The sequence below is a fragment of the Mesoplodon densirostris genome, chromosome 6, assembly GCF_025265405.1.
Source record: "Mesoplodon densirostris isolate mMesDen1 chromosome 6, mMesDen1 primary haplotype, whole genome shotgun sequence".
NCBI classification, from domain to species: Eukaryota; Metazoa; Chordata; class Mammalia; order Artiodactyla; family Ziphiidae; genus Mesoplodon; species Mesoplodon densirostris.
This window is the reverse complement of record NC_082666.1, coordinates 73,425,191-73,497,279: the sequence shown is the minus strand read 5'-3', so window position 1 is coordinate 73,497,279 and position 72,089 is coordinate 73,425,191. Positions and strand designations below refer to the sequence as shown.

At 40.4% G+C, this 72,089-nt stretch overlaps 1 protein-coding gene and 1 pseudogene across 1 annotated transcript; both read right to left on the bottom strand.

Annotated features, from left to right (window-relative positions):
* Positions 1-4,748: 4,748 nt before the first annotated feature.
* LOC132492079 (large ribosomal subunit protein eL21-like) lies at positions 4,749-5,367 on the bottom strand (annotated as a pseudogene).
* An 18,402-nt stretch (positions 5,368-23,769) lies between these two features.
* Positions 23,770-62,889, bottom strand: PUM3 (pumilio RNA binding family member 3). Its single transcript, XM_060102231.1, has 18 exons — positions 62,819-62,889; positions 57,459-57,550; positions 56,319-56,537; positions 53,593-53,728; positions 52,923-52,998; positions 50,774-50,867; positions 50,446-50,512; positions 49,077-49,251; positions 47,993-48,096; positions 46,911-46,989; positions 44,620-44,718; positions 43,653-43,706; positions 39,925-40,005; positions 33,062-33,204; positions 32,174-32,396; positions 30,422-30,509; positions 27,771-27,861; positions 23,770-24,060 (listed from the first exon to the last, which is right to left on the bottom strand). Exons 2-18 carry the CDS (start codon positions 57,538-57,540, stop codon positions 23,928-23,930), a joined length of 1,944 nt encoding a protein of 647 aa, XP_059958214.1. The 5' UTR covers positions 57,541-57,550; positions 62,819-62,889; the 3' UTR covers positions 23,770-23,927.
* Positions 62,890-72,089: the final 9,200 nt, after the last annotated feature.

The window sequence follows — 72,089 nt, the reverse complement described above, 5'->3', positions numbered from 1 at the left end:
ATATATATATATATATGTTTTAAGGCCTTTTGAATCACATCAGTGACTGCTTTTAGTTATTGCATTTGTCTGCTTGAACTGCTGTAACAAAATACATCTCTCTAAATTCTCTTCTTACATACAGATGGCCAGCAAACACATAAAAAGATGCTCAACATCACTAATCATTAGAGAAATGCAAATCAAAACTACAGTGAGGTATCACCTCACTGGTCAGAATGGCCATCATCAGAAAATCTACAAACAATAAATGTTGGAGAGGGTGTGGAGAAAAGGCAACCCTCTTGCACTGTTGGTGGGAATGTAAATTGATACAGCCACTATGGAGAACAGTATGGAGGTTCCTTCAAAAACTAAAAATAGAACTACCATATGACCCACTACTGGGCATATACCCTGAGAAAACCATAATTCAAAAACATACATGTACCACAATGTTTATTGCAGCATTATTTACAATAGCCTGGACATGGACGCAACCTAGATGCCTATCAACAGAGAAATGGATAAAGAAAATGTGGTACATACATACGATGGAATATTACTCAGCCATAAAAAGGAATGAAATAGTGCCATTTGCGGAGACATGGTGGACCTAGAGATTGTCATACAGAGTGAAGTAAGTCAGAAAGAGAAAAACAAATATATCGTATAATATCACTTATATGTGGAATCTAGAAAAATAGTACAGATGTACTTATTTGCAAAGCAGAAATAGAGTCACAGATGTAGAGAACAAACTTATGGTTACCAAGGGGGGAAGGGAGGGTAGAGGGGGTGGCATGAACTGGGAGATTGGGATTGACATATATACACTACTATGTATAAAATAGGTAATTAATGAGAACTTACTGTATAGCACAGGGAACTCTACTCAATGCTCTGTGGTGACCTTAATGGGAAGGAGATCTAAAAAGGAGTGGATATATGTATACGTATAACTGATTCACTTTGCTGTACAGCAGAAACTAACACAACATTGTAAAACAACTATACTACTCCAATAAAAAGTAATAAAAAATAAAAATAAATAAAGTCTCTTATAAGGACACTAATCCTATCAGCTCAGAGCCCCACCCTTACCACCCCATTTAACCATAATCACTTCTTTTCTCCAAATATAGCCACAGTGGGGCTTTGGGCTTCAACATATGAATTCTGAGGGGACACAAACATTACTCCATGACAGTTATACAGACCAACAGGAACAGTCAAATTTTTTTATTGTATTTACTTATTTAAAATTTTATACATTTTAAGAATTTTGCTGACCAGAGAGCCACAGAAAGGTGGACCCAGTGAGAATCCACAAGCTGGTCCAGGATTTTAAACAAATGTATCTTTCCCCACAGATTCAGGCTCGCCAATGTGTAGCTAAATGTAGCTTTCCTTTAATCACTGTATTGGCTAACTGATTTGAGGTAACTCATACACTTCTGATTTAAACCCAGTCTAAGTGGGAAAATACTGATTAATTTGGATTATTCTCCTCCTTTCTCTCATCCTAAAAGTGGCACCTGAGCACACAGGAGGTTACATAACACCATGACGTGATGGATGGGGGCAGGGTGGGCATCTGACTCATGGTTGTTTCTCTGCGGGCATCCTTCACTGAAGTAACTCATCCATCTGTTCTTTGCTCCTCATCTCTTAACCTAAGGAATCCACTGTTCAGGTGCCCTTGTCCTCGGAGATCCTGCCTCTGGTGGATGTAGGTTGTTCCATGCCTTTCTCATACCCACCACAAAGCCTCTCAGGCAGCCCACAGTCATTTTGGCCGCTATCTGTCCCTTGCAGCATCACAGGAGATCAGATCTGGAGTGCCGTCTTAGGTGCTCCTTCCCTAAACATGCCATTGTTTCCATTTTGCTGTGATCAGTACCCCCATATCTGGGGCTCCTCTAAGACACCTGCAGTTTCCTTCAAATACACTCTTAGAAATCAAGATACAAATTTTCTCTGTCTACAGAGGTCATCAATTATCTGAGGTTTTGTGTTCCCTTCAACCCAATCAGGTACCGACTCAATCGGGTAAGAAGACTGTTGATGTCCTTCTCAAGAACCTACAGCAGTGGTTTACCCTCACTCTCCTCATTAAATCCTCTCAGGCATCACCTCCACCCAAGCCCAGATGAGAATGAGTTTCTGTCATCCTCTGCATGGCAGAAAACCTGGCCTTGTATCACCACCTATTTCCCCACTGACACATACTCAGCGTTTCCAGTCCTCTAGATCTGGCCTCAGTCCACTCATTTCCATTAGGAAATGCAGAGAAAAGTAGAAAGAATAGTAAAATGAAAATCTGCACACCCTCCACCTAGATTCAACGCCAGTTAACATTTTACTATATATGACTCTAGCATGCACTCTCTCGCCACACTTTTTTTATACTCTTTTTTCTTTTTAAATCAGGCATTTATAAACAAAAAGCATACATTAATTATGTAAAAATAGTTTTCAAATAGTAAAATTATTAAAAAGTTAGATTTAGGTTTTCAGAAAGATGGAGCTGAAAGTACACAAGGTTCTCATTTACTCTTCCTGCCACCCTCCCACCACACTCCCATCCATAGTTTCTCCTATTATTAACATTTTACATTAGCGTGGTACATTTCTTACAACTGATGAACCAATACTGATATATTATTATTAAAGTCCATAGTTCATATTAGGGTTCACTTTATGTGTTGTTCTATGGGATTTGACAAATGTGTGTCATTTATCCACAGAATAGATTAACTGCCCTTAAAATCCCCTGAGCTCCATTTACTTCTCTCTCTCTCCCACCCTCCATCCCCATCAAACTCCTAGCAAACATGGATCTTTTTACTGTCTTCTATAGTTTTGTCTTTTCAAAATGTTATATAGTTGGAATCACACAGTGCACAGCCTTTTCAGACTGGCTTCTTTCACTTAACTATGAATTTAAAAGTCCTCTATGTCTCTTCATGGTTTGGTAGCTCATTTTTTTGTTGTTGATGAATAATATCCCACTGTATAGATGTAGCACATTCATTCACCTATTTAAGGACTTCCTGGTTGCTTCCAGTTTTTGACAATTCTGAGTAAAGCTTCTATAAACATCTGTGTGTAGGTTTTGTGCACACATAAGTTTTCAACTAGTTTGAGTAAATAGGAGTGTGATTGTTGGATGGTATGGTAATACTGTTTAACTTTCTAAGAAACTGACAAACCATCTTCCAGAGTGCTGTACCATTCTGCATTCTCACCAGCAATGAATGAGAGTTTCTATTTCTTTATAGCCTCACCAGTATTGGGTGTTGTCAATGTTTTTGGATTTTGGCCATTCCAATAGGTGTGTAGTAGTATCTTATTGTTGTTTTAATTTGCATTTCCCTAATGACATATGAGGTGGAGCATCTTTTCATATGCATATTTGCCATCTGTATATCTTCTTTGGTGAAGGGTCTGTTCAGATCTTTTGTTCACTTTTGAATTGGGTTGGGTTTTTTTTATTATCATTATTGAGCTTTAAGAATTAGTTCTTTGTATATTTTAGATACAAGTCCTTCATCAGATATGAAGGACTTTCTCCCAGGCTGCAAGCTAACAACCATAGTTTTATAGCCATAGTTTTATAGATGCTGGTAGAAGACACAGGACTTCTGTGTCAGAGACAAAGGACTTTACTACTCTCAGCACAGCAAGTGGCATGAACTTCTTGTTCACATTGGCTTCTCTTGCCCTCAGTTCCCAGGGGGATAACACAGAGAAGCCTGGGAGGAGGGGTGCTGTACACACAGTGGGTTTGTGTCACAATTAAGGAACTCCAAGCTCAGGAAGCTCAAATCTTTTATAATGGGCTGCAAGAAAACCTGCTTGACTTTTACCCGAGAGGGGGACTCTGTTTTTATTATGCTACACTAAAAAAAACCTTTCCCTTTGACTTAGAGAGAGACACTCTATCTTCCAAAGCTTTCTGCTAGTCAAATGTCATTGAAAAGACTGTTTGGTGAGACGTCCATGATGGCGCAGTGGTTAAGAATCCACCTGCCAATGCAGGGGACACGGGTTCGAGCACTGGTCCGGGAAGATCCCACATGCCGCAGAGCAACTAAGTCCGTGGGCCACAACTACTGAGCCTGCGCTCTAGAACCCATGAACCACAACTACTGAAGCCCACGCACCTAGAGCCCGTGCTCCGCAACAAGAGAAGCCACCGCAATGAGAAGTCCACATACCGCAATGAAGAGTAGCCCTCGCTCGCCTCAACTAGAGAAAGCCCACGTGCAGCAATGAAGTCCCAATGCAGCCTAAAATAAAAAAACTTATTTAAAAAAAAAGATTGTCTGGCACAAAAGCTGTTAGTGTCTGCTCACAAGATTGTGCAGAAAATGATAAAGAACTGTCTCCCCACAGTAATGATACAACACCTCTAAATATCTTGGCATGTGTACTCTAAATTCTCCTGTACAATTACTACATTATCACAAATAAGAAATTTGACAATGATTTCATAAATCACAACTCCAGCAATTCATATCCAGTTCATATTAAAATTTCTCCAAGTATGCCAATAACCTGTTTTATGGCTTAAAAAACAAACCCAAAACAGAATCTTATAAAGGTTAACCATTACATTTGGTTGTTTTGTCTTTTTTTTTATATATATAAGTAATATCTAGCAGTTTATTAACCAGTGGAGTATACTGCACAACAAACTACCTCACATCTTTCAGGAACAAAACCCACTAAATTTGAAAAGTAAAAAGATGTCACCCACTGAATTCAGACACAATTAAAATGTGCTTTAAATATTTGTTTGGGTAAGGGGGTCACACACTTCTACTCAATTAAGAGAATCATTTATACAGTCCAGGTCTTTTATTTTCTTTACACCCATCATGCCATGAATTCATAGGGAATGGGCTCCAACAGTTCAGGCTCCTTTCCATTGGTTCTCACGAAGTGTGCTTCTCTGGGTGGAGCAGGCTGGCGTTTCAGTTGAACCCAAGTACCTTTCTCCTTGGCTTCCTTCTTTTTCTGATCATTTTCCTTCACCCGTTTCAGGAAGCTATCCCGGCTCTTAGAGTGCTTAATATGCTCGATACGCACATTAATTCTCTTGGCAAGAATCTTGCCCTTAACTTGTTTACAATGATGCCAACAGCATGCTGGGTAACATTGTAGACTCTCCCAGTTTTGCCATGGTAACACTTGTGGGGCATTCCTTTTTGAACAGTGACCATTCCCTTGATATCTACAATATCACCTTTCTTGTAGATTCGCATGTATGTGGCCAAAGGAACAACTCCATGTTTTCTAAAAGGCCTAGAGAACATGTAGCGGGTGCCCCTCCTCTTTCCCTTTGTGTTGGTCATTTTGGCGAATTACTGGAAGATGGCGGTTCCAGCCGAAAAGCTGTTTTGTCTCTTTAGTATCATCTTGTCTAGCACAACTCCCTCTCCTTTATTTTTTCCTATTGGGGAAAAAAAATCTCACATTCTGAATTCATCTGATAGCTTACTTGTGATATCATTTATTTATTTATTTATTTATTTTAAAATTGATTTTATTTTTTTAAACATTTTTATTGGAGTATAATTGCTTTACAATGGTGCGTTAGTTTCTGCTTTATAACAAAGTGAATCAGTTATACATATACATATGTTCCCATCTCTTCCCTCTTGCGTCTCCCTCCCTCCCACCCTCCCTACCCACCCTTCTAGCTGGTCCCAAAACATGGAGCTGATCTCCCTGTGCTATGCGGCTGCTTCCCACTAGCTATCTATTTTACGTTTGGTAGTGTATATATGTCCATGCCACTCTCTCACTTTGTCCCAGCTTACCCTTCCCCCTCCCCATATCCTCAAGTCCATTCTCTAGTAGGTCTGCGTCTTTATTCCCATCTTGCCCCTTGGTTCTTCATGACCATTTTTGTGTGTGTGTGTGATATCGTTTAACCTGCTCCTCTCTCCCATGTATTTATGATAAATTGGAAATTTAGTCTAGAGACTAGATGATTCAGATTAAGCCATTCTGGCAAAATTACTCCATAGGTGATGTTCATTTTAAATACAGTGAGAAAGCATCATAGCAGGAGGCACTTAATGTCACGTGGTCTTGCTACTAGTTTTATTACTTGGAGTGACAACTGCAAGATCTCTCCTTCAAAGGTACCATCTTCTCCTTGAAATTTGTAAGCAATCCGAGATGTAATCCTTTTGACATCAAGCAAATAGCCTATTCTCCAACAGGTTTTAGCATCCATTGAAGTTTCTTTCCTGAATTAATTATCCAGTGGGGTTAGGCTTTGCTACTAATCATCAAAGCCAACCTTTTAAAATTAAAAGGTGTGAGAATGAAAGCAGGGAAGGAGGAAGAAGGAACACCTCTCTTCCTGTAAAAATGCATCTCTTAAAATTGACAGCTGTGGCTTTCAAGAGCTCATTTTGGAACAAGTCAAGAATTTTACTCTGTTCTTAAAGGTCCCCAGCATCCACCCTTCCCTGGGGCAGTGAGCCTTAGTCCCAACAATGGAAAGAACACAGAACAAAGAAGCATTATTGAGAAGGAAAAATACATCAGGGAATATTTCAAATATTATCCAGCTATACTTAAATGGTAGGGGTAGAAAATCATCAAAGGATGCCAGAACTCATGGGCAAAGGTTTGAGGAGTAACAAAGTATTTACATAGTCTCAGCATACATTCCTCCAAATTCCTTATTAATTTAAAAAGAAGAAGTAGCTTTCAAGTTAAGAAGCCAGACCCTCCTTAACCAAAAGGTCAAAGTTAACATCAGCAAAAATAGGACAAACTGAAGATGCCTCCTGATGTACCTGGGGCACAACATCATTTCTGTGCTACTCCTTCCTAGATAAAGCAAACTCTGGGTTAAATCAGGCAAACCCAAGCTGAGGGACATGACTCTTCTGTGCTCTTCAAAAATGTTACAGTCAATCATGGCAAAGGAATGCTGAAGAACTACTGCAGATTAAAGGAGATTAAAGAGGCGTAACAACTAAACGCCATATGTGATTCTGGAATAGACCATGGACTAAAAATAAGAAGCCACAAAGGAACTTATTGGGATAATTGACAAGATTGTAATATAGACTGTGGATTAGAAAATAGTATTACATCACTGCTATATTTCTTGATTTTGAGAACGGTACTATGACTTTGTGAGAAAATGTCCTTGTCTAAGGAAAGAGATACAGAAGTATTTAGGGATAAAGGGTCGTGTCTCCAATTTACTCTCAAATCGTTTCAAAATACACATGTACAAAAATATGTTTAGAGAAAGAATGAGAACATGGGGCAAATATAAACAATTGGCGAATCAGGGTGAAGGGTATATGTTGATTCTTGCAACTTTTCATAAGTTTCAAATTATATTTCCTCCACCACCCAAATAAAGCCACTCCTTTTTTTTTTTTTTTCACTTTCCTTACTTCCTGCTCAAAAATTCCTGTGGGAGAATGAGAACTGGCCTGGAGACAGAAAACCTGATTATAATCCTCACCTTCAACAATTCACCTTCAACAATTTCACATCCTATATCTCACAAGAAGCCTTGGTAACGTTACTAACAGAAGCCCACTTGTGTGTAATGCTCAGTTCACAAACATTTTCACACATACCATCTTACTTCATGGGAGACAACTATTTCCACCTATCGAATGAGAGGAAAAAACAACAACAAAAAAAACAAAACCCAGAGGCTTAAAGTGGCTTGTCCAAGGTCACTGAGTCAGTGAGTAGCCAAGGTGGGACTAGACCCTAAGAACATAACTCCCTTTTGAACGCCATAGCCATTATGCCCTTCTGGTCCTAGTTTGGCAACTAAGGGACTTGGTTGCATAGGTCTTACTTTCATGTCCTTCTCCCCAAGGACAGCTGGAGTCCAGAAGATTTGGGAAGTGAAGAGCTGGCTGTAAAGATGATGTCCAGGAACAGGATTCTGGTTATGAAGGCTATGGTAAAGCCAGGAGAATACTGAGTCCCAGGCCAGGGATGTGGTGTATCACTGTATCATGGGATCAAGAAGAATGCATTTGCTAACTCATGATCCCTAACCTGAAAAAGAGTTCCTTAAACTGAAAGATGAAAGCAACAGAGAAAATTAACTAGATAAAATGGCAATAATTCCCACTAGGAAACCACAGAGTGGGTTCAGCTATAGCACTGATGACCTCAGATGTCTTTATAATGATGCACAAAAGGAATGACCATGGCAAACACAGAATTTTAATCTGAGGGAACTACAGTCTTACAAGTGTCAAGGAAACTTGGTGGGTTGAGGATCTCACAAAGTATGACCCCGTGGAAAGTTGAATCATTGAAAAGAAATACCTACAGAGGAGTAAGAAGAATATGAAATGTTAAGAGGCTGAGACTTAGTTGGAAATCCACAGACCTGAAACAGACACAATGAAGAACATGTGGGTGAAGAAAAAGGAGAGAGAACTAAAATTCTACCAGTGGAAGTATGCTTCTCATCACAAAGCCTACAGCAAACATTATTAAGAGAGACACAAATGTCAGGACTGAAGAACCGATTAGAACTCTAGTTTCTTTTCATAAGGCAGGCCGCTAGACCCATAAGAAATTGCAGATCTGTTGGAGGGAAAATAGGTTTTGGCAAAATTACAAAAATAAAAATGATAAAGGTTAGACAAAATTCCAACTCTAGTCATTTCTGATTTCTCCCATGGCACATACCTAAAATAATCTGTGAAAGTGAAGAAAGACTGGACACAGATCATGTTCAAGTTTTCCAAGTGGGGAGAAGGAGAGATTCCAGAAACAACTGGCAAGCAATAAAAGTCCTCCCCCAGAGTGCTTAGCAGGTGGTTTGCCATTTAGGATGGAAAACAGTGGTCTTCAGGAGGCAGCATGGGTCACTGAAGCGAGCCATGACAAGGTGACTCCACTTCCTACAAGGACCGGACTGACAGCACAGAGGGATCCAAGAATGTAGAGGACTTGCCATTAGCAGAATTCCTGACATTTTCTCGTAATAGTGGACAAAGTATTTAGAAACATGGGCTGGATGTTAGTAAAAAGAGTTAAATCTGTAGCTTGTTGGGCTTGCCCAAAGAATGTTGATTGACGTATCCACAACAACTTGGACAACAGAAGAGAGTTCTCTAGTTGGCTTCTGAGCTTGATCCTCGGCTTGGTTTTGATCAAAATTTTTATTTATATCTTGAGTAAAGATACAGAAGCCGTAGTGTGCTGAAGCTGGCTTATGAGCATAGATCATTAAATTCTTAGAAAATTTGTGAACAGGTTGACATGTTAGCTTGTAATTGGTCATAGTGGGGGTATTTAGACTATAGAAATTAGCAAGCACTGTAAATCAGGGCCTTTCCTTTTCCTTCCCAACGAGAACTGGTTGTTCAACATTTACTACCACACCACTAAACAGAAAACAGTATATTGGTTAGGACTCCTTTGACTGAAGCTAAAATCGGTTTAAGCAAACAAACAAAAAGAATAGCAATTTCAAGTAACTGGAAAGACCAGGTCAGAGCCTTAGGCAGAGTTGGACACTGGCACAAATCGTGTCACAAAGACTCAGTCTCTCTCCCTCTAGTGCTCTCCCTCTATTCTGCTTTCCTCCATGTTGGCTTCATTCAGTAGTAACTCAAGGCTTTTATCATATTGGTATTGCAATGCCAGTGGAAAGAGAGGCCCTCTTCCTCAATAATTTAAACGAACGATCCACTCACTATGATGATGGGAATAGAGCGTTTTGATTGTTCAGTCCTGGGCTGTGTTCCTATCTCTGGGTATAGAGACTGAGAATGCGGAAGTAGCCAGCCAGATCATGATGACGTTACCAGGAGAGAGGGAGATGGATGCTAGGCATCTAAGGAACATGTGTCCAAAGTGCATTTACTTGATCTGTGAACAAGACTGAGAAATTACTATTCAGCTAAAAAAGTGTAATCTTGGGATGATTGAATCAATGGGCATAGAGTGCCAAATCAGGAAATGTAAGAGCTGTTCTATAATTACTTAACTACTCGGAGTGTTGTATTCAGTTCTTGGCACTGCAGTTTACAAGGGCCATTAAATATTCATGAGAAAGTCCTAAAACCATGTATGTAGAAGAATGTACTAAAAATGGCTGAAGAAATCAAAGAATGTTTGCTTTGGAGAAAAGAAGATTTAGGAGCATATGGGATCTCTGTTTTCAAGTATTGAAAGTCCTCTTCTAACAGAGGCTGTCCTCTGTGTGACTCTAGAGGGTAGAGTCACAGGACCAGGGGACAGACTTGGTTCAACATAAGAAACTACTCCCTGACCCTGAAGGCTGCCCAAAAACTTGAATGGGTTGACTCAAATCAGGGAGCTCATGGAGGTTAGACTCTATCTTAGTCGGTAAGGCAAAAATCACATGCAGCCAAAATCACCTTGAAAATTACCTATAAAGAATGTTTAATATAGATCATGGGTTTGTGCCTGTATATGTATGTATAAACATACAATGTATTTAATAATGTACAACATAACTGAGAGCACAATCTTTTAAACACTGGCATGACAAAACCTTTGAGAAGTGTGTGGCGACCAAATAAAACCACCACTGATTCAAGTCTCCCATTCACATTCACTTTGGGGTACATACCGACTGGGTGTGACGATCACTCTTCCCTCCCACTCCTCTACAAGCACATTTAGTTAAACCGTCCTGTTGTGTAATAAAAAACTTGACTTTCCTTTGTCCCCGCTTCCTGGGAGAAAGACTCTTCGTCCTTAGAATTTGCCAAGTAATAGGAGCATGTATTTATTCATGAGCCTCTTGGATCACACCTGAGTTTATGCTAAGAGATGAGATAAGTCGGGATGGGGGCTGGTCACCAGAAAGACTACATGATTGGAGTTTGGGGATGTAGAGCCAGCCCAACCTCCAGGGAGGGGAGGGGGACTGGAGATTAAGTCCAATCCCATAACCAATGATTCCACCTACCACGCCCACTAAAAACTCTAGAGATCAGCTAAGTGTAATTTCCTGATTAGGGAACACATTGAGGTACTGAGAGTGATGTGTTCCACCAGGAGAGAGCATGGACGCTCTGCATTTGAGACCCTCCCGCACCTTGCCCTATGCATCTCTTCATTTGGCTAGTCCTGATTTGTATCCTTTACAATAAAACTATAGTCACAGCATGGTGCTTTCCTGAGTTTTTAAGTCTTCTAGTGAATTACTGAACCTGAGGGGTTGTGTGAACTTCTGAATCTGTAGCCAGTGGTCAGAAGTGTGGGTGGCCTGGGGACTCCTAAAGTGTGGCTGGCATCTGAAGATAGGGCAGTCTTGTTGGGGACCATGCCCTTAAGTCTATGGATATGACACTAACTCTGGGTGATTAGCATCAAAAGCACACAGCAGTATTCCAGTTGGTATCAGAGCAAGCGTAACTTAAACATGGGATGTGATTGTACAGTACATCTAACAATAATTCTCTAATAACTCCAAAAGTCTACTTTTTTAAACGACAGACTTAACAAAATTAATACTTTTATCTTGGCCCATAGAAAAGCCCTTAGGCAATAGTCTTGTATTATCTTACTTTAAGAAATTTATGTTTAAAAGAGGCAAGAGGGGGCTTCCCTGGTGGCGCAGTGGTTGGGAGTCCGCCTGCCGATGCAGGGGACACAGGTTCGTGCCCCGATCCCGGAAGATCCCACATGCCGCGGAGCGGCTGGGCCCGCGAGCCATGGCCGCGGAGCCTGTGTGTCCGGAGCCTGTGCTCCGCAACGGGAGAGGCCACAGCAGTGAGAGGCCCGCGTACAGCAAAAAAAAAAAAAAGAGGCAAGAGGGCTTCCCTGGTGGCGCAGTGGTTAAGAATCTGTCTGCCAATGCAGGGGACACTGTTCAAGCCCTGGTCCGGGAAGATCCCACATGCTGCGGAGCAACTAAGCCACAACTACTGAGCCTGTGCTCTAGAGCCCGGGCAGCACAACTGCTGAGCCCGCGTGCCACAACTACTGAAGCCCGTGCGACTAGAGCCCGTGCTCCGCAACAAGAGAAGCCTCCGCAACGAGAAGCCCACGCACCACAACGAAGAGTAGCTCCTGCTGGCCACAACTAGAGAAAGCCCGCGTGCAGCAATGAAGACCCAATGCAGCCAAAAATAAATTAAAAAAAAAAAAAAAAAAAACAGGCAACAAAACTGGAATCTGAGAGTCTTTGGCTCGTGCAATTTCACATTACTGATTCAGGTTACCAGAGAGCAGCTAAGGTCTAGTGATGTAACAGCTTCTCCACAGTGAGGTCCGGCCAATTAGGAAAGGAAAACAGACACCCTTTTTCTAAATCAATCAGAATATGACCCAGGAGACACTAGCAACGTAATAACAAGATGGGCACTCCCATGCCTAACGGCTTAAAAGTTTGGCGATATTCTTCTTTTCCTTTTTTCTTTCAGAGAGATGTGAATCAAAAATATCCACTGCCAATTTCACAGAAATTTAGAGAGAGGGCAAATCCACTTGCAAGCTCTTTCAGGGCAGAAAGGACAATGCATTTTCTCCCCAGCCCCTTCAGTCAGAGGCCAACAGCAGCAGTATTCATCCCCAACACATCTATTCAAATTCCTTAAGATGCCCCCAGAGATGTTGTCCTGCTCCCCCGGCGGTAAAGGGCAGGGAGTGAATTCCCAGAAAGCAGAATTGATCAAGGGGGGAAGTTATAGGGGTCCTTCTCAGCTGAGCGTAAGGAAGGACTTTCTGAGTGGAAGGTGCTTCTCCGGAGATTGGGGATGAACTCCCTGTTACGAGCAGGTCTAAGCTTAGGGTCACAGCCAACTCATGGGGACAACTGGACAAGGAGATGGGCAAACCCGATAAGGGATGAGGACATCAGAAGACATTTCAATCCCTGCAGCTCTGACAGCCTGTGGTTCTGTCTGTATGTTCAAAGTAAAACCAGGGAAAATCATCCCATGCAATGAGACTCATCTGCTGTGTCCTTACCACAGATATTTCTCAACAATAAATCCCACTAGAGTACTTCCTGCATGATGTTATTTAGGGAAGTTAAGGGAGATTTTGGAACTACTTCAATGCTCTTAAACTCATTATCTAATGCTAATTAAAATGATCTGTTTTGCTGTCACCAAGGAAAATCTTGTTAGCGAAACTGATGAGTTGCAGGGAGCTCTCTGTCACTGAGCTGGGAGCAGATGCATGCTTGCAGCACCACACAGCCTATGTCACCGACAATTAAAGGCGAAGGAGAATTAACCTGGCCTTGTACCTGGCCTCGAGCAGGTTTCCAGGGCCAGCCAGACATCTGACAGCACTCAGCTGGATAGCAGGAGACCTGCCTTGGGGCAGTCACCTCATCTGAGTTGGTTTATCAGCCTTATTCAACCTATTAAAATCACCACAGGAATTTTCAACAATTCAGTACCCTGGCTCCACCCCAGACCAATTAAATCAGAATCCCTGGAAATGGGGCCCAGACATCAGTATTTTAAAGCTCCCTAGCCGTGATTCCGATGCGCAGGTGAGGTTGATTACCACTGCATCTGATGGCCTCTAAGAACCCCTCCCTCCAGCCCTAGGCCCCTCCCCGTTTCCAGACTAATCAAATGATGGAAATCATTTGCTCATTTCATCACTCTCTTGCAGACACTTGTTATAATGAGTCTGATTCAACGACTTCCACATGAGTATCAGCTGTTAAATCATGGAGGTTAACTACTGTTAATCATGACCCTGTCTTAGTTATTTTTGTATATGCTTAGCACATACTAAGTGCTCAGTACTGATCTAACAGATGAACAATGCAGAGGCCAAAAATTCCATTTGCAATTCATCCCATCTCTCTGCTTCACTTTGAGTGGCATTTTAGTCATGCTGCTGCTCCTCATCACTCAGAAAAGCAAGAAGAGTTAGTTACTAAAGTTAAATAATGTATAAGACTCAACTTTAACATCAAAATAGCCCCAAATAGTGGCTTAAACAAGAAAAGTTTATTTCCCTAAATACATAAAACCTTGGCTTTCAAAACATGGTTCTGGGACCAGCACAATCCATATCACCTGGGAACTTATTAAGACTGCAGACTCTTTGGCTCCAAACCATTATCTACTGAATCAGAGACTTTTGGGGGTAGGGCCTAGAAATCTGTTTTAACAAGCCATCCAAGTGATTTGAGAACCCTGCCTTTATAAAAGCATTTGAGAGCTGGTAGTCCAAGGTTAATATAGCAACTCCATGAAGCTGGCAGGAACACAGGCTCCCTTCTGCTCACATACCTGGGGTAAAAACCTTGTCCACATGCTCCAATACAGATGCTGAAGTTCTAGCCATCACATCTAAGTTCAAAGGAGTGAGAGAGAGAAAAGACCAGAGGAGGGCAAGGGCACTCTCTCTCTTTTAACGTGACTTCCTGAATGAGTACATTTATTCTTACATCTCATTGGCAAAAAAACTTTTCTCTGAAGAAGGCAGAAACGTTTTTGAGTTGGGCAGTCCACCCAGCCAAAAACTGGTGTTCTGTTTCTGAGGTACTGAGACAAGAAACTAGTTGTTTCTATCTCGACTAATCACCCAATGATGATAATAAGGAAAACTAAAACTTATGAGTGCTTTTCATGTCCAGGCACTGTGTTAAATACATCACATGACAGTATTCTATGGGGAATTGTTATACAGTATGCGTTCTTAGCCTCAAAGCTCTGATACTCTGATAAAAATGCTGGTGGAGGAGAAGAAAGAAGATGAGCAATAACCAATATTATATATCCATTCTTATTTAGCAGGAATAATACAGCACTGGTTTTGCCATCACTTAATAAAGTTGAGCTTGCAAAACAACACTACCCCATTCCAAATGGCTGGTTTGTTCTTTCTAAGGCTGCACGTTCAGTTCACTAGGACGGGTGTGTAGTGATGTCTGTACATGAAGAAGCTTGCGTCTTGGGCTTCCCTGGTGGCACAGTGGTTAAGAATCCGCCTGCCAATGCAGGGGACATGGGTTCGAGCCTGGGTCCGGGAAGATCGCACGTGCCGTGGAACAAGCAACTAAGCCCGTGCGCCACAACTACTGAAACCCACGTGCCTAGAGCCCATGCTCCACAAGAGAAGCCACCACAATAAGAAGCCTGGGAACCACAACGAAGAGTAGCCCCCGCTCGCCGCAACTAGTGAAAGCCCACAGCTCAGCAACGAAGACCCAACACAGCCAAAAGTAATAAATAAATTAAGAATAAATTTCTAAAAAAAAAGAAGCTTGCGTCTAACGCAAGGGATCCAGGATTCGTGGGACCTAAAGCCTGTACAATTTAGGATCTCCCCTTAAGAAAAAATTAAATTATGAATACAAAATGATGTAGCAGGCTTTGGAATGCCAAGCAAGCAAGCGGCCCAGATGCTTAAGCCTCGCTGGCTTCACAGGAAATCTGCTTGCAGTTAATGCCTCCCTTCTGGCTCAGCCTGCTGACTGCATGTGGCACTGAGGACGCCGGGCAGGAGATTGCAATCTCTGTGGTTTTCCAGCTTTTTGTTTGTTTTTAACAGCAGAACCCTGTTACAAAAAGAAACCTAACTCCAGGGCTTCCCTGGTGGTGCAGAGGTTGAGAGTCCGCCTGCCGATGCAGGGGACGCGGGTTTGTGCCCCGGTCCGGGAGGATCCCACATGCCGCGGAGCGGCTGGGCCCGTGAGCCATGGCCGCTGAGCCTGCGCGTCCGGAGCCTGTGCTCCGCAACGGGAGAGGCCACAGCGGTGAGAGGCCCGCGTACCGCAAAAAAAAAAAAAAAAAGAAAAGAAAAGAAAGCTAACTCCAAATCTGAACACGTTCAACAGGTATTAGTGGGGCTGCTCTCACTGGAGCCCAGGTGGCTGGTCAAGAGCCCCATCGGCTCTGCCCCCACCTCCTACCACAGTGCTGCTCCCAAGGCATCTCAGGGCAAACTGGGACTTTGAGCATCCCACCTAGAAACCACCTGATCTACTGGTGGGTTGCGGGTTAGAACTCACATCTATCCCAAGCTCCTTTCATTCTATCACACTAATCCTTCGATTCCCAGGCCAGGCCTCAAACGCCTTTTGCTGAGCTCTCACCTTATCCCAAATGCAGGATTTGTTGTACTGTAGAATCAAAGTACAACGTATTACCTGCTTCTAAGGTGAGTCAGAACATGCCTGTCCCACCACAATCCTGGCGGAGGAGGGCTGTGTACTCCTTGTATTAACTTAAGTCACCGAAGGTTATTCCCCTGAACTACTGGTCCTCTTTCTCCCCTTCTTCCACCCTGCACCTCTGGCCGAGTCCCTGGCACATTGCAACCCTGTGACTTGGGAACCAAACAAGGCAAGGAATATCCAATCTATCTGGGGAATCATGAACACCTACAAAGTTTTACAAGGCACCTTCACATACACAATCTCATTTGATTCTGACCTCAACTCTATGAAATTTTCAGGTACTATCTCCATTTTTATAAATAAGAAAACAGAAGTTTCTAAAGATTGTAACTCACATTTCTGGTTAGACTCAGGGCCGCGCTTCAGAGCCAGATCTTCTGAAAACAAACTCCAAGTGCTTTTCACTGTGGTACTGCTCTCAAAAACCCCTCCCATTTGTAGTGAATGTTCTTGTTTAAAAAAGCCTATTAATTAAGGGAATGTGAAGCAGGTGGCTTGTTTTGTAGATGAGGAAACAGAGGACCCAAATCACCTGGGTGGCAGAACCCATGCTGGGTCCAAGCTTCTCAAACAAATCCAAGGCAGTTAACTGCCTCTGCAAAGCAATCACCTGGGGTTGGCCCAGTGTCTCCTGGTGCTCACACCCATCTCTGCATGACAAGACCACTAAGCAAGTTGAAACCCTGGACTTCTCTGCCGTTCCTAGGCTTTTTGGCCCAGGTGAATGACCTCAAATTACCCCTTGCTCCTTCCCAAGGAAACAAACTCCCTCTCCAAGCTGCCTAGCTCTCAGCATTCTACCCGAACAAGTTGATAGACTTTAAAGGAAGGCGTTAATCACAGGCTACAGCTAAAGGTGCTGTTCCTATCAGGGTTATTTGCATTTAAAAAAGAGCCAATTTGGGCTCAAGTGCTTTCACCCATGCTTCCTAACCTGTGGGCAGAAGAGACTGCAGGGCGCCTGCAGACCCCACCTTGCCCCAAGCCCTAGCTACAAATGGGGTGAAGGCTTTTCAAAGGTGCACAGCTGCTTTAAGTTGATTGTAAAATATGTATTTAAAAGTGGTAATGAATTCATGGACCTGTTTATGTGATTTCTTAGCCAATACAAACTCAAAAGTGCAAGTGTAATACTGCGTTTTGGGGTAAGGGTTGCTGAAATGTTTGATTTAAAAAAACTCAACAATGGGAACTTTGACTCCCAAGGCATGGCTTTGTGACAACAAAGCTTTCCAGCAATCTCCAAATCTCCCATGATTCTACCTGGCCACTAGAAAGCCTGGCCCTGGGAGTGAGCCCCAACCTGTGTATTCAGGCCCAGTTCTAGGTCCTTTTCACATGTAAACTCAATTTAAGTTGAGTTAAACCTCACAGTGATCCCCAGAGCTCTAAATGCTCTTGTTTTGGTCCCATGCCAGATTCTGATTTGATGCTGTTTATTAAAAAGAGCACCTTACCCATTAACTAATCATCGTGGCCAAGTGAATGGTGCTATGATTTGGGAGACCTGGGTCACGTGCATCTGATGAAGGCAGGTCATGACGGGCTCACCCTACACAAACGGGACGAATGAAACGTGAGAGGAGGGGAGCCCCCAAAGAGGTACCAGCCAGACCAAAACACACGTCCACCAGGATGCATTACACGTAGATGCAATGGGTTTCAATACGTCTATGTTTAGAACTAGATTTACGTATTAAGCAATACAGATGGGGCAGAATAGTTGATTGGGCAAGAAAAATAATACCCAACACGTGTCCATTTCCTCAAAAGCACTTCCTTGCTGTTACACAGGTCTTTAAAAATCATGTTCATTCGGGCTTCCCTGCTGGCACAGTGGTTGAGAGTCCGCCTGCCGATGCAGGGGACACGGGTTCATGCCCCAGTCCGGGAAGATCCCACATGCCGCGGAGCGGCTGGGCCCATGAGCCATGGCCACTGAGCCTGCGCATCCGGAGCCTGTGCTCCGCAACGGGAGAGGCCACGACAGTGAGAGGCCTGTGTACCCCCCCCCAAAAAAAAATCATGTTCATTCTTTCTATCACTGTCTACTGTTGAATGTAACAGCAGCAAGTCAATGTGTTTACTGGCAGGTTTATCAATAAGAACATGAGTTTTAAATGCAAGAGGATTTCTATCTAAAAGGAAAGTCTGTTTTCAAGCATCTGGAAGTCACTTAAAATATCTAAATTATTCATTATGCTTAATTATAGTCATCAAGAGCACAGTCAGATGATTCTCATAACCATACCAGATTTCTATCACCTTCCACTTAAGTACTATTACATATCGGCACAACTAAGAACTAATCATTTCTCCCAAGACAGAATTAATTCCCCTAAAAACAAGACAGCATGGACCAAAATTTCTCATTACCATGTTTTTGGAGCTCTCTTCGTCCACTTACATTCAGCAATGGGCATGAGGCCATGTTTAAACATTAGAAATCATTTTGATGAAAGATTCCAAACACCACTCCTTCACAGCGATGCAAAACATCGGCACTATCTTCCAAGTCACTGTTTTGGGTACAAACATGCCCACAGCAATCAGTGTCTGTTTGCAAACTCTGGAATGCAGAGCAGAGCGGCCCGTTTAGTTACCATTCATAAAAGACCAATCCAAAGAACGTATCTCCTGGTTGAGTTCATTTAAACCCTTAAGAATTCATCTGGGAAAAAGGGTAGGGAATTTGGAGGCACTGTGGTGGTAGAGGTTTTGAATTTAGAAAAGGAAAAGGTGGTGTCTTAGTTTCCTAAGGTTGCCTAACAAATACCATAGACTGGGCAGCGAAAACAACAGCAATTTATCTCCTCAAACAGCCTCTGGAGGCTGGAAATCCAAGATGAAGGTATCAGCAGGGTTTGTTTCATTTGGAATCCTCTTTCCCTGGCTTGTGGATGGCCCTCTTCTCTCTTGCCTTCACGTGTTCTCTTTATGTGTGTCCTGATCTCTTCTTACAAGGACACCAGTCATACTGAACTAGGGCCTACCCGTAAGACCTCATTTTACCCTAATTATCTCTTTAAAGACTCTATCTGCAGATACAGTCATTTTCTGAGGTACGGTACAGAGGTGGGAGTGGCGGTTAGGATTCCCACACACACACTTGAAGGGGACACGATCAATTCAGTCCTTAACAGATGGAGATGATTATAACCTGTTTCCTTAGGTTAATCAGTTTCAGAGGTGAGAAAAAAGTTCAAGTGGCAGATTTTTATGCTTATTTAAGTTCATTAGTTTTAGAAATAGCTTGATTAATGGCTCAGTATAAACTGTTGCTGCTTTTTCTGAGACCTTGTACTCTCTTAACCATTATTCTAAAAATACACACACTTTTGTCTTTGTAAGACATACTCTTAAGAGTGACTAATCTGCTATAATTAAGATGCAACCTTTTCAAAATTTCATTGCAAACAGAAACAGAAGTGCCATCGCATATTTTAAAGAGCCTATCCTTTGCGTTCAGGTAAGCAGGAAGCCTTATTCCATTAGGCAAACACACATTACCCCAGGCTTAAAGGGGAACAGGTTCTCCTTCATTCTAGGCAATGTCAGATCGATCCCTGAGAAAAGCATGGGGTGCAATCTGAAAGCTACAAAAGCTAAATTTTAAAATTAAAGACATTCTCAAAAGCAGGAAACTTTTCCATGGAAAATACATCCTCCATTCAGCCAGGTAGGTTGTTCTCAATTTGGTTAAAACCATTTGTTGATTTCTGCTAAGAATAAATTAAAATGGTAGAAAGTCAAAAGAAAGAAACAAACAGGAGAGAAGCCATCAGTGAGTGAACAACAAGAAGTATCCGGAAAAAGAGGCAGCCACGGAGAAAGTTATCAGGGCCAAGAAAGCCGAATACCACGTATAAGCAGAGGAGCAAGTTACTTCTCACTTGGATCTACAGAAACTCCCAGCAAGTAGAGGTGCTGAGTCCCGGGCAAAGCTGGAGTGAGGCCTAGCATGGGAAACAGAGGGATTGGCTAAAACTGGTTGACTACCACTCTACACGTTGGCAGAAGACCGAGAGTTTATTTTGTGGACTCACGGTGGTTCAATTTCTTCAGACAAGGGGGTCCCAGGTATAAGAGAACATGAAGGAGAGGTGCTGTACTCAAAGCAGGTGGGTTAATGAAAATCTGCACACAGTGCTGAGCAACCAGAATTGTGGCTGCCACGTGGATTTCCCTCTAGAGGCACAGAATGGCCCAGACACAAGGCCTGTGGATCCTGACATCTGGAGGACTCCAGTGAAACAGGAGCATCCATACCTCGTCACCTGTGTAATGAGCAGTCCAAAGTCCAGAAGGGCCTGCCCCCTTTCTGATCAGTTTTAAGTGTCTTAAGTATATAAGGGAGAGCCAAAGATCTCTCCCAGTAAGTCTCAAACATGAGAGACCAAAATAAACAAAAAGTGCAGACACAAGAGAGAAAGCAAGGTAAAACAAACAAAAAAGACAACACTCCCAGGGATTTAAGAGATACTTCATGTAAGAAACAAGAAAAGAACAGGTCAATGGAAGGGCTGACAGAGAAAGTGGAGGAAATATCTCACCCAGAAAGCAAAACAAAGAGCCAAAGAATTGAAAAAGAAAATTAGAGGATCAAATCAGCATTCGAAATCTGCAAAACAGGCGTTTCAACGAGAAAGAGAGGAAATAGGGTTGGAGGAGGAGGGGGTTAGGGAGACAATACAGATACAGCCCCCAAATGGAAGGGCTTCACGTCTCCGACTAAAATCCTCAGGTACCCACAGCACAGAGAACAAAGAGCACACACACATGACACATAGCAACGCACAAGATCCTGAAAAATACAAGGAGGCTGCGGATAGAAAAAGTCCCGAAACCTTTCAGAGAAACCCCTCACAACCCCCCCAAAAAAGGCCACGTATAAAAGACTGAGAGTAAGAATGGCATTAGGCTTCCACAGTAACTCTGCAAGCCAAAGAAAATATTGACCGATGTCTTCAAAATTCCAAGGCAAAATTAATTTCAAACTAGAATTCTATATCCAGCTAAACTAGGTGTCCAGGTGTGAAAGGGTAGTATAGACATTCAGACTTTAAAATTTTACCTCATATGCATTCTTTCTCAGGGTGCTACTAGAGATTGTGCCCCATTCAAAAGAGGATGCTAAGCAAGGAAATGAAATGCATGGGATCCTCGAATGGGCTTTCCATACGAGACATGAAGGGAAGGCCCGGGATGAGGATGGCTGTGCTGCAGGTTCTTAGGACACTCAGAAAGCCAGGTGGCTCCAGCGGAGGTGTCTGCCAGTTGACCTGATGTACTGGGTAGTGTGGAAGTCAGTATTCGCTGACAGGTTAGCACAATTTTGGCTTCAAGTTTCTAAAGATTCAGCTCAAAATGGCCTAAATGATAAATGAAAGTTAATTCTCTCACATAACAGGAAGTTCAGGTATAGGGCAGCTCCAGAAGTTGATTTATTCAGCAGTTCAAAATCAGTCTCAGATTCTTTCAACCTTTTGCTCAGCCAGTCTCAGTATGCTTTCTGCATATACTAAAGTCAGCCAGCAGGAAAGGGACTCTGTTCCTTGTGGGTGTGAGACCAAAGGAACCTCTCCCAGGAATATACTTCTCTTCTGAGGTCCATTGGCCAGGCTCCTTCCTAAATCCATCACTGACTTAAGGAAAGGGCCCCTGAGATTAGTTCATACCAGTGTTCTTTTGCATGAACCACACAAGGGAAATGTTTGTATGGCCTGGTGGAGTAAGGGTTGAAACTGTTAAAATTTCAGCACATCTATGACCCACTGGAGGCACACTAGACGGGACATACTGGAGCCATCGGGAAAGGGGTCAACCCTAGAATAACACTGGAGCCTTGCCAGGCTGAAAAAAAGAGGAAAATGCCTACTGGAGAATAGTGTATGCAATTCTGATGGACAGTTTGAGAAAAATTAATTATAGGAATGTAGGAAAGTAAGCAAATAAAAATAAATGAGGCAATTTATTAATTCCAGGGGAAAAATGGTATAGAAATGTCGTGACAGCTCACTACCTCCTTCAGTATTTAACAACTGACGTCAACATAATCATATAAACTGAACACCGATTTATCAAAGATGATGCAATTCTACTGGGAAAATGGAAAGAAAAGAAGTAGGGAGACAGCGGTGGTGAAGAGTCTCAAATCTGTATTTTTCCATAACAGGAAGTTAAAAGAAAATGCCTAAAACGGATAGATTTTTTTTTTAACCCACAAAAATCATATATTTAAAAACTTAGCAGAGCTAAAAAGAACTGAAAGCCGTTGCTTCTGGGGAGGACAAGGCAGGGGTGTGGAGGAGTGGGGCAGAAGAAGGATTTCTTCTTTCATTATATGCTTCATAACATTCTAACTTTCCAAACTACGGATGTTATTTTTTTAGTCTTACAGATGGAACAAACAGCAGAATTTCTGTCCCCCTCTCTTTCCAAATGGGCCCTTTATACGGAAAACGAACACACAATGTATCAGTCAAACAAAAGCAAGCTCTTCCCCATTGTCTCCCACACCACCCCTAGTTCCCCCAAGGGTCCCACCTCTACCCTCAGACCTGGCTGGGTCGTGGTGGTGGGGGGTACGGGGTGGGGGTAGGGGGAGAATCCACGTCCAAAGAGAATTACAGGCATCGGCTCTTTTGCTCCTGCAGGGTTCAATGCACCTGCAGGAGAGGGCAGCAGGTAACGTCCTGGCAGCTCACGTGCTGGGAGTAGTCCTGGGACCCAGCGGTCTGGTAGGAAAGGCACAGCCGTTCTCCTGAGATGTAACAGCAGTGACAGACCTGAGTGGGTGTCCTGTTACAGCAGGCTACTTAGAGGAAGCCCCAAGGCTCGGTTTCTAAAGCAGTCAGGTATTCATAAGCAGGGCTACATGAGCCTGGCTATGAATTCTTCCAGGGTTTACCAATCCTTCCAAGCTTTGTTGCTTGGAAGCCAAGTGTAGTTTTAAAATTCAAACATCCTACTTGTACTTAAATTCCAACTTCTGCACTGTTAACAAATTTGCATATCCTTCTAACTCAAACCCTGTAGGCCTCAACTACTTTAGGGAAAGTCCCAAGAGAGAAAGTCTCACTACAAGGAGCTATTTACTTGGAAGGCCCAGTTTCAAAGACAGGAAGATTTCCCCTGTGACAATGACCTTAACACTGCTACCCACTATGATCCCCTAATTCATCCAGCACATTTCCTCCTACAAATCTTAACTTCCTGGAGTGGCTTGTTTCAAACAAAATCTAACATGGCACCCAATCCATAAGGCAGCTAGGAATGCAGCTGTCCTGGATGTAGAGTATCCCCATGCCTGTACCCAACAAGCCCCAAGCCTTCCTGAAGTTCAGTTCAAAACCATTGACTGCCCCCTCACTGCTCCCGCCAAGGACTCCCCGTGGCTCTTCTTTACCACATCGTGCCTTCCTCTGAAGCAGGAAACTCTCAGGTTCCTCCTCCTCCATGAAGCCCTCTCAGACTACTGTTCACTGAAGATGTCTTTTCCCCTGAATCAATGCACACAACTATTTATATAAATTTGGTCGGTCCCACTGTGTATGACTGTTAAATCTTTTACACTGTAATTTGCTTACTATTCAATACAATAAAAGAGAAGGCTGAGATTTGTTTCTTACAAAGGCCACTTTTAGAAATCATTTTATAAATAGATTCTTCTACAAAGAAGAAACACATATACAGAGCACCCACATTACCAGTAAGGTGGACCCTAGCCCTTCTTTTCTGTACTGGGAAAACAGAAGAGGAAAAATGACTCCAACTTGTTCTTAACTGTTTCTATCTAGGCAGTCAGTTTTTCAAGTAGCATTTCTATTCCTTTGCTGGTGTTTTTGTTGTTTTCCAATGTGGGAATAAGGCTTTTCAATCCAGCTTTGACTTTATTTGCAACATCTTGATCAGAGCTCTGGAGAAGGCTGAAGAGAGAAGACAAAAATTAGCAAACAAAAAATTAAATTTCATAAAAAACCCTTAGATTGTCTGCAAATACTACCTTCGCACACAGTACAAAAAATTCACTGACTTGTGAGACAAGTTGTGTAACTATAAACGCTTTTTTTCCCCCATTGATCAGATGAATGATGGGGGCTAGTAGCCTATATTCTAAAACCACATAATTGGTCCTGCTTTCACTTTGTCTTAGGACGAACACCCTGCCTTAAAATTGTTTACTACATTTATTCTACCTTTCCTTCTCCACCTAGAAAAGCTCAGGAGCAAGGACCCTGTGCTTTATTTACCTCACGGCACCACGTACACAGAGCAGACAGTCAAGAAATGCTCACTGAGTGACTGAATTAACATGTGCGAATAGGTGTACACGGAGGAAAGGTGGGGAGCATGAAAGGTAAGCAGTTAATGAATGGCCTTCTTACTGAACTCTATTGCCAAAACACTGAGTGAAGGGGTAAAGAGCTTTACCTTGGAGCTTAACTGCCCAGATCTGAAACCTGCCTCTGCCGCTCAGTAACTATACAACCAAGAGCATGCTATTTAAATTCTCAAAGACTCAGTTTCCTGGCCTGCAGAGTGGGAACAAAAGACCCCGCCTTCTTCACAGGGCTGTGTTTTGAGGCTCACATGACCCCGTGTCTGAAGCACCCAGCCAGAGCCTGGCTCCTAATTAACCACTCGATCAGTGTGAGTCATTCAACAAAATGAGGTCAGCCCTGCTCTCTTGAGACCTTGCTGGCCTACTTTATCACAGGGGAGCAGAGCTCTGCAGACGGGCAACAAGTAGGCCCCTTTCTCTAAACAGGGGCGAAGTCACAGGCACTCAACCACCCAACCCCAGGGCCGAATTTCCTACTCTCCCCCGACTTCCTCATGACCCTGCTTAAATGCTGACCACTGAAACACAACCCAGAAAGAAATCACTTGGCATGTTTGAAAGACCCTGGTCCCAATAATTTCCATCATGTCCACAGAGAGGAGGACATGCTTGTGGAAGACAAGCAACAAGTACTGCTTGCCACCTGCAAAGCTGAAAAGTAAAGTGCCCTCTCAACAGACTTGTGACTCATAGGTGTTCTTATTTTATAAACCTTGGCTAAACACACAGTCACACGGTGCATAATAGTGATACAAGTTAATATTTACTGAACACACGCATTAAACATAATGCTAAGCATTATGTATGCATCATCCCATTTAGGTTTCATAACAACCTAGGATTATTATTAATCTCCTTTTACATCCAAGAAAGTTAAGGCTCAGAAAAGCTGAATAATTTGCCTAAGGCCACACAGTGAGCTGGGACTGGAACCCAGGCAGTCTGTCTAGAGCTCATGCCTTTAAATGAGAGAATTATGCTTCTCTGAGTTATTTTTCAGACTGCATACAAGGCTGATTTTTTCACCCAGAATGACACTTTGTCACTTACTCTAAAAAAGATTTAGCAAAACAAACAAAAACAAACACGCACACACACACATACTGCACGAGTTTTAAAGAATAATATAAACAAGGAAAGAATTTTGCCAAACAAGCATATGACAATATTCTAAAGCCAAATAAAAATAATTATTATATTAATCAATTATTAATTTATCTCCAGTTTCACTTCCCTTTAGAACCTCAGATACTTCATGTTCAGGTATTTCATATTCCTGTTTTAAGGAATATTCCATAATAAACCTACAGTATCCTTCTCATGTTTGAAATCCACCCAAGGGGAGCTCTGATTGATGAGCAATCTTTAAAAATTAATTTTGTTAAGGATTTTTGCATCTATGTTCATCAGTGATATTGGCCTGTAGTTTTATTTTTTTGTGACATCTTTGTCTGGTTTTGGTATCAGGGTGATGGTGGCCTCGTAGGATGACTTTGGAAGTGTTCCTCCCTCTGCTACATTTTGGAAGAGTTTGAGAAGGATAGATGTTAGCTCTTCTCTAAATGTTTGATAGAATTTGCCTGTGAAGCCGTCTGGTCCTGGACTTTTGTTTGTTGGAAGATTTTTAATCACAGTCTCAATTTCAGTGCTTGTGACTGGTCTGTTTATATTTTCTATTTCTTCCTGGTTCTGTGGCACATATACAATGGAATATTATTCAGCCATAAAAAGAAACGAAATTGAGTTATTTGTAGTGAGGTGGATGGACCTAGAGTCTGTCATACAGACTGAAGTTAAGTCAGAAAGAGAACAGCAAATACGGTATGCTAACACATATATATGGAATCTAAAAAAAAAAAAAAAAAAAAAAAAAAACCTCTGATAAACTAGGAGCAGGACAGGAATAAAGACACAGATGTAGAGAATGGACTTGAAGACACGGGGAGGGGGAAGGGTAAGCTGGGATGAAGTGAGAGAGTAGCACTGACATATATACACTACCAAATATAGCTAGCTAGTGGGAAGCAGCTGCATAGCACAGGGAGATCAGCTCGGTGCTTTGTGACCACCTAGAGGGGGTGGGAGAGGGAGGGTGGGAAGGAGATGCAAGAGGGAAGGGATATGGGGATATATGTATACATATAGCTATATAACAAAGTGAATCAGCAACTATACTCCAATAAAGATATTTAAAAAAATTAATTTTACGGCATTGCCATAATTTTTAGTTAATTGAGTGTAATGAAAGAATGTGTCAGTAGGTGTTAACATTCCAAATGCCCAATAAAGATATTCATGTCAAAAAGTTCATGTTTCAGCTAATGGACTCCGGCTGTTCAAAATCAACTGGAAAATTAGCTAATTTTAATGAGAAATAAACTAGTGATCTGTATCATCCATATATTTGGAGATACTGATATACCTAAAAATAATGAATGCATGTTTGGAATGTATGTATTTGTGAGTATATGTGTACCAAATCAAAATATATATTGAAGAAATGCCTACAACATTTATAAACATATACAAATTAAATTGCATAGTAACTTGCATGTGAAATACTGTGGGAAATTCAAGCTGAGACTGGTAACTGTTTTTCCAAATCTCGACAACACAGCAGGGTGAAAAAAATCAACAGTGATTATTTCAAAACAACACACAAATCTATTTTAAAATGAATATCCTTAATAAAAAGGGTTTTATCTGGGAATAGAATAGATGGAAATTTCAATGACCCATAAATTATAAGCTCAACCTATGTCCAAACAACAAGATACAAGTTAAGCTTATGTCTCAATTCACAAATCATCAGTTTTCTATCATTTAAATTAGAAACAAAGATTAATTAGCATGCAGACTTTAATAGCAAATGCTTCTCGAATCCTTTTAGAGTAGTTGAAAACAAAGTCAGTAAAGTCAGTCACGATTTGAAAAACAACTCTGTCAGTTTTTACAGGAACAAAACTAATCCATTAAAAAAGAACACAAGTAAACTTTGGTCAAAACCGTAAATGTGGTGAAACAATCAAATGATGCCTTGTGAATGCCATAATTTTATGATGCCTGCCATCCAAAAGAGGGCATATGAAAAGAAACTGTAAGGACAGATGGGAAGAGTTACATTTGCTCTCTAATATTTGGTATAGTTGTCTAGACCAAGACTAACAGACAGGAATACTGGACTATGGGAAACAGACATTAGAACTGAGAAGTAAGTGTGAAGGAAGCACGGTTTGCCCTCACGGGCATTGAGGATGAGGACCCTGAGCAGAAAAAGGCACACGTTCTACATACCTGGAAAGAATAATGGCTCCTCGATTGACACCAGCCCAGGACTTCAGGTTCTTCATACTCACAAGCTCTACGAGTGTTTTTGCAAAACAACCTGTAAAATAAACTTAATGAACATCATAGACCAAGATCTAAACTCCCAATCTCTCTACTACCCTTTTTTTTTTTTTTTAAAGCTATACGCGGGCCTCTCACTGTTGTGGCCTCTCCCATTGCGGAGCACAGGTTCCAGACGTGCAGGCTCAACGTCCATGGCTCATGGGGCCAGCCGCTCCACGGCATGTGGGATCCTCCCAGACCGGGGCACGAACCCATGTCCCCTGCATCGGCAGGCGGACTCTCAACCACTGCGCCACCAGGGAAGCCCCTCTACTACCCTTAAAGCTGGAAACATGTTTTAATGAGAAAGCTAATAAAGCGTTCTCACCCAGTATCACTTAACACTAAATATTCTAGCTCAGCTTTATGTAACGCATTTTTAATACAGCCATTTCTCTCAACCCTGACCCAAATCCTCAGCTATGTTTAGCAGTAATTACTCAAGAGAAACAATGACTTCTTATAAAATGCTCACTTGGTCATGTTTGCATTTCTTTGTATTATTTAATGATTTAACCCTGACCTGAAAATTATTAAGGAAGTAAATGTTTGACAGCAGCACCTCGTGTTTGGTTAAAATCAAGTTTCCCCTCAAGGAAAATGCTCACTCAGAAGGTGCCTTGAACACGGTTAATGGTCAAATGACTATTCTGGCTTACACCTGGCAATTTCTCTCTACAATACTAAACATTCGTTCACCCGTCAAAAATACGATTCATCTTTTGTTATTATAGTACATCTGATTCCCAAGGTCTCAGAGTGTATTATCTTATTCACTGTGCCATCTAAGTGTTAACTAACTCTTCGACAAAGGAGAAATTCTGAAGACTAGGATCTGGTACAGATGGAGGTGGGGACAACCTATCTTAAAGGCAAACATCTTGGGTAGGTAGCACGTAAAATTCAAAGAACCCAAATACGAGGAGCCTTTAAAAGCCAAGAGGCCTATGACTATTTTATTCTTCGTGGCACGTGCTCAAGAGGGACAGAAATCAGCTGGTGAGGCAGACAATGTTTTCCAAATGTGACCACAACAGTATCTCCTGTCTGTGTATGCTTCTAGAATAGTGCCATTCCCTCATCTAAAGGTGGAACTGATGTCTTCTCCTTTCGAACTGGGTGGGCCTTTGCGACTGACTTAATCAAGAGAGTGTGGTACAACTGCCCTTAAATAACTTCTGAGGCTAAATCATGAAAGTACCATGCACCTACTTTGTCCTCCTAAAACTCAATCACTATATTGTGAGGAAACCCAACAGCCAAGGGAGAGGAAGCAAGGCTGCTGGACTTAGCCACTGCCAGCCACTGTGAACGTGGATAATCCAACCCCAAGCCAAGCAGCCCCAGATGACTCCGAGTAGAGCTTCTGAGCTCCACCAAACACCAACCAAATGACTGTTGTTTTGAAAACTAAGTTTTGAGGTGGCTTGTTACACAGCAACAGATAACCAAGACAGCTAGCCACTCATTTGGTGCTACATGAAAATGACAAATACATCAAGTTCAAACAGATGTGTTTTAGGGTTGCCAGGGCAATTTAAATGAGGAGAAAAGTCACTAGAAAATTGCTTGGATTTTAAAAGCAAGACAACTTTTCTGACATAAACTCAGCTCAACTATGCTCCAACTTTTTAATAATAAAAAGATAATTCAATACATTATTTTTCTTCAAAATTTATTACCAGAAGCTTCCTCTTTTATAAAAAATTTACAGTGAGAAATAGGCCCAAGTCTCTGTTCTTAAAGTTAGAGTGAGAAGTGACAGTTCTACTACTATACTGATTGCCTCACTAACCATTAGAACAGCAACTTGCCTCAAGACATAAATTCATGATCTGTCACTTTTTTCAGACACAGTAATAGAAAGCCCAAACTGTTTTAACTCAGTGGGAGAAAGCCTCTTTAGTGGCTAAAATACCAGATGGAGTTTGAATTTAGAAAGAGAAGGTCTGGTCAAAGACAGGACTGAGTGGGGAATGACACGCAAGTTTTCACTCATCAATAAATAAAAGATGCTGTCCTCCTCTTGAGAGCTGAGTTTCTACAGAGCAGCTGTAAGGTTTATGAAAAACCAGGAAGTGCCAAGGACTGGCTTGCTCTTTGGTCATATTATTTGAATGCCAAATAGGCACCAGTTCAAAATTCTCTGATGAGGATAATTTTCTTCTGCTTATCCTTTCCTCAAAACTGAAGATAAATATGCTTTTCAATTGGGATGACGATACTCACAAACTGGCCCTCCTACTCTGCCCTCACCATCCTCAAAGAATAAAATGGCATTTTAGAATGTTGGACAAGCCCGTTTTGAAGTCTGAAGTAGCAGAGGAGGGAAGAGAGAAAGGGAGGGAGGGTGGGAAAGGGAAAGAAAATGAAAGGATTCTAGGAGACAAATTTCCAGGGGGAAAAAGCATTATTTGCAACCACTAAATCATTTCTTACTCACAAACTCAACTGACTTTCATTTGAACTTAAATGGCCGGCATAAAGTTCAGGGATGCCAGACATGACTGAAATTCCACATCCAATACAAGAAAAGGTCAAGCTGCACAGCCTACCTTCTCGTCCACTTTCTTTCATCTTTTTATCTTGCTCTAGTAACCACTTCAGAACTAGATGTCCTGCAGGATGTTCTGCAATGTGAAGCTGTGAGGGGTCAAGAACATATTAATTAAAAAGCTGTTTTCATCCACTCTATATCATCATATACGGATAAAGTCTCAGGTGAGTTGAAAGTTCCAAAAGGCTTAAGAGGTCTTTATCTACAATGACCGCTACACCTGGAGGGACCAGAGATCGACTCCAACCCTGACTGAAATGAAGATGCTTATTCAAGGTAACACGGCCGCTGAGGCAGCTCCCATTCAGCTTCACGAGCTCCAGTTTGAACAGCTGTACCACCAGGCTCATCTTAAGATCATGCTAACCACTTTCCAGACTGTCATACGCATTTCTGAGGAGCAAAGAAACCGATGGGACAGAACACGACAGCAGAAACATTACAACCTAATGCTGGATGATGTTTAAATCACCGTTGAAGGTGACGCCTGAGGAGCAAGCACTACCTGTTGAGCAGGCCGAGAAAGCATCTTTCAGCTTAACCTCACTCCTTTTCCAGGGCCATACCAACCGCTCGCACAGAGATCCCCTAGGATCTCTCCTTGTCCAGCACGGGAGACAACAGGCCCTGTGTCCTTACAGAGGAACTTTCACTACACATGCATTGTCCCAATTTGTTAACAGGATCTGCCCTGTGAGGGCAGGAGCCAGGGTGTCTCTAAGATCCACGGCCCATTTCTTTCCTCATCTCCTGTGTCAGAAAACAGTGGGCTCCCCATCCATGTGGGTCCATTAGGAGCTCACAACCCAGTGCGGGGCGAGGGCCTGGCAGGATCTGGCTTCCGCCTTCCTCTTCCCTTCGCTCACTGATTTCCAGCCCCCGAGCCTCCTGTTCTCAAACACGCCGAGCTTCTTCCTTCCTCCAAGGCGGCCGCACGTGCTCTGCTCTCCGCCTAGAATCTTCTTTCTTCACTCAGCTACCAGTCCTTTGGGTCTCAGCTTCGCTTTCACTGCCTCAGGAAGCCCTCCTAGGACAGGTTGGCTCCCATTTGTATATAATCCCATAGAGCCTGGCATTTTCCTTCACAGCATGTATCTCTATTCTACAATAAATAATCATTTGTGTGCATATTTATTTAAGTATTGTGTTTCCCCAAAGGGTATTCTCTTTTTCGGCGGGTGGGGGGGGTGTTGACCACTGCCTAGCACATATCCAGTGCATGAACCAAGAAACTTAAGATACAAGGCAGAATAACACAAGGCCCAAATAACATAGGCAGGAGCTATCAGAAAGAGCAAAAACTTTCTGATTGAGAGGGAATTAAGGAAGACTTCACAGAGAAGGATTCTGAGGACCTGGAAGGATTAATAAGGCTTTCTACAGGAAGAGCACAGGAAAATGGAAACATAAGCAGCACTTGAGGTTGAGAAAAGAAGTACATACAAATGAAAGAAGTGCAAAAGTCCACAGCAACTTCAAAACAAAATTAAGAACACAGAATATGCTGGAAAGACAGCCTGGGTCAATCATGGACAGCATTAAGAGGACTTTGTTTTTACTCTGCAGTTATGTGGAGTCATCAGAAGACAGTGAGTGTTAACAGCAGTGTTTTGAATTCGCAATTTCCAAATGTACTGTGGGTATGAGGTGAGTTAATTATCACTAAAATTCTCTTTATAGCAATGTTCCCAGTGATTGGAGTTTTTGCAGCCACTGTGGCTTTCCCGCCTGTCTCATGATAGCACAGTACCTCTCCATCCTTGCCACCAGGATGCAGCTCTGCCGCTGCCAAACTGGCAACGGCATTCATGGCAGGCTGCACATCTCCAATGGCAGCTCCCAGGATGTCAGCCACAAGCACACACGCAGACTTATCCAGCACCACCTCTTGGGCGTGTTCTTGCAGGTAGTTTAGCAAAGCTGGAGAAATGGATTCTAAGAGCTCTCGTTGGCGGATCTCTGTATCTTTCTTACTATGGTAACACATTGAATGAAGAATTAAGGTAAGATAAATAGCAAAGGAAATATGGTGTTTTATTATCACAGAAATCTCTAAGGGCTTATAACAGTTTGTGCCACGCTCTGTTGTCTAATTTCTGTTGTGCATGTAGATAAGCAGTTTGAGGGCGGGATATCTGTCTTTCATCTTTGTGTCCCCAGGATCTGAACAGTGCCTGGCACAGAATGAGCACTCAATAAGTGAAGCCTGCCTTGTGTGATACAAAAAAAAAAAAAAAAATCCTGAACCAACCTCGAACCAAATAACGACAATAACAAAATACCTTACAACACATGTTTAGATTACTTTATGGATTCTGCTCCCCAGACTACTTGATTAAGTGATACCAGTTGCTTTAAACATAAAGCAAAACACACACCCGAGCGCCTACTATGTGCTGGGCCTCAGAGGCGTTCTTTTGGCATGATGCTTTCATTTCCTTTTCAGGATAAAAACTTTAAGAATCTGCCAAAACTACAGACTTAAAAATGGAATTCACCTTTGGAGTTTTAGAGAGGGAGGGACCATGAGAGGTGTACACATGTGAGTAGATTTATGGAAGCACATGCCACTCAAAATGAATGAACAATCAGAGCAGAGGAATAAAGGACCCAAGCCCTTTATTCTACTGTCCCTCACCTGTGTGCATTACCGTCTCCTTTCTGCAGAACTTCAATGATCTCTCTTACCGTGTGTGCAGGATCTCTGGGGCTTAGTAAATACAACAGGACCTTCCTTCCATATTTGTCATTTACTATGTTAGGCAAGGAATTAATAATTTCCTGTAAAATTATAGAAACAAAAAGTGAATCTATATGCTTAAAATAAACTATGATTGGAATCTGAATGGTAAAGAAGGATACATAACTTTCCCCCAACGTACTTAATGAAAAAATGTACAGCTAGCTCTGAAGTCGTCTCATTAAAGCACAAAGAAATTTACACTCGGAATACAGAACTGCCTCTCTACTGGGACTAGCATTATGGAACAATCCATTTATATTTAACCGACCAAGCTCAAGGACTTAAAAAAGTTATGTTTAAAGGAGTTATCTCATTCATTGTAACCAATATTTCTTAGGCCACTATTACTAGGGACATTGCTTGCTGGGGCCACTGAGCAGATACAGTTAATTTGCAGCTGCACTTAAATGGAGCAGCAGCACGGATGACGACCATTCTTATTAGAATTTCCCTAATGAGATGTATGTGAAAGGAGATAAAGAAACTCTGTTAAATAGAACAAGCGGATAAAGGCTTTTAAAGTTAGGTTACTTACTCATGGCAAATGAAGGCTGTTTAAGTATCACGTCGAAAACAGAAAGAGGGGGGAGGGGAATAAATGCAGAAAGACTCCATGGAGCAGTTACAAATAATTGCATTCTATGACATCTCCGATCAACAAGAACAGTAACCTCCTTTTCTAGTTATTTGATTAAGGAACAAAGGCAATGTCATCCCCACCCCAACTGAGCTCCTGTGTAGATTTGGCGATATTTGCAAAGACAGAAAAGTCACTGTTTAAAAACTCGTTTATTCTACGTATGCAACAGAAAAATCATTGGTCTTTCCCTCTCTAACATTCCTATTTCTTATAACAAACTTAATATTCAAAGCCATGTGTGTCTGAACACCAGAGATTCTTCAGAACTGGCTGGGGCCACAGAAAGAATTCAGTCCAACCACCCAGCTTTACAGATGAGGGGCCCAGAAAGGGGAGAGGTGACCTGCAGGAGGACGTGAGAGTGGCAGTGCAAGGGCTCTCACTAGTTCTGCTCCTCTGACTTCAACTCTAGTCTCTTTCAAAGAAAACATACACCCCATTCTTAAGGAAAGGAATTCTCCAGGAGATGATATACTCAGATCTGCTATTCTCTTGAGTGCCTACTGATTACAACGAGATTAGTAATTTCAGTGCAGGAAAAAATAAAAAAACAAGCTAGAAAATAGGTGCAACAGATCTAACCACCTGAAAACGAATATAACTTTTAACCACTCAGAAAAAATGACTTAAAATTTCAGTACTAAAGGGGAAAACAGAAAAAAAATGTACATCACTTCATGGAGATGGGAGCTCTTTTGCAATTTCAAGGTAAACATGTCCCAAAGTAGACTCACATATGCATTTTTGAAAAAGAGGCATTTAGTGCCACAAATATGGACGACTTTTCGTGTGGCTTTATTTAAGGTTTAACCAACTCATAAAAGAAGATAAACGCTTTAATCAGTTTAAAGAGGAGACTGAGAATGATACATAGCTTAGGCCAATTTGTACAATCATTAAAAAACCTCCACAACTTTGCTGTCCTTAAAAAACCCTCTGGGGTATTATACCTTTAAAACCCTTGCTTTAAAAAAAAAAAAAAAGGGAGGCGGGGAGTAGGCAGTGAAGAACTATAAATGGCTGCTATTTATTTTTAATTAACTTTTTTTTTCTTGGCCTAGGAGGAAAAGGAGTGGCATGAAGCCAGCAATGTAGTCTTCAACGTACTTGATCTTCTCTGTGGGTTCTACATACACTTAAGGACTAGTGCATCTTATCTGGCTTGGGCAGAAATGGTTTCACCTTAGAACAAGATGCATATAAAATCCATGCAAAAATACTACTCAAGGACTAAGTGCCCAAATTCACTGAACTTTTACTACCTTTCAGTCTGTAATTAAGGAATTTAGAACCTACACTTATGTTGGTCTAAGATTCTTAAACGAGTGCAATGTTTATAAACTAACAATCATATGAAACTAAAAAATGTTTACTTAAAAATGTGGTATCATTTAATTCTCCCCCAACTCCCCCTTATTCCTGGTTTCCTACCATCAAAAACATTCATCTTGGAAAAAATAAAACAGTATGAGTGATGCTATTTTATGGAGTACTAATTCATTTCTCTTTAACCTGGGTCACACACAGAGGAGAGAAATTTCTAGATGATCACCTGGAGAACACTGAGTGTCAAAACATGTAGAGATATCGAGTAGAGGCAGCTACAGAGCAGTTGATTTGTTCTGAATTTGGTCTTTGGGTTCAAGCTGTGTAGCCTTTGGAAAATCCTTTAACCTCTCTATACATCAATTCCCTTATCTGCAAAAGGAAATGATACACCTGCCCCACCTGTGGGCCACTACCAGAAGCAAATCAGAAAATTCACTCTGTAAACTGGAAACTGCTATAAAGTAATTATCTTCATGTGGAAAACACCCATCAATATACAGCATCTTTAACTATGGAGGTTAAATAAAGCTGATGGGAGCCATGAGTTTGGCATCCTCAAAAGAGAAAGAGCCCCAACAATGAAGGTTCAAATGTAAAGGTTTTCAATTCACTTTCCCTCTTACTTAGAGAAGATCACAAGAAGGACCACTGTTGTAATATCTTCCCCTTATGCTTTACTCTAAAGCAGGTATGTAAACAGAAGAAAAGTGCAGGAAGAACAAAAGATCTCCCTTGTGAAAATGTGTGGCCATTCTGACCTGTGTTGGACCCTTGTCAGATTCTTTGGCATTCTTGTTTTGCCAACCCTCTTTTAAAAGGGAAAGGGAAAGGTCAAAATGAAAGGTGCACACTGGAAGTAAGGTTAGAGCACATATGCATTTTCAGTGGAAGAAAGAAATGCAAAATGCAACATACATTACTGAGCACCATGCCCATCCATGGTGCATGTTCCTCTATGGAAGACTGTGTGTGAACAAAAAGAAACACAGGCTGACCTTAACCTAAGAGCTAAAATCTAGCAGAAGAGGCAAGAGGAGCTCTTTAAAAGTTAAAAATAAAAATAAGACATTTAAATAATGGATAAAAACAGAAGTGTAAAAAGAAGGTTAGATCACTGGCAGTGACTGCAGCCTCTTGAGTGTTTTGTTTTAAAAAATGCGGTGACTTTACACAAAAGTCCAACTTTTTGGCTGCACTCAAAAAATTGGGATGAGGTTATTAAACGTACAGAGTTTTGGTTTTGCAAGATGGAAAAGTTCTGGAGATTGGTTGTACAACAATGTGACTACACTTAACACCACTTAACTATATACTTAAAAATGGCTAAGATGGTAAATTTTATCACAATTAAAAAAGAAAAATAAATTGGAAGATCTATCACCATGGGGCTCACACTCCCAGAAGCTGGAGCCAAGGGTGGCTACCGCCTTGGACAGGGCATGTGCATTCTAGTTCCCCCCGCCCCTCCCAACCTGGCCCGCCTCACTCATTTACCTGCCTGGTCAATGAATGTTTCTGAGTTTGTAAGCCCTGGGTCAGATCACAATTAACTGCTAAATGAACAGACGGCAAAGACAAAAATTATAAGAGTTGAGAGAATGGGGAGAGCAGGTCTGGCTGAGAGATCAGAGAACATTATCTGGAGATTGAATTGGAGCCTGGTCTTAAAGAGAAAAGGAGTGTTTGTAAGGCTATGATTTCAACCTGACATTTCAGGAAATCCAGTTACTCTGAATAGAATGCTTAGCAACACTAAGTTTTCTTGGCTATTTTTAAAAGCACTGCATAATGCAACAGGTTTTGTAGTGGCTGCGTGGGAAACACAGACACATGACTCTATATAACATATGGGCAGCTTATCTGGCAACCCACAGTTCTGCTAAGTAAATGCCTCTGAGAAACGAGGAGACATACAAGAAGGCTTACAGAATTATTTGGAATAGCAAAAAATAATATGAATGTTTAAAGTTACAAATACTGTAAACAACCTAAATGTCCATCAACAGAAAAAATGGAAAAATCAACTGTGGTATATTCATAGAGTAGAAAACTATTTGGCATTGAAAAATGAATGGTTTAGAACAGTGGTGGGTAAACCATGGCCTGTAGGTCAAATCTAATCAGCAGCCTGTTTTTGTACATCCTGTGAGCTAAGAATATATATATATATTTTTTTACATTTTAAAGTGTTGCTAAACAAAAAACAAAGCAAACAAGAATATGCGACAGAGACCATACACGACTCACAAACCCTAAAATAATTACTATCTGACCCTTTATTAAAAAAGCTTCCTGACTCCTGATGATGACTCACAAACATAATGCCAAAAGGAAAAAGCAAGTTGCAGGAGAAAACACACATCACTTATATAGAATTTGTAAACATGCAAAATAATGCCATAAACATCTACGTATAGCAAAAGGATAAGGGAATGCATGCAAATAATAAGCACCAATCCATCACAGCAGGGGCGGGGGTACAAGGATATGCAAAAAAAAAAAAAAAAAATAGTACACAAAGGGCTTGAACTTCAACTGTATTTGGCAAGTTTTACTTCTTCATGCCCGATCAGGTGGGAGGCTGGGTGTTCACTGTTATTATTCTTTATATCTTCTGTATAGCATCTTAAGGATACTACACTTTAAAGTATGTATCAATATTCACTCTCAAAGAGCAAATGGCCAGTGCACTTACTTCCTTTTTAGAGGATCACTGCTGTCAAAGCAGTTGCATCATACCAACAATTCCAGGGTCGGATTTTATAAGTATGTTTATTTTAGAAAGTAAAGTAAAGTAAGTGGGAAACAGTGTGTATCCATTTTGAAAGGTGAGGGCTCAACTGACCAGGCTGTGATTTCAACGTGACATTTGCAGGAGTCTGGTTACCCTGAACAGAATGTTTTGCAACACTAAGCTTTCTTGGGTATTTTTAACAAGCACTGCATACTGCAACAGGTTTTGTGGTGGATGGCGGGGAAAACGCAAGAGCAATTAGCATTCCATAATTTTATCACTGGCTACGTAGTTTAATGATACACAAAACCCGTTGAGCATTTGTCAGCTGGAGGCAAGACATCAGCAAATGAGGCCATTCTCAGGGAAAGCTGCCCTAAGTATGAGAAAGTCACTAGGAATGTGGGTTAAACAGTTGTGCTTATCAAACTGATAAGCACAAAGAATTAAAACTGTTTCAACAGCGACTTTAAGTGGCATAAATCTTTGGAAAAAATTAATCTAGCAGACAATTGTGGCAAATCCTGAAGGAAGTTTGATTTCTCTTAAAATCCATTTGGAACAGTTATGCAAATTTTAGTTGTCATGAAAATATTAAACAAAAGCAAGCTTTCAATAGCCCAGCCTGTTTCCATTTTCATGAAACAACTTTATTCATTGGCTGATCTACGGCCTCACATTTCTGTCACTGGAATGAAAAACAATCATTATTGATTGGAGTCAAAAGGGTAATAAAGTCACAAGGAACATGTCAAAATACTCAGTCTGTAACATCAAAGTGCTGCCAACTTGTTTCTTCCCACAATCCTATCCCAAAGAAAGTCATCACAATCTTAAAACAGTCAAGGGGAAAGCTGGAAAATGACAGCAAGGGCATGAGAAATTCACACACTGGGACCTACAGCTGGCATCTGAGAAAACAAATCTCCTATCCCTTCACTAGTTGGGACACTTTTCCTCATCAGCCAGCTCTAACTGGTCCAGATAGGCCACAAAGAGGCCACAGCACCACCACAGGCCAACAGGTGAATTCTCTTTCTGAACATCCATATGCTTCTCCCTGCAGATGGTGTGGAAGTCGCTTTTGTCACTAAGATTTCTGCAAGGGCCCCATCCATGTGTACCAACTTTCAAATGAATAATCTGTGTCTATACAGATTATGTGCTTTTTAAAACATTTCCAGGTTCGGTCCCTGCTACCAGTGTTGAAATTTCTTACGCCTTCCCCCGAAACCTCTATCATACACCTAACACAACTTGCATGCTAGAAATAAAGGAAGGAAAAATAAAAGAGGATCACAGAATCTCAAGTCAGAAAAGGGGCAGTCATTGCAGAATGAAGAAAATTATTTCATAATGTAGTTTTTACTTGGGTGTAGTTTTTATAAGAGAACAGCTCAGTTTTTCTGAAGGCAAATTTAGGGTTAAGTAAACCGCATTCAATTATTACCACTTTATGGTCATTATACTGGGCTAAAAAACTGAATGAAAAAAGGAAACTAGTATTCTAATTTTAGTTAAAAATTTTAATCTAACTCTACACCAGCTTTCATGAAATCTCTAAGAAGACATCACAACTGAGTGAACTTCATCAGTTTTTCTTCTCCAGTTCAAGTCAGGACAGATGTATTGATAAGCTATGCAGAGGTAGTTTCTCCAAAGGTCATGGATAGCTTCTGCCTGGGTGGACAGGAGTTCTTGAATAACTGAAGAATTACTATGAAAATAAATTTCCGATCAAATCTAAACACTGCATCGCTAATTTTTCTTTTAGTATGTTACATGGTCTAAACAGTCACATTACCCTAATTTAAGCAGTCTTTTACATATTTAAAGCAACATTAATTAGTAATAATCAAGTAACAGGATTATGGTTTGTACGGGAATAAAGCAACCCCCTCAAAACAGGCTTAAGGCAACTAAAAAATAAGAAATACTGGCAGAAAGTATTTACGCATTTCAAAGTCTTTACACATCTACGTGTGAAATCAAACTTACACACTCACAAATGATGTATCAATTTAACTTAAAGTCAAGACTATGTGAATTACTTACTGATATGATTATCTGCTTCACAAGCTTAGTATCATCAATACAGTCAAACGCCGCCAATAAAACCAAGTGGGAGTACTGGCCCTGTAGGAATTGAAAGCCAGTAAAGGTTAAAAAAATACACAGATTCTCCCTTTTCTTCCACCTAAGGAGTTACGTTAAAAGGTTATCACCCTGACTACGTATCCAGCATAATATAAATGAGATGGATAAAAGTCATTCAAAGAAATGTGCTCTTGTATCAGGACCTAGTTAATTATATTCTAGGTTGAGTAAGAAAAAGACAAACAGGTAAGCACATTCTTCAATATTAAATAGCTGAGACGCACTTTTTTAAACTAATCAGAATATAACCTCTCAAAAATAGGTATCCTGTTAATGAATAGCTACTTGAAAATTAAACTCAAAGAAAATTACAGTGACAAGTGGGAAAAAAAAAAACTAAGAGTACTGCAATCATAAAAAAGAAAATATATAAACTCAGATATAATTATATATACAAAATATACATAATACACATACACAGAAAATCCTGGAAGGAAAAACACTGTCACCACTGGGTTGAAGGATTACAAATAATTTTTCATTTTCTTTGGTATATTGTACAATTTCTTTAAAATAATCCTATATAATTAAAATAGAAACACTAAAAAAAAAGAACTAGAAGAATATATTTATATACTGAATATGAGAATAAGATAAAAACAATTGCTTTCAAAAAGTAGAGCAGCATGAGATCATACAAATATACATTAGGACTTTCACAATCATTACTATTGAAATAACAGAAATTTTTCCATGATGCTGATATTGTTCCAAGATTTAAGGAACTTCTACTTTATGTTAAAAAAAAAAAGTTTTCAAAGCTTGTGGCATATTCCTTTTAAGTATCCCAGATGATGATATAAATCTTTTTTTACGGGCCTCCCTGGTGGCGCAAGTGGTTGAGAGTCCGCCTGCCGATGCAGGGGATACGGGTTCGTGCCCCGGTCTGGGAGGATCCCATATGCCGCGGAGCGGCTGGGCCCGTGAGCCATGGCCGCTGGGCCTGCGCATCCGGAGCCTGTGCTCCGCAACGGGAGAGGCCACAGCAGTGAGAGGCCCGCATACCGCAAAAAAAAAAAAAAAAAAAAATCTTTTTTTACTTTAAGAGGGATTTGACTTTTGCTACCAGCCAACACTCATTCAGAGCCAGATCCGATGAATATGGCAGGAATAACATCTCAACTAGAAACAAACTGGAGAAAAACAACAAAGGTCTAACATCTTTACTATATATAAGACCAACAATCAACTAAAAATGGGCTAAGAACATGAAGAATCAGTTCACAAAGAGAAGTACAAATGGCTTTAAGCCTATGAAATAATGCTCATTAATTAAGGACTATAATTAAAACAATGAAATACTATATCCCACCTGTCCTATACACAAAAGTGAAAGCCCTTGATAATATACTAATTTGGCAAAGGTTTGGGGAAGAGCAGGCACACTTTTATGTTGCTGATGAGAATGTAAAGTGGTTCAACCTCTTTAAGGGCAACTGACAACACTACAAATTTAAAATGCATGTACTTTCTGATCCAGCAATTGTAGTTCTAGGGAGGTATCTTACAGACATACTTCCACATACGAACAAAGGATATGCCCTGGAGAATTATTTGAAATAAAAAACTAGAAACTAATGTGTCCGATAGTAGAGACTTGTTAAATGAACTATGGAAGTCATATAATAAAATATCATAAAGTCATTAACGAGAGAGAGGTAGATAGATGAATATATATTGACATAAAATGACCCCTGAGATGAATTAAATGAAGGAAACAAAGTAGAGAATGTTGTGCATATAGTACACAACCACGGGTTTCTGGTTTTTTAAGTCCCACACATGGAAGCATACCCAACCGTAAAATATCTCTGGGTGAATACAGAAGGTGGAACAGAATTTAACTGAGAAATAGACAATTCTACAATTATACTTGGAAGTTTGAACACACTTCCCCAGCAACTGATAGAACTAGACAATGATAGATAAAATCAGTAAAAACATCCATGATCTGAAAACACTACAAACCATTTTGATCTAACTGACGTTTATAGAGGACTACACCCACGTATTCTTTTCAAGACATTAACATAGACCACACATTGGTCCATAAAATAAGTCATTATAAATTTCAAAAGACTGAAATAATACAGAGTATATCAAGAAATCCCTAATATTTGGAAATTAAATACTTCCAAATAACCCACAGACCAAATCCATGGGTTGTATTAGTTTGTCTCACCCCTTTAGAAGCAACTCCTTGAGATAAAAAAAGACACTGAATTGTTAATTTGCTAAACTTCACAATACCTTGTGGGGATGAGGTTCTCCAAAAAAATTTACTGTTGATGTAACCAAATTGTAAAATTAAAACAATCTAATTTTATTACAAAAGAGTGTCTTTTAGTATTAATACCTTTCAGAACCTTTTTTTCCGATGTCATTTTATTTTTATTTTATATTGAACTATAGTTGATTTACAATGTTGTATTAGTTTCAGGTGTATAGCAAAGTGATTCAGTCATACATATACATATATCCATCTTTTTTTCAGAATCTCTTCCCATCTAGATTATTACAGAATATTAAGTAGAGTTCCCCGTGCTATACAGTAGGTCCTTGTTGATTATCCACTCTATATAGTAGTGTGTATATGTTAATCCCAAATCCTAGTTTATCCCTCCCTTCCACCTAATAGAACTTTCTATTAACATTCTATTTTTACTCATTTCTGATTTAAAATATTCAAACTAACATGTTATACAAAAAGATTTACTTAATGATGAAATATGAATCATAAAATTTTCTCATACTCTGAAAACTCCTCACTAGAGAGCCTCTTATTTCATTTTGTTACAGCCAAGTTAGCTGCCTTCTACGTGGTTTTATACTCTCTTCCTAGTCTTGAATCCTACAGAAGACAACAGATATGTATACAATCACAGAGCACCAGTTTATCTGAATTTGAATTAGCATTTACTATATCAAGTATTCACTAGATGCCAGTAGTTCTTATTGGATTTTTCAGAGGGAAAAGTTGTTGATATCACTAATTTTAGCTCACCTGTAAATTAGAAGCTATAAAACATAATATATAAAATAGTTCAAAAATTGAAAACTAATGCTTACTACTACATATATTTTAGAATTATTATGGAAAACTATTTAGTATTTAAATACACAGAAATACTATTTTTTGAGGCAACTAATCCTTCAGAAAAAACCTTTTATATCCTCCAATTTCATTCGAAAAGCTGTTATAGCATCTCCAAAAGATTCCAAAGAATTATAAAACTTAACTAAAATTTTCTTTGACCACACTACAAATTTAATCTAAGAAAAGAAAAGAGACAAGTTTCACTTTCTGTTATGTTTTGGTGGTAATGAAAATTGGTAACAAGTTTCTTAAGTGCAATTTACCTAGAGACTAAATATCAGCTCTTCAAAACTAATAAAAATGGAAAATTGCCACAGTACAATGTTAAATGAAAAAATGAGAAATTCATTTTGTGTAAATTTAATAATATATAAAAAGACATGCATATGCATAAAAATAGATTATAACAAAATGAAACAATAAGTAATTTTCTTGGTAATTTTCTGAACTTTTCAAATTTCCTATAATAGATATAAATACATTTTATTGTTAAAAATAGTTAAAAGAAATATGTAGTTTTTATACTTACATTAGCCACCTTTTCAACATAAGTCTTCATTGTTTTCACAATCACTTTCCTGTCCTTAAAAAAGAAAAATTGTCTCAATGAACTTATAGCTACAGGTTTAGTTACAGATTAGCTATAGATTAAGGTATTTCATAGTTAAAAATTTTATATATTAAACTTTCATTGAAGTGGCATACTTTTCATTAGTGAAAATAGTTATTCAACCAGAACCAAAAAATGCAATACACTATAAGAAGTCCTCTCCGAGCTATTATAATCTTAGACTTCTATGTGACAACCCATTGAGACATAAATATGGAACCATAAAATTATTAGTTGCAAGGCAAACCTAGTGAAACTACCTCCTTTTATAGTAAGAACTGAGATCCCTCTTCCAATGTCTGAACTGTCTTCAAATGCATAAAAGTCTAGCATACAGATGGTATTCAATACATTACTTGTTGAGGAGAAATTAAATTTGTATTAAAAAGTGGACTAAAGAAAAAAATTGGACAAAATACAACTGTCTTTTAAAGGCAGAATTATACCAATCAAGGAAATATGGATCATTTCTGTTAAGCTTCTATAATTAATATGGATTATTACCTTTTCCCTCAAAGTACTTAAGAACCATGGGAGCAAATGCACAGCTGCTCATTTTCTTCTCTTTCCTCTCCCTCTCCCACAAGATCATTAAATGAGGAATCGAAGAGGCTGACAGGTACCAAAACTTTTATAAACTTAAGCCTAACATAAACAGTGTGTTTACCTGCTTGACACACCCCTCCCCATACAAGATAACCCAAGGTTTTCAAACTTTAAGAAGACTCCAGTGGAGAAGAAACAAAAGGCTCAATGGGGAGCCAGCTTCTGTGAGGCCTTGAGGCACAACTTTGCAAAGATAATATTGTTGTGCGCAAGAGGGCAAAACCCCAAGGAGACCGAAAAAGTCTAAGGAAAGGCAAGTCAAGCCCTGACTGATGCTTACCTTGGGCGTGCCGTGCCACAGGCAGTGCATGGCCACTCTGGCGCCATCGTGTGTGTGCGCCAGGTATACCACTGCTTCTCGGATGGCTTCAATCACTTCCTGGGGAATAAATGCAGTTCAGGGCATTGGTTTACTATTTCTTTTTACTTTCTCACAATCTGTCTACTAAGGAGCAGTTATGCACAGAGAATGAAAGGCAGAAAGTATAGGTAGCAAACAATTTAATGTTTAATTTTGTGGACAGGCATACATCCATACAACCGCTTCCTGGAAACATTCTTTTCCATCAAGAGCAGTAAGTACTGCTGGCAGGCAATTTCTATTAAAATCCCTGAGTTTTACCAACGTCTGTTCAAAAAAGTATGTATACGGTTGACCCCGAGTGCGCTTTGAACCAGGCGGGTCCACTTACACGTGGATTTTTTTTCAGTAAATATGTACTATAGCATTACACCATCTGAAGGTGGGTAAAATCCGCAATCAGAACTGCTGATGGGGAGGGCTGATTATAGGCGGATTTTCCACTGAGGGGGACGGGAGTATCGGCATCCAACCCCCCGTGTTGTTGTAGGGTCAACTGTATATGTATAGTATATTCTAAAGGACTTCTGAAGAAAAAAAAAAAATCTAAGAGTTGGCTGTGGGAAGAAGGGAGTTTTTAATAAAAAAGCCAGATAAAATAAATAAAATGTTCTTCCCTAAAAGAGTCATGTATATAACAAGCAGAAAACCAAAACACTAATTTTGTCTGAAAAAGTTTTTATTTTTTAATTTATCACTGGATTACCTCTGGAAATCATATTAATAATTCACCATAAAGACACTTAAATAACATTTCTCTAAGAAATATTTATCCTTACATTAACATTTAGACTAGGCCTTCACTAGGCCTTTACTCAATGACCTTTAAGTAAAAACCCAATCATTAATTTATTACAAGGTAATTTTAGCTTATTTTTAATCTTTATTTCTTATTTTCAATGTATATAATTTCATAATTATATTTGGAAGTCTAGCATATAGGACATAAGTGAGTTCTGTCAGCTAACAGCTGCGGGGCCAGTTTAGTCCATTCCCAATTTCAAAATTTATATTAAATAAATACAAAGTCTCCTGCCAGGAAGGAGAAAAGTGGCCTATTTTTATCAATAAGGAACAGCAATTTCACCCTTAACTATCTCACAATCCTTTTCCAGGATAAATCTCAAGAACATAGCTTTCAGCTTACATACCTGAACTTATGAATCTCTGCAAAGCTATCCAGTTGGGGAGTTAAACATATATTCCAATTATGCTTCTTTTACCTCCAAAAGTTTTTTTTTTTTTTAGTCTCTCTGTTGAAAATGCCCCCGGGGCCACAAAAACCTGTCTGATTATTTTATATTCACACTAAGTTCCCAATGATTTTTTGCTATTACTAAAACACATTCAACATTAAAAAGATAAAGACTTTCTGCTACAGAATATATTCAAATGATTATTTTCTCAGTTCTGAAAATAAAGTCCTGCCTCAGTAAATCCAGAACTGTGAGATACTGTGCTGTGCCAGAACAAGAGAGAAATCCCCTAAAGAGAATCAGCAGCTGCTGTGGTCACTGAACCACATGCTTAGGCAGGTGGCTACTCTTGGAAAACTATTTTGCATGTCAATTTTGAGAGGGTCACAATTCCTATCAATGTTTAATCTGGCATATTTGTTAAAAAGACGTGAGTCTCGTTACTTGGTTATTGCTTATTATTAGAATGAGAACAAATGGATGATGGGTTCACAGTATGATGAGGCAAGCAAAATTCAGGGGACTAAATGAATTCTCATCTATATTCCCATCACTGACTTGAAGGGCACTGCAATTTACCTTCACTCTCATGTAAGGTCCAGTTTTTCAACGGTTCACTTAGTTTTACCTAAGTGTCCTCCTGTAACCTTTTAACACCGATATAATTTTTTTTTTTGTATCAATACAGGTGAATTTTGAACTCCCTGAATGCTGAATATTCCTCCATGTTAGTTAATTTTCTGATTAGGTTAAGCTAGAGGATGCTCTCTGGATTATAATTAAAATATAAAAATTCAATGAAATTGATAAAATTATGGTCAATTCTACTGTCTTTCTGGCAAAAATCTAAATGGAATTAGTAGACTTCTTCAAAGGGAGTTTAGCGCATTATCTTTTCTAAATAAGGAAACAATTCTTTAAAATTTTCAAAAGCCAATATTCATCAAAGCAGTATTCCACATTTTTTACACAGTTCTACATGTTTCAGTTTAAAACCTAAAACCAAGAACTTACTGATCTCAGCTTTGGGGGTGCATAGGTAAAAAAGTCCAAGAATACTTTATGTACCAGTGAGTGCTTAATCACAGCTTCTCTGAAAACAGAAAAAAAGAAGAAAAAGCAAGTCAGAAATGGCACCACAATAATACAGAGATAGGTAACCTCGGTCACCCTAAAATAATCAAAACAAGTGAAATGGTTTTAGCAAATGTCATTTGTCATAAAATAAATCATATCTTTAGCAATCCTAAGACTAAAAAAAAAAAAAACTTTTAGACCTATTAAAATATATATAGGTCTTGCTTGCCATCTACAACCAAGACCAGAGTACAAGTTTCTAGTGTCTAATCAGCAAATATGAAATTATCATTCAAAATACACTTGACTTTCTTAAATAAGGATATCTATATTCTTTTACACAACAATGGACGTGTGATTAGAAATCCACATGTAGACTATTTTTTAATGGCTATTTTCTTTCTGTCAAGCCTCCTTTATAATGTGTCAGTTTCACAAAATCCTTTTAGCAGTTAAATCCTAAATAGATCAAAACAGTATCAGCAATCTGCAAAACACCGAATTGATCCAAGCCTCCTAGTGTGACACTTGGTGAATTCAGGTGTACAGTGGAGGCTAATGATCAGGCACCAAAGACTTTAAGTCCACATCGAGTATCCATGTAGACAGCAAAAACATGTTGTTTTTAATGGCAAAGCACTGTTCTGAGCACTTTGGAAATATTAGCCCATTTAATCTTCATAAAACTCTATGAAATATACACTATTATTATCGTAATTTTACAGATATGGAAACTGAGGCACAGAGAAGTTAAGTTGCCCAAGGTCACACAGTTATTAACTGAGAGAGGCACCAGGATTCACACCCAGGAAGTCTGGTCCCAGGCGTAATGCCCTAACCACTCCACTGTGGTACAAATTCCAAGAAGGCCAAATGCATGGGCTTTTAAGTCTCACAATCCAATTTAAATAACAGACTATAATTGGGAAACTATCCACCTTTTCTCTGTAAAGCCTATGTAAAACTTTCCTCCTTCAAATGCCATTTGTTAAGAAAAAAAACAAAAACAGCTTCCTTACTTTTGGGCCATTGGAGTTAGAATCTGTTTCATTTCATCCATGATAAGCTCTAGTTTTTCTGGCTGTACCTCTAATACTTTGTCCAGAGTTGGGTGATCTGCTGACTGCAACAGAAGAAAAATCAAACCCCTCTAAATTTAATCAAGTTTCTTCAACTTCAGAACAAAGAAAATCAATTATTGTCATTTTACATAAACTTACATTTTTAGATTTGCCATATTTACATAACAAAAGCCCCGCTGTAGAGACACTCACAGGGTAATTCTTGATTATCTAATTCTCATTCTATACACCCACCATCGTACTTCCAGAGCCAAGCTAAATAACCAACCAGCCAGTTCATACTTGCCAAGCACCTAGCATGTGCCTAATCATAAGGTCAAGTAGTCAGTTAACAAATTCTTGCCACCATGTTTTGTAATTAGCTGGATATTCCTATAGCGACTGTGACAAAGGAAACAGAGCACAAAGTACAACCCAGGAGCTGAAACTGACTAGCAGAAGGAACCCAGGAATCCATCCATCTCCCTTGAGGTAAATATGTGTATTTGTGTCCTGAAGTCTGAAGTGGATCCTTTAACTGTCCTAGTCCCATTACTAGCCTTGTACTAAATCCAAGGTTGGGTCTCTCTACTCTGCTTCCTCTCTGCATATGACCCGGGGAAGGGTAATCCACAAACATGAGGAAACATGGGAGAAGGCAGCAACAGGGAGCTCGATGCCCTTCAACCAGAGCTGGCTAGGGGGTGTTTACAGAGCTTCACTATTAAGAATCTTCTTCCTTGGTCTGTCTGATTGTAGAAACAGAAGTACCAAAGCATTACACACAGTACTTGGGAAGGAGTAACAAAAGTAGTTTTAATTTAGAGGGGATTTAAAGATTGTGCTCTGGGAGAAAGAAATGTAAGTATGATCACTTGCTTATTACACCTGAGACAAAATAATCCAAGAGGATAAAGGCTATGAGGTAGTCTCTTAAAGGAACCACCAAAGTAAAAATACATTCTGAAAACAGGGCATTGGAAGGTAAGGAACAGCACACAGGGAAAGTAAAATCTCTAGGAAACATGTCTTGAACTGTCACCTTGTAGAGCTGAAATGTGTTCCCATAGAGCTCTTCTGTTAGCATGGTCCTCTGCTCCAAGATGGCTTTCTCATTGTAGGCGTACTCCACGATGGCGGACGCTTCCGCGTGCCGCAGCATCTTCCTCACGTGACCTTTAAAGCTTCTCATTATCTCTGCCATCTGTGCTTTGCTCCTAAACCCGGCGTGACCATGGGAAAAGAGAAGTGATAGAAGGAGAAAGCTGGGTGGCAACAAAACATAACACACTTCTTCTGAGACCAGCTCATCATTGTGTGTGGAGGTGGCTAACGCAGAGAAACGCTACGAGAAGGAAAATCAAATTGCCTTGTATTTCTACCTTGTATTCCTTTCTTTTCTTTTTCTGTTTTTTTTTTTTCTGTTTTTGGCCGCGCTGCACGGCTTGCAGGATCTTAGTTCCCCAGCCAGGGATGGAGCCTGGGCCCTCAGCAATGAAACTGTGGAGTCCTAACCACTGGACCGCCAGGGAATTCCCTCTACCTTGCATTTCTAAGTGACTCGGGGGCCAGCCTGCCTAGGTTTGAAAAGACCTAGGGTCTTACCAGCTGAAAGACCCTGGGCAAGGTATTTCACCGCTCTGGCCTCAGATTCTTTAGTCACAGAATAGAAAGAATAAGGTTAACGTGAGGATAAATGAGTTAAGGTGCACTGAGAACTGTAACCAGCACATAGTAAGTGCTCAATAAATGTCAGTTCCCATTAGTAAATTGTTCAGCTTAAAAAAAGTGGGGTAGAAGGAGAAAAGGAGAAGGTAAAAGTCAAACATGCAGGACAATATGAATAAAACATATTCCAGGATTCTCTTTTAAAACAGGACTTAATCACAAATATTTCTATTCTATCCTAAAATAATCAAGCAGCCAGTAATTCTAGTCAGGAATACAGTTTTTGAAAATTTGTCAGCTGTACTTTTTTGTTGTTGGTTAGCATATTTTGGCCCATTATTATACTTGAGACAGCAAGACAAGTATCAATTCCACCTAGTTTAGGAAATCCTCCCATCTCGACATTTCCTAACCCACTAACCCTGCTTCTGAGCCTACTCACCTGCCCCTCCCATCACTCCATCTTCTAAATAACTGGTGACTAATTTGAAGTTCATTATAACCATTTCTACTCTTCCAGGGCTTCAAGATATACCCGTAAGAACAGTGAAGACAATACCATCATTTTACATTAATTTTAATAACATTAATTTTTTAAGACCACACTCCTTGCAAACATCACAAGCATCTGCTTAAGCCTCCTATTATGGTAACAGACTTTTAAGCAACATGTATTTGCACACAATAGGTATCCACACCTTTAAAAAACTAATAAAAAATATTTTATAAATAGAACAACTCACCCATACATGAGAAACTTCTTAACAATATTTCTGGAATATTTAGCTTTACTTAATTCAACCAAATCACCTGAAAAACAAAATACATTACATTAATGATAACCTCATTTCAGTCCTCCAGAAACAAGGGAAGAACTAACTGCACAATCTTGGGAACACAAACGAATAACTCCCTATTTGTCCCAGGCAAAAAAAACAAATAAACAGAAAAGGTCCTGCAGAGGACACACTGCTATCCCTCAACAGAATTCTTTTCCAGGACAGTGTTGGGTATTTCAAGAGAAAACAAGCGACTTCTTACAAACAATTACGAAATATATATAAGAAATACCTCGCAGTTCTTCAAAAGCCTGTTTCCTCTGCTCTTCGTTGCCATACTGAATGTAACACTGGATCACACGAGTTGAATCATGTGCAAATGCAATCTGTAGGAAAACATTTGGGGCCTTTAGACGAATTCTCCCTGAAAATATATGTTTCTATCATATTATTTATGTTGTATTGCTCCCTCTTTTACAATTCCTTGTGATAAAAAAAAAGTAGGGTCTTCATGGCTAATCAAACCTAGGTTACTTGGGAGTAGAAATTCTTGTTTAATTGTTCAGAATGGCATTCTTTGGTTTTGCTGGCTACCGTACAGCATTGACACAGGAATGCATTTAAGTATTCTGCAAGATTCTATCATTATAATTCAAACCAAACCTGTCTAATGATTATACACACTACATTTTTCATTTCTCTGATAGTTACTTTCCCTAAAAGAGGAATTTTTCAATGCAAAAATTCTATTATTCTATGATTTTTAAAAAAATATAAATGATCTAAGAGTGTTTGGCTTTGGCAACCAAAGTATTGCTACATAAATAATTATACCTAATTATTATAATAATCTAGATACACATTGGCAATTACATTATGAGCTAATCACTCCATTTCTCACATTTTCATTATAATCCCTGAACATACATCCAGTTATATTCCTAGAATTTCAAATCTGACTCTCCAACCCAAGCCCCCTCACAACTATTGGATGGATTAGATCCTCACTGAAGGACTTGCTGATCAATTTTCTAAAGCAATAACCACAGATAATCAGCCATGCACTATTATTTTTTATATGCTACAGTCTACTTTAATAGTGCTTATTACTCGTTGCTGAGTCTGTCTTTAAATTTTTAAATTCTAACAAGTCAGAAGGTGAAGGTATACCTTCATCAAAGTCATGGATTTCCGAAGAATTTCCTTAAGGGAGATTTGCATAGACATTTTTGATAAAACTTTAAAAATAATTTTTAAAAAGAAATAAGGCTGTTTTGTGCATATGTTGATTACGTACTATGTAACCAATATATGTGCTTAAGTATATTTTTCTCATTTAAACTCAAAGCAACCTTAAAAGTGGGTTGTTGTTATTAGCACTTTATAGATTAAAGTAAGTTTATGAGAAGTTAAGGAATTTGCTATCCTTGTGACCCTGGGGATGAAACTTAACTTCTCTGAGCCAAGATGTATCAAACGTTTAATAGGGATGATGACTAAGTTAAAGGATACAAAGTATGCACTGGTTAGCATAATTCCTAGCACACAGTAAATAATCAATAAATAGGCTGTTATTGTCTAAAGGCACACATATTTTATATAGCAGAGTGGGTATTTGAATACCAGACTAACCCCTAAGTCCATGGGCATGCAGTAATAACCTAAGGGTAACTGGGAAAGGATCTCGAGTGTAAAGTATTTATAAATTGAGTACAACAGGCTACTGCTAGAGATGAGGAGGAGTTCCAACCTAAAAAGACCTTGCTGGCTTTAAGAAAGCAGCAGCTGGGAACTCACTATTTTAAGACAGTCCTTCAAACTGCAATACAGCATCTAGTTAGACCCACGTACATGGTTCAGCAAAGGCTGCCCCTCAAGGGTCTCCAAAGATACCGAGTCTGTTGGCTTACAAGTGAATATCACTAAGTATTTATCCAAATACACAAGAATCAATAGACGTTTACTATAAAACAGTATTAAACAGCAACAACGAAAATCAATTCAGAAGTCCCAAATCTATTATATTTTAAAGATCTTTGCATGATGCTTGTAAACGCAGGAAGAAAGTAATCATGTGTTTGCATCACACATACAAAATAGCCAGCAATTTAGAACATACAAAAGTATAGCGTTCACAGCAAGACATTCTAACGAACACTGTTGAACTAATAAATTTCTCGAGATAACTTTAAGAGAACATTGATTTATTTTCAGTAAATTATTTTAAAATGAACAGCCAAATACTTGATAGCCTTTTTATAATTTCCCGGCAGTAAGGTCTCTCACTATTAAATTTTTTAATCAGTATTATAAAAGGTATTTGAAATGTGAGGCCAAATACATTAAAAACAGAAACAATTTCACCTGGCACAATGGTCAACTACCCTTTACTGTGAGTCAATTTCAACTGTTAAAATTGCAACTGAGTATGCCCTACTTACAGTTTTAATTTTCCCTTGAATCAACTTCTGCAAATCACTCATCAACTTCACTCTTTTTTCTTTGTCACAATCTTTTCTATAAAAGAGGCAGGAAACATAGCCTAAGTAAAGATACTATTTTAAACACACAAAAATAAAAACCATACCAGTGTATGTTCACCCAATTCAGTATGATTTTCTCTTCGAAGAGAGCAAACTGGACATTAAAATTACTATTCCAGAACAGCCAGAGAAAACTAATTTTCTCAAAGGCAGAAACTCATCTCACAAGGTATAATTTTACGCATCAATCTAAATCTTAACAGCCAGAACTTCAAAAGTAAAGAAAATAATAAAACAAGTCCAAGACACCAAGTACTGAAGTATTTCAAAACCTAGCCGAAAAAGAACTGTCCTTCATTTTCTCAGAAATTTCTCAGGAAGGACGTCAAATCCATTTTAACTCTCATTCATTTTCATAAGCAGATCTGACACCATCCGAATGATTCCACACATTTCTGCAACGGGCAGACATCCAAACACTGATGCCTCTACTGGAGTATTATGAGTACTCCCTAAATAACCCAAGCGCTATGTCATTTATCTTAGGACATTTCACTATTTACTAGGTACACTGTTACTCCTCCATCATCTCAAAGGGCCTAATAAAGATGCCATTAAGTAGCATTACCTTCTTAAGATCTCCCAGATCTGCTTCGCCCGAACAACCACGTCGTAGTTGGTTTTATCACTGAGTTGCCTGCTCTGCTTCAGTTCTTTTTTCTTCTTCTTGAACTCATCCCATTTGGGTTTCTTGGCTGCTGTGTCTAGTCATTACAGAAATTATTTTCAATTACATTTAACATTCTCAGTGCCATTCACAAGGACAAATTAGGTACCTATGGCAATCACTAATCAAGATCAATATTCATTGAGGAAACTAGAAGGGGGAAAACATCATTCCCTACCAAGTTATACTTTATTTCATTTTCTGAGTTTACACATTTTAAATTTGGTTGACACCAACTGTTCATTTATTCAACGGCTATTTATTGAATCTTAACAGGATACCCATTAAGAAAAAAAAAGGAAACAAAACAGATTATAAAAGCAATTTAAAAAGTTTAAGCATCTTTCTCAATTGTAAAATAAAATTTTACTCTAGAACATTAAGATCATTGGACTTTAGGTATAATCAGTTCTCATTGAAAACAAAAATTAGTCCAAATTAACACAGGAAAAACAATATTCAAAAATTCACTCTTCTGAGTGCTGTTATGTATTACGTGATTTAATTCTTACAACAACCCTGTGAGGTGGGTACTATTATTATCCCTTTCTTGTCAGGGAAACAAAGGCACCAAGCAGGTAAGTTCCTTGTCCAAGGTCACGTTAACTCCTAAGTGGCAGAGTCAGGATTCAAACCCAGACATGGCTCTAAAACTTTATTATCTGCTGTCTCTTACTCATGACAATGCACAATCAAAATCCCTCAGTTCTCTACAATTAGGGTCATGCTATAAAAGTCGAGTATCTTTCTATTGGTTATTTTTGGTCTTCACAATCTAAGTAATTTATTAATTGAATGAAAAAAACCAAAGAGGCCAAACAAAAAAAAACTTAATAAAATGGGTATTATTTACATGAGTACCCTGCAAAGAACCCTTAGGAGAATAAGTTATTTCTAGATATCTCCCCTTCTCTGATTAGAAATACACTCAAAAAACAAAATTCTCCTATAATCTCAAAACCTAGGGATTAACATTTTATTTCCTTCTTGTCTTTTCCCCTACACGTTTTATATTAATTTCCTTATTGTCTTTACTTAAACATTATTATGTTGTAAGCATTCTTCCATGAAACTAAATATTCCTCAAGAATATAATTTTTAATGGCATTCAATATACTACAGTGTATTTAGTTACTCCCCTTTCTGCTCACTTGCTTATTCCCAGCCTGGTAATAGAGGATTACAGGCAACAGAAGGCATATTCACCATTAATATTAGGGCATCACGTACTATGCAGCAGAGGATAATAACCAATCCAGAGTTCATTGAATTCTACAAATATCTGGGCACCCTTGACATATGCCATGCTGGGTTGCAGCAGATACAACCAATTCTGGGGATGTCTAGTATCCAACCCCCCTCAGTTGCTGGTATAAAACTGAGAAAATAAAATCAAAGTTCCATTTTGAGATGCTGGGAACTTATCTCCTATAGCAAAAGGAACCAGGGCTCCACTATAATAAGATGAGGATGTGTGTGTACTTAAAATGCAGGTGTCAAGAACTCCAGTGTGGAAAGAAAGATTTAGGACCTAATAGAGAAGCTAGGAAAGAGAAGCTGGAAGAGAAGGCGAAAAGAGAAGAGATGGAAGCTAGAGCATGAAAGAATCCTCCAGGCCTAATGAGAAATAATGAAAATTTCCCTGCTTTCCTCTCTCCCTACGCACCTGTCTTGGAGCAGCCCTAGGCAGAGCAGAGAACAGGGACCAGGTCTAAAGAACTGGAGTAAAAACATGGCAGTGGTCTCAGCTGGCAGCAAAGGAGCAGTGTCAGGCTATGCCATGCTGGAGAAAAAGAGTATGAAAGACACCAGAGAAATTCTCATGATGCTGCAGAGAAGGCATATGCATGACAGCACGCGTAACCTGGAAGCTGCTCGTTTGGGACCAGTGCAGGACAGACGATGTAAAGCAAGGGCAAGCTGTACAACAGACAGCAAAGCTCTGGGTTAGACACAACCACTTAAACATTATGATGAAGAGATTAGTAGTTTGTTTCAACAAAGAGGAGCCTTGCCAACACTTGTAATCAGTGAGCAACCTATCCTGTTCAACCAATTCAAGTCAAATCTGTCACATGTATACTATACCTTCTCTGGAACTGTTTACTGGGTCTGAGCCATCTGATGGGTTGATGATATTAGAGTGGCCTGAGCTCTGTGAGGGCAGGGTCTATATGTTTCTTGTTCACCAGGGCATCCTTAGCCAAGGTGGATGTTTAGCTGGGACACACTGTTTATTTAAGTATTAAATTTAAGTATTAAGTAAGTATTTGTTTGTTGAATGAATGAGTTCATTAATTTTAGCCTACAGAAAGGAATGTTTTATTGAGGTTCCAATGCATAAAGCCGATATAATTTAGCCTAATTCCACAGCTAGGGGAATTCAGCAAGGGCCTAGGAAGTAAGGAATTCTAGGTACCAGAGGACAATTTTGACCAGAGAAGATGCTTTCTGTTTTTTATTTAACCCCATCTACCCTCCCACCCCCACCCCAAGTGTCGCCTGTCAAGGAACAAGAACAGAAGGTCTCTACCAGACTTCTAGAGTCCCTGTGCACAGTGGTTCAGGCAATAGCTCAGGCAGGGCAAGGCTTCTGCAAAAACTCTGCTAAAGGAATCAGTGCTTACCATCATTTTTACTGTCTGGCTGGAATTTTCTCTTCCTGTTGAATTTATCTGCCTGCTGGAATTTGTTCTTTGGTATTTTATCCCCTTGCTGCTTATTCTTGAACTGCTTCACACCTTTTTTCCCAGGTTTTGTGGCAGTTTTCTCAAAGTTCTTAGTGGTGATTTTAGGTCCACCTTCCTTAACAACTTTTTTTGGGAATGTCTTTGAAGAACCAGAATCTAGTGACAATAATAAATAATTGTTAGTTCAATGATCCTGGGCCTAGATCTTTTATCCACTGGATTGTATTTGTTACAGAAAATTACACACTCTTTAGTGAAACATACTTTGTTTTATTCTTAAAAACAGAGCACAGTAGGACTTAAAAAATCAAAACAAAATTTAAAAACTTACTCTGATTATAAAATTATAATACAGGTTCATTATAGAAAACCTACAAAGTAGAGAAATACATAACAAAAACTACCCATAATCTGAGAGATAACCACTGTTGTCAGTTAGGTGTACTTCTGTTTTAAGCACATATCACAAGATGAGATATTATTTTTATGTTTGTGTGTGTGTGTGTGTGTATTTAGGGGGTCAATAACATAATAGGAATCTAAGAATAAAATGAACATTCAAAATTTAGAAAGTATATCATATATAAACAAATTTAAAATGTTTATTTTTCAGAATTTCTAGTTGCAAGGAAAAAAAAAGATTGCTTAGGAAACTAGTCATTGACACAATTCCCGACTCTTCTATTTTGCAATACTGACACCTGATGGAACAATAAAGACATCACAGTGAGAAATCCTGAATATCTGGCTCACCAGTAGACGTATTAATTAGCCACAATTTATCAAACGTTAAAATAAAATGTTGTGAATTAGTGTGACTGAAGTGAGAAAACAGCATCACTAGACAACATCTTTCAAAGGTATGGCATTCACCAATTATCCTGGCAATTTCTTAAAGGTCTAAGTTTCAAGGGAACATGCAAACTCATATATAGTAACACCTACTTTTTCCTACTACTTTAATGCTAACTCTAACCCATGAATAGATTGGAATCTGCTACATGCCCCCTCATCCCACCAACCGCTCCCTCCAAGGGCCAAAACAACCACATGGGAAGCATGCTTTGAGTATCTTACCACTGTTTTTATGAAATCTGTTTTTTTCTTGTGCTGGCTTTGTACCTTTTCCTGTGATTTTCTTTTTCCCTTTGACTTCCATTATAGAAACTCTGGAAAACAAAAACAAAATCCAAAAAAGGATCACTGAATTGCTCTCATCCAATAAAAGTCATTAGTGGTCACTGCCACATTTACTCCTTGAGGTCACAGATGCAGGACAAATTAGCTGCATACAGCACAGGCACCCATGAATCCAGGAACTACACAATCATGACTTCTAAGATTGTAAAAGTGAAAATAAATACGATACCAATACAAAAACTAAGAATACACACACACCTTGGCTAGTGTGTGATGTTTTGGAGGCAACATTTCAGCAATAGTAATGGCTAAAAATAAATCATTATTTACACGAAGCATGATAAAACTGTCAGTGTTTGCATTACTTACAACCTGGGAAGACTTTGTGATGAGAAAATGACAATATTACCACTTGATTTTTTGGTCTCTATCCTAAAAAGCCAGGAACAAACATTGCACTTATCACATATTCAAATTTAATGAAAGAAGATTATCCAAAAGTTCCTTATGTAACCCAAGGTAGCTAAGACAAAAACTAACTTCAAACGTTTAGTCTGTTATTCTTTTAGAGGCGATCAAGTAATTCTCAAAGACCTCTGAAATAAGACTGTTGAAATATTTAATATTTCATTTTAAAGAAATCTGCCTAACAGGCTGCTTCTGGATAGAGACCCCACCGTGCACAGGGCAAACAACAGATAACCCCTCAGCTGCCCAAGGTTCCTGAAAGCAGCCGAATGTATCAAGAGCAAAAGTTATTATGTTTTGTCTATTTCTGTACCTTCCAAAGTTGCATATTCAACTCATTTCAAAATTTCTAAAGTTGACCCTCTCGAGGAGATGCTAGGGATCCTTAGACAATTCCAGATATTTCTAGACAAGAATTTTCCATTGAAGAACAACAAATTTCTCAAGATATTAATAGATATAAGAAAAACAAGGGGTTCTGGGGTGAAATGTATTTGGGAAACTCTTAAATGAAAATAATGAAGGAGGCATCTTTAAGGAAAAGCAGATTCTTTTAATTTGCTAATTTAAGCCATTAATCACCAAGCACAAGCTGAAGTATGCAGGATTTCCCAACCGTGGTTGAACCACTTTTTCCTGGAATATCTCAAGGGACCAGAAGGGTCCCAAAGAGCACTCTGGAAAATGAATGGCCTCTGAATGACTACGTTTCCTTAGATGATTAATGACTGTAGGGTCACTGTCACTTGGCTATAGCCTTCATAACCACATCTGCATCCCTTGGCTCTTCTGTGCATGAACTTTTTATTTTGATATAAGTTTAGTTTTAAAGAAGAGTTGGGAAAGACACAGAGAAAGGTCCAGTATACCCCTCAGCCTCCCCTAATGTTAACATCTTACCATGATGCATTTACCCAAACTAAGAAATAACATTAATATGGCGCCATTAAATTTGGATTTCGCCAGTTTTTCCACTGACGTCATTTTTCAATTCCAGGATACCTTGCATTTAGTCATCAAGACTTCTTAATTTCCACCAATCTGTGACAGCTTCTCCATCTCTACTTGTTTCTCATGACCAAGACACTTTTGGAGAGTACTGGTCAGGCACTTTGTAGAATATCCCACATTTGGGGTCTGTCTGACATCTTCCTATGATTCTACTGGCCTTACGGATTTGAGGGAAGAATACCATAGGGATGAAGTGCCCTTCTCATCCCATCACATTAGGAGGAGCATGATATTGACATGACTAGTGATATTAACCTTGATCACTTGGTTAACATAGTGTTTGCAAGGTGTCTCTGCTGTAAAGTTACTATGTCTCCCTTTCCATAATTCAGCCCAAACTTAGGGAGAGAATTAAGCTCCATTTTCTAGAGCGGGGAGTATTAAAGAATTTGAATCAATGCATTAAAATCCCAGAGCAATTAATAAATATTTTGGATATGTTTTGAGATCATGCAAATATCCTGTACCCCCACTGATTCTAGCACTCTCCAGTGGATCTTGCCTGCAGCAATTTCCGTGGTGTTTACATGATGATTTTCTATTTCCCTTACTTTTACCTTCATTATTTTGTATTCTTCTGTAGGGAACATTTATTCTTTCTCCTCATTCATTTAATCATTTATTTACATCAGTATGGCCTCATAGTATTTTATTATGTGCGATACGGACTAACAGTATCTTTGTATTTTGTTGCTAAACAAAATGTATTTTGTTGCTTAGTATTTTGTTGCTAAAATTGTTCCAGCTTTGAAATCTCTAAGATTGCTTCTGTGTCCTTTTCATATGGTCCATTCTTTTTTTTTTTTTTTTTCCTTAGCATGTCCTTAATTCCTGGCACTTGTTCCAAGTTTACCTTTTATTTTCCTTGCACAAGCCCTAAAATCAGCCATTTCTCCAAGGAACCCTAGAGAAACCCTCTTATCGAGATCTGAGTGCTAGGTGTGCTTCTCACTGGGGTGTCACTGCTTCTAGGTCTTTTCACCAGACAGGGCTAGGTAATATATGTATGTATATAAGCCTATGTGTATACACAAACCTGTATTTCTGTACCTGTTAAGTAAGTTCATACTAATGTCTCCAACTCTAATCACGTGCCACAGGGTTATAGTTGGTAAAAACAAATGTACCAACTATAATGTGGTGTTTATTTACAGTTCTTTTTGTCTTTTCCCTCACAGTATCCATTCAAAACACTGCTTTCCAAAGTTTCTTAGGTCAGCTCTTTTCCCTCCACTCCTTCAGTGAGGTCTTTTTATACATTTGTACTAGTTAGATGCATTTTGTTCCAGTCCGCATTCCACTTCCTGACATGTCAGTTGACTTTCTTTTCATCTGCCTATAGTCAAGTTCATTCTTTTTGGTGTACAGTGCTGATTTTGACAAACCCAGTCATGTATCCTCCACCACAGCACCTTACAGAACTGTCCCAACTCCTAAAAGTCCCCTGTGGAGCCCCTTTGCAATCATCCTCTCCTGGCTCTCTTGGCAATGCTTGATGTTTTTTCTACCCTCTAGCTTTGTGCCTTTTCAAAAATGTCCTATAAATGGAATTAGACAATATACAGCCTTTGGGGTCTTGCTTCTATCACTTAGCAAAATGCATTTGCTTGGGGACCCTGTACCATCACATCCAACCATCACACTCCAGTGTCTTGGAATTGTCTCTTCTTTTTCCCTTCCCTCTACTATGCCATTCAGACTCTATCTCTTGCTCACATTGTTTTCTGCCGTTAGACCCAGTCTGCTATGATCCACCGCCTGCTGCCTGATTAGTCTTCCACTATCACTTCCATTTCATGTCATTTCCCTGCTCTAACACCTTCAAAAGCTTCCCACTGCTTATAGGAAAAATTTCAAACTCAGTCTGGCATTCACGGCCATTCAAAACTTAGTCCTAACTTACCCACATCACAATACCACACTGAAGCCAACCTTACTCCCTCACTATTCTTTTTCAGGAGCCAAACTTTAAAGCCATTCTCTATCAATATAAATCCTACCCATCCTTCAAATCCAGCCTCAATAACAATTTCTTATCATTCCTCCTCCAGATGCCTTCTTTCTTTCTCAAATGATTCTCCTTATTCCTATGGCACATTTTGATGACCTTCTTATAACAACGCTTTGGACTTGAAATGTATTGAATACCTACACACTATGTGCTAGAGAGCTAATGGGTTTTAAAAATATATGTACAAAAAAAAATCAAAGTGTGGTGTGATAGAGACAGGCAAGCAGCAAATTAAAACATGGCATAATTAAGCATTATAACTGAAGTATATAAAAAGTGTTCAGGGCTCCCCCGGTGGCACAGTGGTTGAGAGTCCGCCTGCCAATGCAGGGGACACGGGTTCGTGCCCCGGTCCGGGAAGATCCCACCGGCTGGGCCTGTGAGCCATGGCTGCTGAGCCTGCGCGTCCAGAGCCTGTGCTCCGCAACGGGAGAGGCCACAGCAGTGAGAGGCCCGCGAACCGAAAAAAAAAAAAAAAAAAAGTGTTCAGAGAGCCACAGAGCTGAGAGAGCCCAATTCTGCCTCGTGAAGGAAAAGAGCAGAGACTTCCCAGACATAGAGGGACACGTGACTGATCAAGACTGATCTTGACTCCTCTCAGCAGGCTCAGCATTGCACTTTGAAAGTAATGACCATTCAATACCCAACTTCTAAATGCTGGCATTCCTCAAGTCTTCCCCTCTCTCTTCTCCCTAGGTGATCTCGTGCAAACCCATGGCTTTTTATGCTGGACTCCCAAATTATCTCTCCATTAGGAACATCTCCTTGGGCTCCAAGCTTCTGTATCTAACTGCCTACCTGAAACTTCCATTTAGGTGTCTAACAAACACCTTACACTTAATAGAACCAAAATAAAATTCTTTAACTATATGACCACTGCAAACCACCCCCAAACAATAACATCCTCATCTAATTTCCCCCACCCTATTCTTCCCCATTTCAGCAATGGCACAGCATCCACTCCACTGCTCAAGAAACCTAAGATTTACCTGTGAGAGTTTACTCTTCCTTGTCTGCTACATTCAATCTTTCAATAATTCTTCTCAAATCTTTAAAAACCCTTCAACTTCAATCTCCAGTACCACCACCCTAATTCAAACCATCATCAATAATTCAACTATATAATCAATAATAATCCAAATTATTATCCATTTTCCAAAAAGAACCAGGGCCTACTGTGTTTCTCCCTTGCTTATAAGCCTTCACTGTGTTCTAATAATGCGAATATTTTTCCATTGTAGAGAAAATCGAAACTCCCACCATGGCCTTCAAAGCCCTACAGAACCTCCTCTCACCCCTTTATCTTATATGGCTGAACTTCTAGCTCACGAACATCGCCCCCCCCCTCCACCTCAGGGACTTAGCCCAAGTTACGGCCTCTGCGGAAAGTAGTTTTCCCTGGGCTTTCAGATATCAGGGTTGCCTCTCGCCACGCTCTAGGTCTCGGCTTCAGGATCACGTCAGACTCCCCTATCTTGTATCTCGGCACCCAGGTCATTTCCTTCCCAGCGCTTACAACCTGCAACTCTACATTCAGGTTGCAAACTGGGCATCTAGCACTGACCGGGCGCAGAGCGGATGTCAAACGTACGACAAAAAGGGTGAAAGCGTGGTAGGGAGAGGAGGTGTAAGCTGCCCTTGTCGCCAGGCTCCCGTCAACCCCCAAACTCCCAGAACAGAAAAAGGCACAGAAGGCCGCCCAGCGGGTGACATGTGTGAACACCTCTACCCGAGAGACCCTCCGACTTCAGCGCCGAGCAGGCGGCAAAGCCCTACCGGGAGCGGCCGCGGAGGCCGCAGCACTCACCGCGCACGTGTGGCCCAGGGACGCGCGCGTCGCAGCTCCGCCGCCACGGCTTCCGCTTCCTCTCCTTGCCCCGCCCCCTAGTCGCCTTTTCCTTTCTTCCTCGGCCGAGCTCGGTTAAGGGGTGGGGATTAGCCGGAAAAACGGAAATTCGGCATTTCTATTGGCCCACTTCTATTCTCCCTTCGTCCAGAAGCGCGAGGGCTGCGTCACAGGCGGGTTTTGGCCCTTGAAAGGATCCGTGGGGCGAGGACGTGATAGCGGCTCCTGAAAGTGACGTCATTAACCCTGTCGCTTCCCGGTCGGGGGAGCCGGCGGCATCTCAAGAGGTTTGACCAGTTGTGGAAGCGGAGGCTTGGTTGGCTCGGCTCATTTGTAGCTGGAACTGAGGCTAAACTAGTTAACGCTTTGAGAGTGCGTTCATTTGCATCCTCCCTGGCAGTCCAGCGGGGGACGTTAAAGGGAAATCTCGGGAGTCGGCTAGAACTGCGATCTCGGCTTTTTTCCGCTTCTTAGCTGTGTGCCTTTGGGCAAATGACTGAATTTCTCTGAGCCTTGGTTATCTGATTAATAAAATAGAGATGGCTAAGTCACACAGGGAACGCGCCTAGCACACTGAATGATCAGGACAAGCGCTCAATAAACGTTTGCCGTTTTAAACGTCTGCGCGTTCCTCCAGACTGCAGTTACCCCACTTAACATTTCAGGAAATGAGACTAGGATGTTACCCCCATTTTACAGATGAAGAAACACCACAAACCTGGTCTGGTCAAACAACAGAATTTATTCTCTAACAGTTCTGGAGGTTGGAAGTCAGAAATCATGCTGGTACCGAGGTAGTGCACCCTCTGAAGGCTCTAGGGGAGCATCCTTTGCCCCTTTCAGCTTCTGGTGGTTCCAGGCGTTACTTGGCTTGGGCTGCATGACTTCAACCTCTGCCTCTGTCTTCAGACGGCTTTCTCTTCTATGTCTTCTCTTCTACGTTTTATAAGGACTTGTCATTGGATTTAGGGCCCATCAGGGTAATCAAGGATGATCTCATTTGGAGGTCCTTACTTAATTCCATCTGCAAAGATCCTTTTCCCGAATTAGGTCACTTTCATAGCTTCTGCAGGTTGGTACACTGACATATCTTTTGGAGGGCCACTCGGAGAGTTGAGGAATGGGACTTGATCCCAGGGGTGTCAAGCATCAGATTTTACTGTCTTCTAAATCACATTGCTTCCCACCTCTTAAGGCACTGTCTTGAGACTGATGATTCACTAGACTACGCTTCTTGAGGGCGGGGGCCATCATTACTTCCCAGACACCTATCCCACTCTTCAGCACACAGACCGTTGATAAGTACTTATTGTCTGCCTTAAGTATACGTTTGGATAAGCTCATTTAAGTCTCATAAGAACAGTTAAGTACATTTCCCCCCCTCATGTTATGGACAAAGGGGAAACATTCAGTATTTCTGATCCAGTGAGTCTGACTCCAAACTCAACGTGACTGACTCTGGACTGCTTTCTCTAATTCATTAGTTCTCCAGTGAAAGCTCAAAAGGAGAGAATACAGAACAGGAATGGCAGGAGGTCCATCAACAGCACCTATTAGGCAAATAGTATGGTATGTGCTAGCTAATAATAATAACAAAATCTTAACATATACACCCTACCTGGAAGAGATTCATTTGTATTTTCAACACCAAAGTCCGCAGCACCCCATATCCTCTAAGACACATCCATGTAGCTGTCTTAAACATATACATCAAACTCTAATATTCTTCTGCCTTCTCACCAGGGAGAAAAAAAGTTGTCACATACCTAAGTCCTAGATTATTATTTATGGTGTTATTTATTAAATCTGTGCTGTCAAAAAGTTGACAAGAAAGATTGACTTGAGTGTTTTGTTTGGAGTTGGAAATATCTTGCGGTTTCGCAGACCTCCACCACCACCAACAAAATTTTCTATAATTTTACAGTTGACCAAGTTAAGCCCATTAATTCTTCAAATATTTAATGATCTAAATGTTGAACGTTATATGTATTCCTAGAAGCATAAAATGCTCTTCCTAAATGATATGGCATGTAATTTAATCAGGACTAGACCTGTACACATGCAAGAGGTTTATAGCAACATAATTAGAGCATTGGCATTGGAATCAAAAGAAACTGGCTTAAAATCCAAGGAATATGTGACCGTGGACAAGATAACTAATTTGTATGGGCCTCAGGTAAGAGGTCACTTTTTTTGTGTGTGTGGGCCTCAGTTTCTGCATATGTAAAATGGGAACAACAGCACTTATCTTTTGGGGTTGCTATGTGACTCAAAAGCTGATAGTTATCAGGTAATAGTAAATGTTTAGTGATTTGTAGCTTGGAGGGGGAGAGAGAGAGGGCGAGTGCATGCCAAGGTGTATCCATTAGAAATTATTTTGGTTGCAAGTAATGGAAAGTTCAGCTAATAGTGGCTTAATCAATCATTTTCTTCCCCCAACAAAAATTCTGAAGGCAATTGGTTGCTGTAGTTCAGTGGCTCAACAGTGTCATCACAGACCCAAGCTGATTTCATTTTTTCCTTTTTCGTTTGTACCTTTGGACAACCTTCACCCATTTCCCCTATGCTTGATACCCCCCCTCTGACAACCACCAATCTGTTCTCTGTTTTTATGAATTTGGGTTTTTTGAGATTCCACATATAAGTGAGATCACACAGTATTTGTTTTTCTCTGTCTTGACTTATTTCACTATTGTTTTCTGACTGCAAGATGTACTTCTCAGTTTCCGGATTTATATCAGAGTTCAGGGCTAGGAGAATGGCGAAAAGATGAAATCCACTTTTTCCCCCCAGTAGGGCGCTATCCTTTTATCTCAGAGGGAGAAGACCTGGCAGGGTTCCCCTTCCATTTAAGCACCTAGAACTCAGTCACATGGTCCCCCCAAGGATTGGAAGACCATCAGACATAACGTTAACCAGGCATTTGGAGTTCATTCCTTTTCCAGCACTCTAGTAAAATTAAAGGTAACTTGGCAAATATGCTTTCATCCAACAGTAGAGATTTAATTTGTTATTTAAGCTGGTTTAGAACTTAAAATAACTGTAGTAAGCTTAGACTTAAAATAATTGTAGTATCCAAGGTAGTGACTCTCAATCTTGGCCACACATCACCTGTGGATTAAAAAACAGCAACAACAACCACAGTAATTCTGATTTAATTAGTCTGAAGTGGGACCTGGGCATTGAGAATTTGGAAAGTTCCCCCAGAACATGCTAAGGTGCAGCTAAAATTAAGAGTTGCTTATTTAGGGAATGGAGTTCAAGTTGGTGATTTGATTTGATTTTCCAGTTAACTGAGGATTAAACCCTGTTTAATCCTTTTGCAGTCACTAGAATTAGAGAATTAAATGTATACTGCACTTGTTTCTGTAAGTAGAATGTCTTGGACATAACTGTATCTCTCTTGTTGCTTGAGGTCTCCTGCAGTGATTTAACATCATTAGATATTTTAAATGGTTTAAATTTGAACTATACACTTCCAAATGTATTCTGGAAAATATTCACTCTTTTTTTAAATTCATCATGATTTTGTACAATTTTTCTTTTTCATAAAAATAAAGTGTTAGGTGTCAGCTCCCACACATCTCCCCTCCCTCCAAATCAGTTCTTTAGAGTTCTAACTAATGGATTTTTAACTAATTGGTATAGTTTCTCTGTTTCCCAAACACATAAGCAGGGATAAAGGGCATGTTATTGATATAAAGCATAAGTGAGATTTTGGCAAAGATTGGGTTTTATTTTCAGGACCTATTAGAGTCATAAATCCATGGAAACGGAGCAGTTGCCAACACATTTTCATTTAGTAAAAAAGAACTGCTTCTGAGTAGAGTGGATTATGTTTTTCAATACCATACATTTGCTAAAAAGTGCACAAATATAGTCTAAACATTAATTGTGCATTTAGAATGTTCTAGTTACTGTCTAGTAAACATAAAATTGACCTTGTCCTAATTTTACTTTCTTTGGTGACACCCACAGGAGCCACAGAAAGAAAAATCAGACCATCAAAATGCATGTGTATCTGACTGTAGTATAAAATACCACCTTTAATGAAAGATCATGTCAAAGATTAGTTAATATCACTTAAAGCCCACGAGTTATCACTTATACATGGAGCCTTAACAATGCACTATGTTAAAACAAAACTCCTCAAGCAAAATGTACCAGCCCCAGGTTTTAGCGAGGATGAGAACAATTAACATGTTTTTGGTTTAAGTTTTTGTTAAATTTTTGTTTTCGGGCTTTATGAGATGGGAAACTAGTGACTGGTTTGGGCTTGTGATTTCCTTGATTTCTGAGCAATAAAGACTTGATAACCAAGCTTATTAATAAATTAATAATTTTCTAACTATTTCTGCCATTTTACTTTTAAAAACTATAGACAGGTTAAGTCAGGGCTTACAATGATGTCTAGCTCTACGTACCTACCCAACTTTCCTCCTACTTTTAAGAGGGAGAAAAGATTAGCCAACTAACCTAAGCCCGTTATGTCAGTTTGAATTCTCCACGAAACAGACGCCAAGATAGAATTAGAAGGCCAAGACATTTATTGGGGGGAAAGCCTGTGAGAGGCAAGGATAGAGGGGACAGGAGTAAGACGGAAGCCTCAGACCATAATACTGATCTAATACTGATCTGATACCTGTGAAGGGAGGGACAAAGGGAGAAGGATGTGGTAAAAAAGATCTTTTAATTGAGGGTTCTGAGACTCTGGTAATCATACCCTTGTAAGGCGAGGACTACTACAGAGGTCCACTTACAGATATACTGGGGGCTAAGGAGTACTGAGAGGCACCTAAGTGGATTACCTGGGCTCTACAGTGATCCCACACGTCCCCGGCTCCTCATCTCTCCTGCCAACATGGTGACTCCTGTCGGTCCTGGACACAGTGAGTCCAAAATGTCCAGCTAGCATCCATAGTTCAGTGGAACTCTTGCTCTGTCCTCTGCCAAGAATATGTCCCCTTTGAGACAAAGACCTCAAACTCTGCAGAGCCCAGAGCTGTAAGAACAGAAAACACAAATGGCCCCAGAGGGCCATTTAGAATGATGGCAAGTGGGGCCATTCCTGCTTCTGCTCCTTAGGTCTCAGGCCTATGTAGTCTTCTTCTTACAACACTATATAGAGATCTCTGATTTAGATGTATTTATTCTGCATTCTGGAAGATAGCATCGCATTTTTGCAGATTATAGCCTCTAAGCTGGTGCTTCAACTGCACCTTTAGAAAGCCAATGCAAAGGTGTCAGGTCGGCAGCCTCTGGACGGTGCAGTATGTGATATGTCCTGTGGATCACATGACCTCCCTTGTTGTGAAGTGTGTTCCCTATTCAGATGCCATGTTGTGTACTTTTCCATGAGCATGGATCAGGCACTTCTTAGCTTCTGGATAGCGGTGCTGGCTGAGGCTCTTGGGCAGGAAAGGCGAGTCCATACTTGGAATAGGACTCTATCCCTATGAGGAGAAACAGCTGGCCGTTCCACAACAAAAGGAGCCCAGCATCATCAACTTTCCAGCAGGTAGCCTGTTGGTCTCTGGGAAAGAAACAGTGCCCTATCAGGAGCTCAGCACTGGTTTCTGTTGCTGGCAGGTTCTACATTCAGAGGAATCACTAGAGATTGGCTTTGGTAAGTGGAAGTTCATGCTGTTGGGCCCACGTGTAGCCTCCGTCTCTGCCATTGTGGCCTCTCTGTTCATGTGCCCATCAGGCCAGCTCTAGAGTGCCCAGTGCTGCAAAAGCTCACTAATGTCAACTGGCCGAGTCGTGTTTGTCTTCTTGGTTGTTCAGTGTTTATTGTGGATACCTTTGATGGGTATTAACAATGTGAAAATTGGCACTTGCTGTGTCCACTCCCATCTGCCTTTACCCTGGACCTCGTTGTTTCCCATTGTCCTTTTCCTTCCAGGTCCCTGACCAGCTGGTTGGGGCACTGGCCAATGATAGGAATTTCTACATGTTCTCACCTTGGGCCACTTCTCCTTCCACATCAATTGGATGACCAGGAGCACTGCTTACCCGTTAGGAAGATTCTCCCCCTCTGCTTTCAGCCTGAATGAGGTTGTAATGCTACTATTTAGTTTCAGTTTGCACCCCCAAGCCTAGCCAACTCACCTGTAAACTAAGCTTGGGCTTTCTCCTCCCCCATCAGCTATTTGTAAGGCACCCTGCTCTGTAGCCATCGGGGAGAGACGAGGAAGGGGGCTGGTGTAATCATGTGGGCGATATGGAGGTCTGGGTTTTCTATTCGTGCAGCTGACTCATACTCTCCAGTCTTACTTGGGTTCAATCCCTGATATACCATTTCCATGTTATAATGGATTGTTGCTGGGCCCTTTTCACTTTATGCATTGACAGGTGAGACAGAACCTGCCCTAACCAGCAGTTGCGGGTGGATGGTCATTGCTACACTATAATCAAGCACTCTCTCTCTCTGAGGGCTCAGTAACATGCTAGGAGGTATTTCTTCAGATGCACATAATTCTCCATTACAGATGGCAAGGCCTTGCTAAAGAACCCCAAGGCCCTGTGTTATGATCCTCCTACTTGGGTTTACCATGAACTCTGTGCTTGCATCTTTTCTCACCACTGACACCTCCCACACCACAGGGTCTGCCCATTGTTCTGCTCTAAGTGGAAAGGCTGCTTTCACTACAGCCTAGACCTGCTGTACAGCTCCTTCCTGACCCAGGCTCCACTCACAGGTGGCAGCCTTCCACACCCTCCAGCGCATGGACCAGAGCAAGATTCCCAGATGTGGACTATTTGGCCTCCAGAACCTGAAGAGGCCCCCCAGATATTGTACTTCCTTGTTTGTAATAGGAAATCCAAGAGGCAACAATGTGTCTTTACTTTGGAGGGATATCCTGACATGCCCCTGACCCTAAAAATGTGTACCTCTGTTTTTTTTGTCCTAGCTTTTTAGGATTCCTGAAAACTTTACTGAAGTGGCCTGTCCCTGAAACTCTTGTAGAGTTTATTTCCCACCTTCTTGAACACATGCTTCTTACCAAGGTCTCTAGCATGCTAGCCATGTCTTTATTTTACAAATGTAATGGATCAGTGTGATGTTCCGCGGGGTGTCCAGATGGTCCAGATCTCTTTGGACTATATTAAGACAGAAGGTGGGCGAGCTAACAGAGCCCTGGTGCAAAACTGTAAATGAATATTGTTGTTCATTCCAAGGAGTGTGAACTGTTTCTGATCCTATTTTCCATCTGTTTTTTCCATCCTATTTTACCATCTGCTGTGGTAACTCAGGCATTTCACCTCTGCTCTGTGATTTGAGTAAAAACATAGTGTTTGCCCCATTCCTCCAGGGTCCTCGCTGGAGTGTTAAATCCCATGTCCCAAGAGAGGAGACCCCAAGTCAGGGTTTTCCCGCTTGTTCACTTTGACCTTCCAGCCCCTTGGTCAAGCACCCGCATAACCCAGTCCCTGGGCAGTCTTCTCCCCTGACAGTTATATGCTGGCCAACCCGTGCTGGTCCCATGGGAGGGGGGTAGTTTCTCTTCTCCTTCATCAGGCCCAGCATGTCCTCTGCTGGGCCATGCTGGACTTAACCCTAGTTACTGGCCTGGCAGCCAGGAGAGGCAGCGGGGGCAGCTCCTGAGAGCAGGGCGTCAGGGAGCAGGTGTTGTCTTGCAGGGAGAGGCCTCTGCAGTGTCTTCCTGCTCAGGCAGAGTGTGGATCTTCATGAGGCAGGGTGGCCACCTCTGCGAGATCTGCACGTTCAGGGCAGTCAGCAGAGCAAAACTGGGGGCACCCACTCATGTCTCCATCCCATGTCTCAGGGTCTCAAGTTCTCCCAAGCGGGCCACTGGCCTCAGTGTAACAGGCTGCCTTGGCTGAAGCATTTTAAAGATTCTGGAGATCCACGACTCTGAATCTTGGGCTTGCTCTTCACTTTGTCCTCTCCCGCAAGGGACAGGAGCCTCTTTGTAAGTGACCAGAGATGCCTCTGCTTCCTCCACTCGCCTTTAACTATCTGTTTCCAGTCCCCACTGTCACTCTGCAGGGAGTTCTCCAACTCCACTCCCCTTAGATACATGGAAGCCCCCGCATAACATTCAAATGCCTGAACCACCGCCCTGGCAAGGGCATTCCTCTCCACCAGGGGACCCCCTGCTCATCAGTGGTGATTGTTTTTAGTAGTTGAACAACCATCTGTGCCAAGGACTAGCTGTGCCCCACTTACCACTTGGATTGGGATCCTCCTCGCCAGCCTGTGGTGAGTGATCCCGTCTCCGACCCCATCTTCTTGTCAGCTTTCTGGAACCACGCCTGGTACCAGTGGTGTTATTTCAAGTTTTCTGGGAAGCAAAAGCAGAGTTAGAAACATAAGATTTATGCAGGGAATAGCCTGTAAAGATAAAGGGAAGAGGAAGCAGGGTAAGAGGAAGGGCCTCGGACTGCAATGTGGGAAGGAAGGATTGTACAGGAAGAGCCCCAGAGAACAGCTCTGAGAATGCTTTGGCCAGGCTGGTGTGGAGACTCAAAGCAAAAACTGGCCATTAGAAGAGTCCCGAGTTGGGCAGGGATGGCCTGCCTCTTGCATCGCAGCCACGCTCTGTTGTTGGCTTGGAGCAGCCCCGGAAGCCTCTGGCTTTGGTTTGGACACTGTGGTGGATGCTGAAGGTCTGAGAGCTGGAGGCCTTCAGCTAACCCCACCGCTCACCTCCTGCAGCAAGTTCTCTCCTGACGGAACACCTGAGCGGTGCACACTCTGCCTGTCACTGTCCCATGACTAGTTTAGTGTCAAGACGAGGACAAAAGCCAGAACCATCACCAGGGTTTTAGGAGCCTAACCTTATGTCTTTTCTATATTTAGAGGGACAAGATACATTTCTACCATATACTCTTTAACATATTATCTAGTATTTAGCAACTCAAAGCAATAGGTCTTCCAAAAAAATAGCTCCTGGGACAATAAATTATATAAACTACTGAATCAAAACATGACTTCGCATTGAAAGTAGAAGTTAGGTTTTTGGGGAGTACACAATCCAGTGTTTGTCTTAATACATGTTATTGCTGAGGTTTAGTATGTGCAAGGCAGGGTGCTCTTGGTGTCTGTCCACAAGACAGGGACGTGAAAATAACGATCTGGAATTTTTAATTTGGTGGCTGAGTATTTCACGTATATTAACACCTGCATTTTTACAACATCATATCATTTCACAAGGATTAGCTGTGTGAAAGCAGGGAAATTGTTCCTCTGTTTGCTGTAATATCT

Excerpts from the sequence above, each read along its gene's own strand:
- PUM3 (XM_060102231.1), bottom strand. The coding sequence starts at position 57,540 with ATGGAAGTCAAAGGGAAAAAGAAAATCACAGGAAAAGGTACAAAGCCA. Across the intron at positions 52,999-53,592 it reads ATCTGGGAGATCTTAAGAAG|AAAAGATTGTGACAAAGAAA; the intron begins GTAATGCTACTT and ends CCTCTTTTATAG. Across the intron at positions 46,990-47,992 it reads CTAACTCCAATGGCCCAAAA|AGAAGCTGTGATTAAGCACT; the intron begins GTAAGGAAGCTG and ends TTCTGTTTTCAG.